The sequence below is a fragment of the Protomyctophum bolini genome (genome assembly GCF_963924005.1).
Source record: "Protomyctophum bolini genome assembly, chromosome: 21".
NCBI lineage: Eukaryota > Metazoa > Chordata > Actinopteri > Myctophiformes > Myctophidae > Protomyctophum > Protomyctophum bolini.
In genome coordinates this window covers 34703106-34775194 of record NC_137882.1, presented here as the reverse complement: position 1 = coordinate 34775194, position 72089 = coordinate 34703106, and the positions used below count along the sequence as shown (strand labels likewise).

General features: G+C 44.1%; 2 protein-coding genes across 2 annotated transcripts; both read right to left on the bottom strand.

Annotated features, from left to right (window-relative positions):
* Positions 1-43886: 43886 nt before the first annotated feature.
* On the bottom strand, positions 43887-52242 carry LOC308336510 (extracellular calcium-sensing receptor-like; the record flags this gene model as incomplete). Its single annotated transcript, XM_080793876.1, has 6 exons — positions 43887-44797; positions 44884-45007; positions 45096-45323; positions 46200-46420; positions 47099-47309; positions 52180-52242. The coding sequence occupies 6 exons, from the start codon at positions 52240-52242 to the stop codon at positions 43887-43889; spliced, it is 1758 nt and encodes a 585-aa protein (XP_080650002.1).
* Positions 52243-62435: 10193 nt separating this feature from the next.
* On the bottom strand, positions 62436-63718 carry LOC308336509 (extracellular calcium-sensing receptor-like; the record flags this gene model as incomplete). Its single annotated transcript, XM_080793875.1, has 3 exons — positions 62436-63346; positions 63435-63558; positions 63647-63718. 3 exons carry the CDS (start codon positions 63716-63718, stop codon positions 62436-62438), a joined length of 1107 nt encoding a protein of 368 aa, XP_080650001.1.
* Between the last annotated feature and the right edge of the window lie 8371 nt (positions 63719-72089).

The following is a 72089-nucleotide window of genomic DNA, read 5'->3' as shown; positions in this document are numbered from 1 at the left end:
TGGTCAGTGGCAGGTTGGTGGTCAGTGTCAAACCAAACTCAGCTTCTTCTACACAACGGTAGAGTCTGTTCTATACGGCAGTGAGTGCTGGACCCTGAAGCCTGAAGCCAACTCTGCAGAAGTCTCTAGACGGGCGCTACACTAGAATGCTGCGTGCCGTACTTAACATCGGTAAGAGCACACATGTTACCAACAAGAATCTGTATGATGGAATGCCAAGGGTGAGCTAGAAAATAGCAGCCAGGACAATGAGACTTTAGCAGGACACTGCCAAAGACACCAAGAGCTGCCAGCCAGTAAACTAGTGCTGTGGGAACCAACACACGGGCACTGGTCACGACGACGTCCCACATTAACATGTGCAACACCAACGAGCTGGCCAGATGTATGGAAAACTGGGTTCACTGGAAGACGTCTGAGGAAGACCTAGAGAGAGAGGCAGGTTGCCGGTTAGTGGCAGGTTGCCGGTCAGTGGCAGGTTGCCAGTCAGTGGCAGGTTGCCAGTCAGTGGCAGGTTGCCGGTCAGTGGCTGGTTGCCGGTCAGTGGCACCTGGACAATTTGGGCACCATAAAAACTGTTCAGCTCTGAAGTTGTTAATCAGAGCAGTGGTCAGTCCTCCCCCCACTTCTCAGGTGGCCACTCCTGATTACCAATGAAGTGTGAGGGAAAACAAGAGTAAAGCCCAAGGCATCTTCAACTCACTAGTTGTGTCCCAAATGACAGTCCCTTAGTTGAGTGATGTCATGCATGCAGGCACGCAGGCATGCACGCGCGCACACACACACACGCGCGCGCGCGCGCACACACACACACACACACACACACACACACACACACACACACACACACACACAAACAATGATGTTATTTAATTAACCCAGGCCTTAGAGGAAAATTTTAATAACACAAGGTTGAAACATTGCAATAACACCAATTAAATATCACATGGTTCAATGCCTTAGCAAGTTAGCTGATCTTATCGTTTATTGTTTAATGCCTTTAATGCTGATGTCCAGTTTCCCTTTCTACAATGATGTGACATGAAGAGTGTTTGTGTGGGTATAGTGTGTGTTTGTGCAGTCACTATAGGCTAGGTTAAGTGACCTGCAGTGTGTGTGTGTGTGTGTGTGTGTGTGTGTGTGTGTGTGTGTGCGTGCGTGCGTGCGTGTGTGTGTGCGCGTGCGTGCATGCGTGCGTGTGCATACATTACATAAATTACACAGATGCATTATAATACTATATAAAATGCATTCACATAAACACAGCAACAGTGATCATCAACAGTGGGGATTAGGTGAACTATTTAAACATTTTCTTATTTAAAATGTCCACAGCAGTTGGCACAAACTAAGTTTTGTATTTTTCTTTTTAGCCCCATTTTGCCCTAAGCCTCCTGCCCGATGACGACAAGTCAAATTCAGAGCGAAGAGGGTGGGTAGAGTCATTGTAAATCTGAATTTGGTTATGGAGCGGTTGTATATGTCCTGAAGTTGCAATGGTTAGTGCAATGATCTTACTTGCCTGGTTGACTACCTGGGTGAGCTTGTTTTTATCTCTAACTGAGAGATTCCCAAACCACAATGTTAAAAGTGAGAACACTCTCAGTGAGTGATCTATAGACCATGGTCAGCGTGTGTTTACTAGCATTAAAACGTATCAGTTTCCTGAGAAGATAAAGCCGCTGCCTTGCCTTTTTGTCTCCACCAGGCCGAAGGCATGGGGGGAGAGTATGTTTTGCACTCCGTCCGTGTGTGTGTCCTTCCGTCCGTCTGTCCTTCCGTCCTTCCGTTATCAGCTAATCTCCGGCACCGTTGGCCCGATCCATGCCAAACTTTGCATACACACTCCGTGGATGCCAACGACGAACCTCTGCTCCAAATATTCCTCAACGGCCTGTTATAGCGCCAACATGAGGCCAATTTAGGCAAAACATATTAACACATTAACTGTAAATTATACTCGTACACATTTTATCCATACATCACACAATTCGGTATACACTATCTCCATAGTCATGTGATCAATACGGAGCGGCACCATTTCCCATCTTCCATCCTGATTGGCTAAGATTGGCTTCCAAAGCTCACACGATTGGTCCATTTCGAAAGAATGCCACAAATCACAAACACAGTGTGCAATTTCCGTGAAATTAGACATGCACATTTCCACTAGGCCGAGGACGACATGCCACAAATGTTCCCCCCAAATCAGCCTCACGGTGGCACTATAACAGGCCAATTCCTGTTTTTAGCTATAACTGCATCGATCTATATACAACTTATGTACCGGTATGTGCACTCCCTAGAGGCCCTTCACATCTGCCGGTTATAGTGCCACCATGAGGCCGATTTCTGTAAAACAAATTGCTTATGCTAGTCGCACAGATTTCATCCAAATCTCACGCAAATCGGTACACATGATCTCTGTAGTTATGTGATCAAGGGTCTGTTGGACTTCTCAGATTCGACACTGATTGGCTTACACACTATGGCCCTCATTTATCAATCGAGTGTAAAATCTGCCACAGATTCGAGTGCAGGTTTCGTAGTACACCCACGTCGCCACGGCATTTATAAAGTGATCGCAAACAGCTGATCCTTCCTTAATTTCGTTCTGACGTTAATAAATGTGACGGCTGAAATCTATCTGGCACGCGCTATGAAATCAAGCCTCGCCCTCGTTTTTGCGACATGAAAACGGAAATACGTTTCCTGAAACCATGGTAACATGAAAAAATAAGTTTCTCCCGTGCCTTGCTGCTGCCCGCCTCACCCCCATCTCTCATACACACGCAACTTGCAAGCCCAACTAACTGGTGTGTTGTTAAATAAATAAAGAAGTAACACCTGCATGAATTAAATAAAGTTGTAGGCCTACCCTGTCTGTTTCCCTCTCACCTCGCTTGCCTTGCTGTCATGCATGCACGCACCTATATGACACCTACATTAAATAAAGCTGTCTGTTTCTCCTCTCGCTTAATTCCCTTGCTGCCCGCCTCACCCCCCGCACGCCACGCACGCACGCACATATCGCAATTTGCAAGCAACTTTCACTGTGTGTTGTTAGTTGTATATTAAATTATGAAAGTATTTTTAATTTAATATACAACAAGATATATTAGTGAACGAAACCCTGAACCTGAACCATAATTAAATAACAAATAGGCACACACACGCTGCTGTTTTGCAGGTGCTCCTCCTGTCCTGTCTGTCTGTCTCTCTCTATCACTGTGGTCCGTCCGTGACCAACTGACCATGCACGTCCGACAGTCTATTTAGATTGCCTCGCAGTCGCTAGTCGCTGCAGTGGCTGCAGGACTGTCAACTGTCAATTATATTAATGTGCAGCCAAAACATATGGTACTGGTGGTGGTGGGCTGACTGGCTGGGTTAGCCTATACCTATCGCCGATGCGGTTCCCATGCACTTGCGCTGGGCTGGCACGGCACATTTGACATTCCAGTGACACGTCAGGTTTATTAAACGAGGAGGAGATTGCATATACCGTAACTCCAGAAAGACATTGTTGGCCTGCTGTAGATTAGGCTACAGCACAGTATATAGGCTACCCATGCATGTTGGGACACTCCGCAGCTGCATTGCACTATAGGCTACTTTCCAACGTCATGGAAATATTCCAGCACAGACAGCCCAAATCCTCGCATGTATGCGCTCATGCAAAACACTGTTTAAATGGCTTAAATCAAGCGCTATTTTAATTGTAAAGTTGGAAAGCTCCTACAAATTTCATATGACACAAAGACACATGTTGTAGGTCTATTCCTTTTTTCTTTTCATTTTTTTACATGTGTAGCCCATATACATACAGTTTTATATTAACATTTTAGGAGTGAATACATATGTTTCGATGCCTTTGGCAGCCTCTCAGCTGGTCAAACAATGCTGCTCCGCCGTTCTACGACAGAAAAACAAGTGAGGAAAAAGCGTACGCCAGCTCCCGAGCAGACGTTGAAATTGAACTTTGTCAAGTTCAATTTCAAGCTTTGCCGGAAATGGTAAATGTCGAAAATGTCGGTAATTTCGGCGTGCACCCATATTTTAGCGTACGCACGGTTGATAAATGAGGGCCTATCTTTATAGTCATGTGTTCAAGACGGATCTGTCCGATATATCATTTTCCATCCTAATTGGCTAACATTGGCTTTCAATGTTTGCAGGATTGGACCGTTTTGAACAAAAAGCCTCAAATCATCCAATTGCCATCCAAGGCAAGAAGAAATGGCACGCTTTTCACATTGGCTTATTATAGCGCCACCAGGAGGCCACAACCTGACCTGCCCTGGTGGAGACCTGTGCCGATGGGCACTTTATCTAGTTGTAGATGTTATCTGCATTGGTCTGAAAGGTGAATTTATTGTCTATGGTCGTTCCCAGATATTTAAAGTCACTGACCTGCTCCACTTCCTCCCCACTCATAGTAACAGGCCTAAAGATGGACCCTGGACCCTCTGCTCCTGCCCCCCCCCCCCCCTCCCAAACACAGCTCCTTGGTCTTAGTGACATTAAGGGCAAACCAGGTGGCAATACGGTCGATGTGCTGGGAGTAGGAGGGACTGGAAATGTCCTGGCCAAGGCCATGTCATCAGCGTATGTTATGATAGAGAACTCGTTGTTGGTGTATTTCAACTCATTTGTGTATAGGGAAAATATCAGAGGGGATAAAACGCACCCCTGTGGAACGCCAGTGTTTAGGACAAGGCAGTCAGACAGAATGCTTGTCTAAGTGACTAAATTAATTTTATCCAATAGAGTTAGAGTGGCAACCACTCAAAAAAAAGATAGCCACTAGGTGGTGCCACCGCACTTCATTCGGTTGCCTTTTGACTTGCAATGTTTTCTCATGCTGACAATAAAGCCCTGAATTGATTTGTATTGACAGAACAGAACGGACAGAACAGAACACTGAAATGGTAACTTCACATTGTAAATTGTTAATAGGCCTATACAGTACCAGTAAGACACCTGAGGGTGTACAGGTGTGTTAATAGGCCTATACAGTACCAGTAAGACACCTGAGGGTGTACAGGTGTGTTAATAGGCCTATACAGTACCAGTAAGACACCTGAGGGCGTACAGGTGTGTTAATAGGCCTATACGGTACCAGTAAGACTAACCCTATACAGGATCAGTAAGACACCTGATGGCGTACAAGTGTCTTAATAGGCCTATACAGTACCAGTAAGACACCTGAGGGAGTACAGGTGTGTACAGGGTTTGATGAGGGGGGGGGGGGGGGCAGTTTAAAGGGCCGGGACATAATTTTCTGACCTGTTGAGAACTCTAGTTTTCGCTGGCTGCCGGCTGCACTAATTCATTTGGGGCAGGCCCTTCTAGATTTTAAATGGACAGGTATCAGTCAAAAGGGAGACATCGAAGAGGAAGGACGGATGGGCAAGGATCAACATATTGAATGTCAGAACAGGTTCTGACATACAGTATATCCATATCAGTGTTGTTTTCGTGGACTAAGACTAAGACTAAAATGTTCGTCAACGAAGCTTTTTCTAGGACGAAGACGAACTAAAGACTAAATAAAAAGTATCCTATGAAGACGAACACGGAGACGAAATGTAATGGACATTTTAGTCAACGAATCAGACGAGACGAAAATGTTAAGGCAGGACGAATGGAAAAGAGATCCAATCGTAACGACCCTCATCGCGTTATGTTAGGTTGATCCACCTATAATAGGCGCCGGTGCCAGCATGCTGCATGCAATCATTGGCCGAGCCAGGCCGATCGTCGTTCCAGGCTATGGGATTTTCTCTGGGAGGGATGGGGTCTAATCTCCTCTGGTGCAACTAGAAGTAGCCATTTTTTCTATGGTAGTAGCAGAGTAGCACTGTCAATTAGCATCGGACATTTGCGCTCGTTATAGCTAAATACAGCATTAAAAAATATGAATTATGATCGAAAATCTTTGTTACAATGAAACTGAATGGATGTGTTTTTTTTAATGGCAACTGTTCCGTTTTGGCAAAGTAAGACGATCCGCGATGTCAACACCAGTCACTCCTCTCAGTCACCCCCAGTCATGAAGCCTTCTACCCGGGCATAATTTCCTCTTTACGTCCCCTGTCTGTCTGGGACCACCAGAGCGCCAATAGCTATAGCAATTTACACAATCTAAATAAATAAGCATATAGAAACTATTTCAAATTAACAATGTTGGTAAAACTAAGATATTTGAGGGGAAATATATAATTTATATCCACAAATAAAATATTATCATTGATTAACTCCATTCCTATAGCCTCCATCCCTTGTAATTGAATGAATGTCATATCTGCAGTATGCACGGCAGACCATGATACGATCATGGTCATGATGTACATTGTTTTGTTACTAAAAATAAAATGAGACATTTTTCATATTAAATATATGTCTGTATTGCAAGTGCCCCCCCAGTGTCCCCCACTGGCGCCCAGTGCCTCCCCAGACAGTGGGGGGCCCCAGTCCCCCCCCCCCAGGGGCTCCCCAGACAGTGCCCCCCCCCAGTGTCCCCCAGTGCCTCCCCCGACACTGTCCCCCAGTGCCTCCCCAGACAGTGCCCCCCAAGTGGCCCCCAGTGTCCCTCAGTGCCTCCCCAGACAGTGCCCCCCTAGTATCCCCCAGTGCCTCCCCAGACAGTGCCCCCCAAAGTGCCCCCTCCCTTAGTAAAAGACTAAGACTAAAAAAGCAAGACTAAGACTAAAAGACTAAGACTAAACCACTAAGACTAAGACTAAAAGACTAAGACTAAACCAAGACTAAATGATTTTGATATTTCGTCGACTAAGACTAGACTAAACAAAAAAGAATTTCAGAAGACTAAATGGGACTAAAGACTAAATGTGTCTTATTCAAAAGACTAAGACTAAGACTAAATCTAAATATGCTGAAAAAAACATCACTGATCCATATATTAATATTGATGACATCAGGGATCTCCATATATGGGCTTATTTGCGACAGAAGGTCGCATTTACTATATCCTGATTTACTATCATACCTGATGATGTCATAGTGATGTCACGAGACCTGGGCAGAATATATGGGGGATTTCATGTATGGGGATTTTGAGTACACTGACAGACAAAAAACGCACAATTCCATAGTTAACTTTGAACCATTGACATCTTTGTTAGGCAGAATTTCTTTTAAAGAATACTTTTGATTATTATTATCGGGCTTCCATTTTCACATTGCAACTTTTCTCGACTAGAAAGCCTGCAGTTTCTATTAGCTTGGATTCCCCATCGATGATGTCACTGGTGGACGGGTTTCTGAACTGCCCACAGCCCTCCTATGAACACAGACAGAGTAGAAAAACATCATGATTATCAACAAGGATTACAGCTTGTATAAAATAGCCGACACTATCTGGGTACACATATGTGATAACTCAATGGCTAAGTTATAGAATATAAACACAATAAAAAGCAAGACAAGTACTTGTTCTATACACTATGATTTATTAAGTCATTATAGCCAAACGGCATCAGCATGTGAGTCATGTCAATGTCATTACAAAGCACAAATTAAATTAATGAAAAAGTTAAACAAAAATCACCTATGACCAATGTTCAATCTTCACATTTATGAATTAAATAATTGCCTAATCGCAATTATTTAAGATAATCACAATCACTTTTGCATAATCATAAATTGTTTCCATGTTGAAAAAATCAGTGCATAATGTATGATTGGTATTAAATATGTAAATCAATGACCAGATCTATGGCCATAACAACACATGTAACGACTATCAACAGTTGATGTGAGGCTGATATGTGTACAGCCTCAGTACAGTAGGAAATGAATAAAGATTTGGGTGCGTGCGTGCGTGAGTGCCTACGCTGTGCCTACGCTCCCCTACACTGTGTCCGACACTGTCTCCTACACTGTGTCCTACAAAGTGTCCTACACTGTCTCCTACACTGTGTCCTACACTGTCTCCTACACTGTGTCCTACACTGCCTCCTAAACTGTGTCATACACTGTGTCCCAGTACACTCTCTCATACAATGTCTCCTACACTGTGTCCTACACTGTGTCCTACACTGTCTCCTACACTGTGTCTGACACTGTCTCCATACACTGTGTCCTACACTGTCTCCTACACTGTGTCTGACACTGTCTCCATACACTGTGTCCTACACTGTCTCCTACACTGTGTCTGACACTGTCTCCATACACTGTGTCCTACACTGTCTCCTACACTGTGTCTGACACTGTCTCCATACACTGTGTCCTACACTGTCTCCTACACTGTGTCTGACACTGTCTCCATACACTGTGTCCTACACTGTCTCCTACACTGTGTCTGACACTGTCTCCATACACTGTGTCCTACACTGTCTCCTACACTGTGTCTGACACTGTCTCCATACACTGTGTCCCAGTACACTGTCTCATACACTGTCTTCTACACTGTGTCCTACACTGTCTCCTACACTGTGTCCCTCTCAGCTTGCTCCTGAATACCAATACTCAAAATCTCAGCCACTCGCTCACTCACACTCGGTCACACAGTGTTATGGTGAAATTGGTCACCTGCCGAAATATGTGGCAAATGGGGAAGTATGACTGTTGGCTATGGTTGGATCAGTGGAAGTATGACTGTTGGCTATGGTTGGCTCAGTGGAAGTATGTCTGTTGGCTATGGTTGGCTCAGTGGAAGTATGTCTGTTGGCTATGGTTGGCTCAGTGGAAGTATGTCTGTTGGCTATGGTTGGCTCAGTGGAAGTCCGACTGTTGGCTATGGTTGGCTCAGTGGAAGTCCGACTATTGGCTATGATTGGCCCAGTGGAAGTATGACTGTTGGCTATGGTTGGCTCAGCTGAAGTATGACTGTTGTCTATGGTTGGCTCAGTGGAAGAATGACTAGATGTAGTTTAATATGGTAGAAAACAGACCATTAATAACAAGGTTATCAGCAATATATATATATATATATCCAATACACGTATTGTAATATCATCTGTATTCCATGCTTTTTGCGCAGTGTGGAGAGCTCCGTAGATTTCGAGTTAGCTTTTTAGTCAGCCTGTATAAACGGAGGTGAACGGCAGCGAGGATGCGCGATACGGTATAGGATCACTAAAGAAGGAAAGGCCAAGCAAAAAAGAAGAAATCAGCGATCCGGTTTGGTATCAATAATTAAGCTTATCAGACGGAACGTTAGGCCAATAGCAGTTGCCGGTTGGATTCCAACTGGCGGAACGTTCCGTCACGAGCAGTTAATTGGTTAAAAATGTCTGCTTCTACGTCTTGGTGGCATGACCCATGATGGACTTCTTAGTGTTTCTCTCAGGTTTCAAAATGATTAGATAACACTTTGGTCCAAACAGAGCCACCAAAATGCCCAAACTAGATGCTAAAATAGCAAACACCTCCACTACATCTGCATATTTGCCTGGAGAGCTGATATATGCTGGTATGAACGCTATCCACACGGCACAGAAGATCAACATGCTGAAAGTAATTAACTTAGCTTCATTGAAGTTGTCTGGAAGATTCCTTACCATGAATGCTAGGAGGAAACTGAGGAGTGCTAGTAAGCCAATATAACCTAGTAACACCGCAAAACCAACTGTTGATCCAACATTACACTCATAGACTATCTTTTCAGAATAGTATTGTGTGTTTTTATGAGGAGTTGGTGAGGCAGACACAAGCCAGGCTGTGCAGATTATTGCCTGGATTGAAGTAAGAATCAGAACTGTTCCTCTCTGCTGCATAGGACCAAACCACTTAATGATGTCTGCACCACCAGGCTTGGAGGCCTTGAACACAGCCAGCACCACCATAGTCTTTACCAGGATGCAAGAGACACACAGCACAAAGCTGATCCCAAATATTGCATGCCTCAGCTGACAAGTCCAGAGTCTGGGACGACCAATGAACAAGAGTGAGCACAAGAAACATAGTTTGAGTGAAAGCAAGAGTTGGAAGCTGAGTTCTGAGTTGTTGGCGCGGACCATGGGCGTCTCTTTATGATAAACAAAGATCCCCAGGACAATAGCACAGACAAATGTTCCTAGCAATGAGATGGTTGTTAAGGAGATTCCCAGGGACTCATGGTAGGACAGGAACTCAATGCTCTTAGGGACACAGTGGTCACGCCGGGGACTGGACCAGAAGTCCTCTGGACAAGTGGTGCACTCTGTAGAGTCTAACAAATAGTACAAGATTAAAGGGACACTCACGTATCTTCTTATAACCTTCTGTACATATACTGTAGCTACATTATGTAACCCTACCTGTCTCATTGCTGAACTCTCCCTCAGAACAAGCAATGCAGTCGTAGCAGCAGACAGGTTCTCCTTTCCTTCTGGCCACACGGGTTCCAGGAGAACAGCTCTCACTGCACACCGACCGAGGAGGCTACGGAAGAAAGTTAAAATGATCAGTTTAAATATAAATTCCATTCACATCATTAGCTAAATTAAAGATTTTAGATAGCTGAAATTACTTTTGCGGATTGAAAGTTCCAGAAGATTCTGTCTTCATCGAGGGTGAATTCTTCATCTCCGGAGACTGTCATCTTGACCACACCTACGTTGTGAATATTTGTGCTTCCATCAGGGAGCCACGCCCAGTTCAATATATCGAAGATTGGTAAAGCATCACCATTCTCATCAAAGTATACACGATCACCACCAGATGTGGTGAAGTTGACCTTTTCCAGGTAATAGAGAAGCTAGAAATGGTGATTAGCAAAATCATGAAGAGCAAGAGACGTTAAAAACATACTTAAGGGTCCTATTATGTGCCCAAGTCACGCTACACACTATTTGGGGATTTAAGCACTGTGCAAGGGGTGTTCCTGTTGCTGAGTTGCTATCTTCCACCACCAGCCTCATTACTAAATCATGTGCTCTACCCTTTACATTATGCATTGCCTTTGAACAAAACCATAATGTCACCCACATTTGTTGAGAATAAGGAGTGAGGAAGACTTCTGCATCTTGTGTGATTATTGCATAATGAAGAGAGGCATGACCGCATTTCTAGACAAGAAGACACAACAGTAAACGTGTATTTTATTTAAAATAACACATTCAGAAGAACATGTAATTACCACCTGCCCGCTATAGACGAATTCAGAAATGGGTCTCATGGTCGCAGCTTACGTATTTCCTGTAGGCGGACTCGACGTAGCTGCAGGGTTTAAACCCTCACCAGGCGCATCTCTTCTACTACAGTGACCTTCCAGGTTTCTTGGAAAGGTTTGCTATCATCCCCCTGTACCCTCCAAACTAGGGTCCCACAGGGATCTGTACTTGGTCCCTTCCTCTTCTCACTGTACACTAAATCCCTTTGCACTATCAACTCTGCTCACAATATATCCTATCACTGCTATGCCGATGACACACAACTGTTTCTATCTTTCCCCCCTCTGCCACCCAGGTGGAAGACCGCATCACTGCATGCCTGGCTGACATCTCACAGTGGATGTCTTCCAACCACCTCAAGCTGAACCCAGACAAGACTGAGCTTCTGTTCTTCCCAGCTAAGTCCTGCCCTATGCGGGAGCTAACTATCTCCGTAGACAGTGCCCTGGTAAAGTCTGTCCCGACAGCCAGGAACCTTGGCGTTGTCCTGGACAGTCAGCTCTCATTTAAAACACACATCACAGCTGTCACTCTAGTCTATAACATACAAGGAATTAGACCGTTCCTTACCCAGGAGTCAGTCCAGCTCCTAATCCAGACAACAGTCTTGTCAAAACTTGACTCCCTCCTTACTGGCCTACCGGCATGTGCACTTAAGCCCCTCCAACTGATCCAAAATGCCGCAGCTCGCTTGGTCTTCAACCAGCCAAAATGATCAAACGTCTCCCCCCCTTCTCCGCTCCCTCCATTGGCTCCCGGTCGCTGCCCGCACAGAATACAAAACTCTGATGCTGGCATTCAAAGCAACCAAAGGCATGGCTCCCCAATATCTCACAAGTATGATCGTACCCTACAAACAACAGTCTTGTTGTTCGCACACTCAGATCAGCCAATGCAGGGAAGCTGGAGGTACCTTCACTAAAAACGCTGGGACAAAGCTCCACACGTCCCAAACTCTTCTCCCTTCTGGCTCCAAAACTATGGAATGCACTTCCCATCACAGTCAGAACTGCAGCCTCACTCCCAATCTTCCGCCGTAGTCTGAAAACCCACCTCTTCAGACTCCACCATGGCCCTAGCACTTGCCCTAGCCTAGCCCCTTAGATAGCACTTTATGTAGACTTGGATAGTATTTTAAACAGACTAATAGCTTGTTACGTAGACAGCATTATAATTGCATTTTATGTAGCCATAGCACTTTATAGTACACATGCATAATATATAATGTAGTATAGTATGTATAATTTACATAGATACTCCACTGTTACGTTCTTAGTTTATACATGATTTATGAACTACTTTTTATATATGTGATGTATGCCATATTTTTGTTATTGCTTAATGTAAGTCGCTCTGGATTAAGAGCGTCTGCTAAATGGCTAAATTGTAAATTGTAATTGTAAATTGATGCGAATGGGCGGAGAAGTTGCGATTCTTGCATATTTAATTTGCTGCGGTTTGCCTTCACACTGGTTGTGTCAAGCGCAGCAAGGAAACGCAGCAGGGAATTTTATCAATGTGTTCAATTCATAAACTATAGCCTACACAGTGAAATATATGGTGTTAAAATTAAATTAAACGTGCATGTTTCGTGCCGTCTGGGAATGGACCTCTCTCTCTCTCTCTCTCTCTCTCTCTCTCCGCACGCACTGGGCACAGACAGAAAAAGTCCCTGGCCTAAGTCTCCACACAGTGACAGCACTCCATGTTTACGGCACGCACAGACAGACATACAGAATATTCTGTAGGCTACACTGCAATGCTTTTATGTGTTAAACAATTGATTAATGTACTCGTCATCATTTCGACCAGGGCTTCGGTCTTCTCATTCGACCACTTCTATCCACGGTAACGGGACATCTTTGTGCTGCGTGAAAAATGCCTTCTCCGTCTCCAACTGTGTTTAACTCCTCGCCCGCCACATCGTTTGCTTCGTTTCCTTTATTTGCTGCGGATTGCATTCACACCTGCACCGAATCGTAATCAAGTGCGATTGGAAGCGAATCGAAACCCCCATTTTTGGTCGGAGTAGAATGTGATTCTTTGATACGCATTAGGATTCGAATGATGTTTCACACATGCTAAACGAAGCAAACTTTCTGACAATAAGCAGCAGGATTCGTTTTAATCGCAGTAAAGGTTTCTGGTGTGAATGTCACCTAAGTCTCACCTGCACAACCCAATAATATGTTGTTTCAAATGTGTTGTTTTTCTTTTTTTAATATATTTTTTATCCCACGATTTTGTAACCCATTTTTCACCCCTGTGTCAATCATCTAATGTGATCCTGGGCTCTACACACCCTCCACCAACCTGGGGAGAGCAACGGACTTAACTCATGCTTCCTTCATGCTTGAGTGTCCAAGTTGCTCCTTTACACCTAATAGGGGGGAGTTTCCCTGGTTGGACGTAGCGCGTGGAAGGAACACGTTATTCCAACCAGTTCCTTTCCCCTCCATCAGGCGCCCCGGCTGGCCAGGGGGAGGCAGTTTAGAGACCAGGATTACTGCATGTTTTTGTGAGGGTATCTACCCTAGGGGACACGGGGAGAACATGCAAACTCCACACAGAAAGGCCCTTTCGCCAACCCCACCTTCGGGTATGGGTACTGATGACGCGGAGGAGGAAACACGCCGCCAGCACCCACAGCGCCCCGAGCGGGAATCGAACCCAGGACCTTCTAGCTGTGAGGCGACAGCACTACCAACTGTGCCACCGTGCCCCTAAATGTGTTGTTTTTAAATGTGCAAATAAACAATAAATAAAAAATAATCCTACAGGTTAACTGAATTAATATCCCACCTGCCATGGCTGTATTGTCTGCAAACTGGCACAGCTGTGCCCAGGGAAAGGCCCTCTTCCTGGCACACACTGCAACATGTCATGGAGGGCGTGGGCCAGACCATACACAGCCTTGTACACATTGTACTCTCCCGTGAGATCAGACACATCCAACAGTGTAGTTTCTGCTGTTCCCAGGTCCTCATGTCCAGTACAAACCCTTCCACCAGCGTCCACCCACTCTGGTGGAAGGGGTAAAAATTTACACCGGAATGTGTGTTCCCAAAACTGCCTCACCTGAAAGAACACAATTCATTCATAAGTAAAACGGTAAATACAATTAATTGATAAATGTATTGATTACCGGTATTCACTTCATGCACAGACTAAGTTTGCAGATAATACAGTGGTACAATTATACAATGGTGCAAAAAGGATAACACAAAATGTCCTAAGGGCTTCTGTCCATTGTGGTCCTGTGTATTCAATTAATTGAGACATTTAAAGACTGTGGAGTCTGTCAGGTCTCGCCACAGTGGGAGGGGCGCGTTCCCCTGACAACCAGACAAGCGCCGACACGGCACGCCCACGGCCGTGTCATAGACGCAGTGTTCTATCCCAGAGCAATCTTGAATCAGCTGCGTCTAATTCCGGCCGCCGCCCTGGTTAGCAATTAACGGCAGCCGCAACCTGTCAGCCGCGCCCTTTATAAACGACCCGCACGCCTAGCAGTATCAGATCACTGCTACACACACCAAGACGCGCAGGCAGCATATGCCGTCCACTCGGCGTTGGATGGTAAGTCCACACTTCTCTCACTCATGGACCCTCCCGTATGAACTATGCATATTGTTTGATCGCTTGTATCACCACTCAATTGCACTCTTGTAGGAGTGGGGCTGGAAGCACACGCAGGAGCGTGTGCCCCCCATAGACAAGCATACACCGGAGAGCCGCATGCATGCTGGAGACCCACCTGGCTCGTATCGGGGACGAGTTGCGGAAGACGGGACCCTCGCATGGAAACGGCAGCTCAACAGCTCCATAAGGTCGCAGTAAGACAAACCGTTCACTATCTATCACCCGTGTTATTAAGAAGAGGCACTCATAGTGGCGTGAGCAGCTAAGGATAATAACAAAGATTGTGAATGAAGGAAGTCACCCTGTTGTTGCTAAATGAAGACTGTGAATGAAGAGAGTCACCGTGGTGTTGTACACTGAAGATTGTTGAATGAAGATAACCCCGTAGAGATTAATGGATGCTAGCCTGCTCTAGATAAAGTGTCACACCAAACCCTGTGAACGAAGACAGGCCCATGTTATGTTTAGTTAACCCTTTGGAAGAGACTTTAAGTTGGCTAGAGCCGCCATACTTCGGTGAAAGAAGACCGTTAGAAACTAGAGCGCTCACTTTGTGTTAACCCCCTGACTGCCGTTGTCGTACCGACACGGCCACCCAGTAGATAGAGAGAAATAAGAGTGTAAATGCTTGTGTATCTTCCTGTTGGCCGAGCCTAAGGGGCCCTGTGTACCATACTCACCCGGTAACATACCAAGTACTTTCACTCTGATTATTCACCGCCCCATATCCGAGTACTTCTACTCTAAAGTACTCTTGTGTGCCCTGTGGATAGAGAAAGCTACGTACCACCTTACCTACCTCCGGGGGAGCCTCCTGGCCTCCTCTGGGAACCTGGAAAAGAAGAAGAGAGAGTTATTACAAATGTCTAGTTGGTAGATAGCCTAGACCGGAGTCTCAGGCCCCAACCCTGTACTTACCTTGTGCTCTGACCGTATGCTAACGACCCCTCTCATCCTCTGCAGTGACGACTCCCGCCTCGGAACCGGGACCTCATGAAAAGAATAGTACTGTTTGAGTTCTGTTTGTGAAAACTGACTTTGTTTGAACCTGTTGGAGAAATAAAGCAAGGGGCGCCATCGTGTGTCTAACCCCTGATACTGCACTCTGAGTTGTATTTCCCACCCGACCTCCCACAAGACATGTAAATAAATATACAATCAAATTAAACAAAAATACTTACTATGTTATCCTGGTCATTGTCAGGACGTATTTTTAACAAGACGTCTTTGAAACCTGGTATCTCTCCACGACGGATGGCAAAACCCAGGGTGCCTCTGAGGTATGGCAGGAGGTGAGGAGACTGGAGATGAGAATCTCCCCACCAACCTGAAGTGGCAGGTAAGATCCATAGCAGACCTGTCACATTCTGCTTAACCACCTGTTCATCGTTTTGAAAGAAATGAAAGACATGTCTTTCTTTCAATACATTCTCATTTTAGATTTTTCTAATTACGAATCCCTAAATTAACATCCTCCACAGATGTATCGTAACACAAACCTCATCCAAGACATTATGCATATAGGGCCCGTATCCAAAGATAATGACCACCCGAGCTGTGGACGTCTTCATCACAGTGACAATCCTCTGGAGTTTATCCATGTCATTGTGGAAGGGCAGAGCCTCTGAATAAGCCACACAACCCAGACCAGACTGGTCCAGGCCAGACTGGAACAATCGGGCGGCGTCACGGCCAGCATCATCATCACTGAACAACAGTCCTACCCAGGTCCACTCGAACCACCTCATAGTCTGGAGCATAGCTCGCACCTGAGTGGATGAGGAATGGACGGAAATGTACTTAGGTTAGATCATACAGTACATGGGCAAACAGCGGCCGAGGGGCCACATGCGGCCCCCCGTGTTCACTTATGTGGCCTGCAGGTAAATATTGGAATACTGTTATATTATTGATTTAAGCTGTTACAATTCCAAACATGCAAACATGACCCGCTTTAATTATATCTATAATGGTCAATATTAGTAGCATAATTACAATTTAAATTCTGTCATTGTCAGGCAGGGGGGGGGGGGGGGGTGGATGGTAGGAGGTTGTCCTCTAGGGAAAAAACAAAAAATGTTTGTACCCCCTCATTTTTATGTTCTCCCATAGGCGAGATATTGTATGTTGTGACCAACTGCTACTGGTATGAACAATAAAAAACTATGAATAAAAATAAAAACAATTTCAATTGTCTTTTTATGTCCAATGCATTTGAATTTAAATACGTTTGTTTTAAGTTAACATAAGTATAAATAAATGTAATAAAAATGTTAGACCTACTTTTCAGGATTAGCAAATCCTGAAATACTCAAATCCTTAGCAAATAATAATTCAGGAGTCTGTAGAAATATAGTGGCCCTATGGAGTTAGTGTGGAAATACAGTGGCCCTCTGGAGTGAGTGTAGAAATATATTGGACCTCCGGAGTGAGTGTAGAAATATATAGTGGCCTTCTGGAGTGAGTGTAGAAATATATTGGACCTCTGGAGTGAGTGTAGAAATATATAGTGGCCTTCTGGAGTGAGTGTAGAAATATAGTGGCCCTCTGGAGTGAGTGTAGAAATATATATTGGCCCTCTGGAGTGAGTGTAGAAATATAGTGGCCCTCTGGAGTGAGAGTGGAACTATAGTGGCCCTCTGGAGTGAGTGTAAAAATATAGCGGCCCTCTGGAGTGAGTGTGGAACTATAGTGGCTCTCTGGAGTGAGTGTAGAAATATAGCGGCTCTCTGGAGTGAGTGTAGAAATATAGTGGCCCTCTCCTACATCAAAGTTGCCCACCCCATGGGTTTGAGTATTCCAGTTTGTGAAACATGAACTATTAGATACCAACACATCTATTGTTATAGAAGTTCACCTGGAAGACAAAACTTGGCATTGTTCTGAAGAAGGATGGGAACTGAGTCCGGTCGCTCAGACAGGAACAACCAGCATAGTAACTTATCTGGAAAAACAGAATAAAAACAAATACGAAAGATCTTTTCTGTAATGTACCAGAACTGGACTGTAGGTATTCAACAGTGCGTCTGGTACCCTCAGGGCAGTGCCACTGCTACTCAACCCGCTGCCCCTGGTTAATGTATCTGCGGCCAAGAATTAAAGTATAATATTAGTTATTTTCATTGTTTTGAACAAGATTTTAGTTATTGTATTGTAAAAAGTTGTATGGCCTGACAACTTAGTATTAACCACTTACTTTATTACCTGTGATAATCTGTTCGTTATATGTGACAGGGGCCAGCAAAAAGGGCCTCAACTCGATTTTTACAGATTACAGATTATTAAAGTACAGAATGTAAGCTTTTATATGATGTATCATTCAATGAAATTGGACAATAATTGAAGGAGATATAACCATTTTAAAATGATTGGGGCCTTTCACCCAAAGCTGAGAAAAGTCCCTTTCAATATTCACAACATTTTTAACACCTTAGAGCTGGATAGAAGTGGGTGTGACAATGGGAGGGACAATAGGTACTTAACTCCACCACACAATGACCACCTTAGAACGTTTTAGCTGTCAACAGTGCAACACTAGAAACACTGACATGTTTAAGCCAGTAGAACAAACAATGCAATTTGTAAGGTGCCCCAATAAACCCTTTTGAAAGTACCAAGTATAAAATAAAATAAAACCGACGCATCAGGCTATGATGCGTTGTGCGCTTGTAGATTTGCTATTTTTAATAAACAGATCCATCCACATGCCTGGTTTCTATTTAGTGTGCAAGGCTTACATCCGGTCTAAAGCCCACCCACTGTATGCGCTGATTTCCATACACAATACATACACGATCCGTATCCTCCCCTCACAGGATGTTGAATTAACAGTACTAACGGCCATATTTGACGACAATCTTTTACACAAAACGATTTCCCGACATTTCCTTTTCACTTGATACCGTTTTGTAGAGACGGCCTATATATAGACGATCTATATACCAAATGAAAGCCCGAATTTCGTAGTTTATATAGTATTTTGATTTTTTTTAAATTAGCAAAAAATGAGCGAGTTATGATTTAAAGAAAAGACAGCTCTTTGTGGGTGGAGGGAAAAGGAAAAGAACACGCAGCAACAACACTCTTCCATGGCTATGAAGCAATATAGCACTAACGGGCAACGTTGCACATGTATTATTCGTTTTATACATTTTAGGAGTGAAAACATGTGTTTAGATGCTTATGACAACATCTCAGCAGTTGTCCCTCTTAACACACGACACACAGACAGCTAGCTAACTAGGCTAGCTAGCTTCTAGCCTTTTGTTGTGTGATGGTGGAAGTCTATTCTCCAGGCTGGGAAGCGTATTTGAGCGAGTAGCTATGTGGTTTTGTTTATTTTCATGTAAAGTATAACCCAAAAGCTCCTCCATACTATAGCCATGTAAAACAATTCTGTGTTTACAAACACACAGCCACGCTAATGGGCGGTGACCAGAGCGTGAAACCTGAGGACAAAGAGATCCCATGACCAATCGAAAACAATATGCAAATCTCAGAACTGCGCTTCTCTGGCACTCCCAAAACAGTGTTAAAAAACAAGCCTACTTTGACATATAAATGTATACGTTTAATTTGCCCAAATGAACAATCTGTTGGAATAAAAACCTTCTTCAATATTCAAACTGTGTTAATATGAAAAAAAAAGAAAATCACCGAGTTTATTTATAGATTTACTCCATTTTCATTCTGGCGAGTTGAGCCTCATTCTGCTGGCACCTGTCACATATGTTCTCTTCACATTTTGTGAATGAAGCCTCATTTTGGTCTTCAACCAGCCAAAATTCTCCCACTACTCCCACCTTCTCCGCTCCCTCCATTGACTCTGATGCTAGCATCCAAAGCAAAGGTATGGCACCCCCATATCTTGCAAGTCCGATAGAACCCTACAAACACGGGTATATTTTACCCAATGTAAAATATTCCATACAAAATATTTCTCATCAAAATATATTGAAGTACAGCAATACATGCATGCAGTGGCGTGCACAGACACTTTGAGGAGCAGGTGCTCAAGTGAAACAAAAGGGCACCTTATCTGGCGCGTGGAACCACCAGCTGCAACAAAACATTTCTCTAACACACACACACACACACACAGCCGTATCCAGTACTTCACAGATGGAGGGGTCCAATTGCCAACATGAAAAAAATCGGTTATTTCCGATTATAAAGTCATTATTTCCGGGTCAAAAACAGGTCTGCACAGCAGAAACAGCCTAACCTACATTTTTGATGAGCCTGCTCTCTGGTCATTTTAACTTTTTTCAATATTGGCATATTGCCTATGGTAAATATCATAATAACATCAACACATCAATTTAACTTGAACAACCAATGTAAATTTGAAGCATTCCCTGCTGAGAGTGAGAGAGAGAGAGAGAGAGAGAGAGAGAGAGACGCATCTCTCTATCGCATGTTAAAGAGAGAGAGAGAGAGAGAGAGAGAGGGGGGGGGGTCGCGTTAGCATCAAGCTAAGCGTACGTTCGTGGCGGCAGTGGGAATGGGATCATAATATGCATTGGACTCAACAACTTACTCTGACTGTTCTTTGTGCTGGATTGGAGCAGTTGAAGGAAATAAGGAGGAATATATCCATTTGAAACGCGGGCTCCGCCATGGCACTAGTCACACAGTAAACAAACTTGCGCGTCACCACGTGTAGTACACACACACACACACACACACACACACACACACACACGCCAGATTTCGAGAGAGAAACCAGCAACCAGGTATGGAAAAACAAGCCCAAGCGACGTAACAGACAACACAAGCCCAGAATGACGAAGTCGCTTACAAAAAGCAAATTTGCCTGCCCTCAGTGATATACTTCTCCAGTACAGCAGTGCAGAACCGAGAGAGTGACATTCTTTTGGATGTAAACTGCGGACACATACAACATCATGACAAATGTATAAATAAATATATTATAAGCTTTTAATCCAGAATTGATCGATGTCACCATGGGCCACATACTATACACGTACAAATAATACAAAACAAGGAAAAAAAGTGTATCAAATGGACTTGACAAAAGGGCATGTTGGTCCAGAGAGGGCCACTAGGGGGTGCTCAAGCACCCCTTAGCGTCTACGTGTGCACGCCCCTGCATGCAGGGGCGGCCTTAAGGATCGGGAGGCCCCGTTCATGACATCATCATTTTAATAATTCATAATTATTTTTTGTCAGTGTGTATTATCGGACTTCAAAGCATGAACAGCATACACAGCCAAGTAGAAAATACACAAAAGCAGCTTGCTTGATTAAACTTTTTTTTTAACTTTAAGGTATATAACTGGAAGGCAGCATAGGCTATACAATGATGCAATCGCAACTGTCAGCGCTGCTAGTGCTAGATTATTTAAATTAGATTATTTTCCGTTATTTTCCGTTACCCGACCATTAAAACCCATTTTTTAATGCTTGCGCAAGTTGGTTACATTGTATTAGGGCTACTGCCTACCGTCATTGCATCATCACGGCCCGGTTAAAAACGAGAATGATACACACCATGAACTGACCATAGACAATATCCCTTTTACAGCTCTCTCACAATTGCCAGCCTGTACACATAGGACTGGACAGAAAGAGAGTGCAGCGAGTACAGACAATATGCCATACTATTACTAGGCTGTTCTGCGCTCTGATGCCCTCTCCACACCATGGCGCATGGACCCACGACGACCCACGTATGAATTAGATCGTTTATAAGAAATGGCACGGCGGCCATCCTTGCAGGCAGTGACAGTAACAGAATGAGAATCCTGTAGGCTGTAACCTGTTCATTTTGGGGAGCATTCAGCCTGTTGTTGATGATGAATGATACTATGAAACTTAACAATTCATTAACTAGTACTCACCTAATGACGCCGCCACGGAGGATATACCATGTTTAACGTAATTGCATTTTTTATGAACTTTGGCTAAAAGCATGTTGTTGTTATTATTCCACTACCACCCGGCACTTCTAGTCGGGTAGACTGTCATGGCAGCTGGCTACAACCGAAACAACTTCCTCTTCCTCTTCAAAATAAAAACTACTTATAACAATACTTTTATTTCTTAAGTGAACTACAGGATGTAGTAGACGCAGGATGTATAGTACATGGTATAGTGGGCTTGGAAGGATAAATAAATCACACAGAAGGCAGGAGAAATAAACTCTGCAGACAGTCGCGGCTTTATTATTTTTAAATCGTGCCAACAAAATGGGGAGGCCCCTGGAGGCTCGAGGCCCGTTTCAATTGAAACGATTTAAACATATATAAGGCCGCCACTGCATGCATGGCAACTTGAGCTACTCTTCTTCAATATTTCATCAAAAACAACAAAAAATAGATATCATGGTGCGGGCCTATCATGGGGGGGGGGGGGGGGGGGGGGGATCTGTGAAAAACATGCATATTAGTTTTTAAATATTCCTTGAAAAAAGAGAAATGAAGTTGGGAACTTCTCCTTTGGTCCACCCATTCCTAAGACATGTGAGAATGGTCCAGTGAATACAAATATAAAAAAGTGAATGTTAACCAGGAATGTGGGCAGGGAAACAAACCTACCTTCTATGATGTCACTGAGCATCATGAAGGTACTGAAAGACCCACCCACCTCAGACATCAGCAATATGAAAATTTCAAAAATATAATCACCCAGGTGAAAATCACCCGTGTAGTGTTCTAGGGTTAAAAGAAATGCACTGACAGGACCAGAAATGTCAAGAAAAATGATGTCATGATCATGGCCATAATTTGATCACACTTTCAATAGCTGCTTTTAACCCTCCACTGTGTGGATTCAGAATGACCAGGTCATAAGCGTACATAAGGTGATTCATGATAGTTACCTATAAGACAGCCTGTATTGCACTAGATAGATCATCCATGTATGTACAATGTGCTTAGATATGCCACAACCAGCTTCTGAAACAGTTTGGTTTATCCTGTCAAAAGCTCAAGAAGTTTCAATTTAGCAAAGGAAGATAGTGGAAATACTGTAGCTGGCAATCATTTCCTTAATTGCAAAAATGCATAACACCGTGCCGGATTTATTTTTTTATCTGAAAGTAAAGACAAACATTTCCAGATGTACAAACATGATTATTTCCAATACTGTGGAACGGATGCTGACCAGAGATATGTGGATGTGCTGTTTGAGAACTTTACATGCCATTTGAAATTCAGTAGAATGCAGTGCATTGTCAGAAACAGAACAGTTCAGTGGATTGTCAGTGCATTGTCAGAAACAGAACAGTTCAGTAGATTGTCAGTGCATTGTCAGAAACAGAACAGTTCAGTAGATTGTCAGTGCATTGTCAGAAACAGAACAGTTCAGTAGATTGTCAGTGCATTGTCAGAAACAGAACAGTTCAGTAGATTGTCAGTGCATTGTCAGAAACAGAACAGTTCAGTAGATTGTCAGTGCGTTGTCAGAAACAGAACAGTTTAGTAAGGGGCATATGTCAATGTGTTATATGTAAATGATCCTGAATAGATATTGTTCCTCTGCTGGACACTTCTTTTCAATAGCAAAGCATAGCATTAACATTAGGCTAATCAGTGAATTAAACCTGCAGGGAAAACATGCATTTTCAGAAACATTCAAGAACAGATCAGTAAAGTGTGAAGAGTTGGAATGGCACATCTGTAGGTCTGTTTAGTTTACCTGCCTTTTCTTTAAGGACAGTCTATAATTGTATAGATGTGATTGATGCTGCAGCTGTACCATGAACCAACATGCCTGTAAAACAGGCTAAGTGCAGTTACTTACCACTTTCACTTAAAACAAAAATGGGGGAAAAAAGACCGAACAAGAAAGAAAAAAGAAAAGCTCAGAACATGTCACAATGTGACCTTGTTGATCGGTTGTGTTTGATACTTTTGTCTAACACTAGCATAATGAAGAAATAGGGCATTAAAAAAGCATTACAAGTTGAAATATGGAGACACAAGGTTTCTTCTCGACACCGTTTATCACACCTGCCCCAACGACAGTCCCCCCCCCCCCCCCCCCTCCTTTCTCACCCTGCACCGCCCCATCAGAAACACCACAGGGCAGCAAAGGACCATTTTCCACAGTTGAACTGGATACATTATTTTCCAATAGAGGCCTTCACATTATGCATCAAAATATAAACAGCCTAAAATGCCCATCAAAGATCTCGGAGATCAGAGCCATATTTGGAATGGGAAAAGTGGACATTCTCTCCTTTTCAGAGACCAAACTGGATGACTCAGTTAACGATTCCGAAATTGAAATAATAGGTTATAACATTATCAGAAAGGACAGAGACCGTTCAGGGGGGGGGAGTGTGTATATACATAAGAAAAAATATTAATTATAATGTAATCTCTGAACTAGGTAAAAATACAGAATCCATATGGGTGAAGATCATTTTTCCTAAAACTAAACCCTTAATAATAGGCACAATATACAGACCCCCAGACCAAAACCAATTTTACGACCATATTGAAGAGGACTTAACAGAAATAGGAAATTTAGAGACAATTATTCTAGGCGATTATAATACCCACATATACCGGAAAGACACCAACATTTTCAAATCATTTTCCAGATTTTGTAATTTACATAACCTCACTCAACTGATAAAGCACATTACTAGGCCAGCCTCTCACTCCACAATCGACCTAATATTGACATCCGACCCGGGCAAAATCTCTCTAAGTGGGGTAATCAAAAGCAGTTTGAGTGACCATAATATTATCTTTTGCACACGTAAAATTCACAAATCAGCAGTTCACTGTCATACCACCGTTAAAAAAAGATCCATGAAACTATACTCCAATGATGCTCTCACAGCAGCTTTAGAAGAAATAGACTGGTCAAACATATTCCATTGCACCTCAGTGGAAGACGCTTGGACCTCCTTCAAAATAAAGTTTTTGGCTATCCTGGATAACATTGCTCCCACAAAAATGGTGAGAATTAGGGCCCGTTCAGAGCCATGGATGAGGGGAGATATATTACATGCCATCAAACTGCGAAACAAATACTATACCGAATATAACAAAAATAAAAATGTCCAAATCCATGACAAATTCAAAAAACAACGAAATATAGTAAAGAGATTAATCACAAACGCCAAGAAAGACTACATTAACGAAAATATTGAATCAAACAAACAACACCCAGAAAAATTATGGGAGGCTCTAAATAAACTTGGTTGCAGCAACAAACTTCAAACTAAATCATCAAATTTCTGTATTATATCAAGCGGTACCATTATCACTGACAAATTACTAGTAGCAAACTGTTTCAATAATTTCTTCACCAATATTGCCACACAGTTAGTAAATAAACTCCCCCCGCATTCTGGCCTGTACGGTTCTGATCACATTAAATCACATTACGCAAAACTAGGCGCTATAAACGACTCATTCTCATTTAAACAAGTAACAAATGAAGAGGTGCTAAAAAAACTAAGCACCCTTCAGCCAAACAAGGCCACTGGTCATGACAACTTACCAACCAGATTCCTTAGGGACGCTGCTGTCTCTATAGCCCCTATAATAACCCACATCTCAAACCTATCCATCAGTCAAAGCCACGTTCCCCAGGAACTTAAAATGGCGCGAGTAATCCCCCTGTATAAAAAGGGAAGTAAATTAGACACAGGAAACTACCGCCCTGTCTCTATCTTGTGTTCAATGTCCAAAATCATAGAGAGAATAATATATGAACAAATTAGCAAATACTTAAGCGAACGCAATCTGCTGTTCGAATTCCAATCCGGTTTCAGAACATCACACTCCACTGACACATGAGCGCCGCATGTAATTGTAAGTTGTTTTTGTTTGCCGATGACTCAGCACTCCTGATTTCGGGAGAAAACAAAGTACAGGTTGAGGAGGCTCTTACTACAGAACTCACCAAAATACGAACCTGGCTTACCGATAACAAGCTCTCATTACACCTCGGTAAAACGGAATCTATCCTCTTTGGGTCCAACCATTCCCTGAGTAGGACAAATGTAGAGGATTTTAAGGTCTGTGTCGATGACATAGTCATATCTAGCAAAGTAGAGGTCACATACCTAGGATGTATCCTTGACAATAAACTGACAGGAGATAGCATGGCATCAAGGGCGATTAAAAGAATAAATCAAAGGACAAGATTCTTGGGCAGAATCTCCAACTTTATTAACCAAAGGGCCCTTAGGACCTTAGCTGGAGCCCTCATACTGCCCATTTTTGACTATGCGTGTACGTCCTGGTTCCCTAACACCTCAATGGCACAGAAAACCAAGCTTCAAACTTCTCAAAATAAACTAATCCGACTTCTTCTTCACCTAGGGCCCATGACCCACCTATATGCGGAGCATTTTGACAGCATAGGATGGCTCAGGGTGGAAGATAGAGTCAAGCAATTAAAGATGGGCCTGACTTTCAAAATTGTAAATGCAACTTTACCCTACGTGCCCCCAGTACCCACTTACTTGTCTAATTACTTTAAAAAAGTGAGCAACACCCACAGCCATAAAACTAGAGGGAGCGTGAACAACGATCTGGTGCCACCTATTTATAAAACAAATATGGGCAAATTCACCTTTCAAATCACTGCTACCCAGGTGTGGAATGCCCTCCCCTCATCGCTCAAAACAAACAAATCACTGGCTTCCTTCAAGACAGGCCTAAAAATTCACCTGTCAGCAAGTCAAAGGGAGAGGAGGTGATCGCATCAGCCGCTTTTGTGCGAAAATAATCCCCTTCCGATTAACCTTCGGCCCCAACCTGTAAATACTGTATATTTCATGTTTAGAGGAAATGTATATGTTGCCTTAAATTATTATTGTTATATCACTTACTATTACTGTGTTAACTTATTATTCATGTCATGTGTGAGTGGATAGGACCCGAATGGAAACAAGGCCGCAAGGTCTTTCTTCGGTGAAATCCTTTTTTGAACAAAAATGCATGACTGTACTTTGTGCTGTTTGCATTTATGTTGCCTAATAAAGTATTCAATCAATCAAAGCAACGATTATGTCTTTCAAACTCCAAAAATACAACATTTTATATTTATTATATTATATATTTGCAAATAGCCATGTAATCAAAATTAAATAAAATAGGCTATTGTGAAAGGGGATAGGAAACTTACCATGGGCACTCTGTATACACCTAATATTCTAGAGAGGGTAATAGAACTTTTTGAGGTACTAGGACCCACAATTCCAAGTACTGGAGGAGACCCAACACAGCTCTGATCCAGTGTAAACTGCTCCTCTCTCCCACTGATCAGTGACAACGCTGCAGGGACTGCAACTCCAAGCGTTAAACAGGTGTCATAGCAACGGTATCCCAGAGTCACATTGGGGAGCATGCTGGGGTCTCTGTTGATCTCAGTGATGGCAAAAGCCATGATCTGTGCCATTCTGAACATTGAAATGGAAAAACTAACACACACAATTACACTGTAGCCTTGAATATCATTGCTGTCAGGCAGAAACCTTGTATCTCCATATTTAAACGTTCTGTTTTTGTTTAATAAATGACTTACTTTGTCATACTACAGTGTGACAAATTATTTTTTGCTATTTTTGAAGAAAATATTTAGGTGAAAGTGCTGTGACTAAATAATAACGACCCTAGATCCATCCAAACACATGTTCTGAGAAGGTTTCCACCCGACAGCCTATATCTTTGTAGAAATATACACATCAACTAATCATGTTTCTATACATCAAAACAAGGTTGGTGTTGAGTCTTTGTGATACTCACCGACTGCAGGAGGGCTTCTGTTCCTTGGACTGTGTGAAAGTCAGCTCAGGGAACACAGAGGAGAAGTGGAATGGAAACAAACCACCCAGAAGCACATCTCCAGCTTTGTACATTCCTCCATGTTTTAACGGTGCCTGTAACTCACAAGAAGAGGACGAGGATGAAGACAAAGGAGAGAAGGAAGAGAACATCATCAAGTATGAAAACAGTTGTATGTCTAAAGAAGTCCTCATGACTGTCCTCCTCTGTCTAACAACCCCTCCCACCTTCTCCATCCAGTGTCCAGTTGTTAGGTTTTATACCCATGCAGTGCCGTCCCCTGTGCCAGATGACGACATTACGTAATCTTTCACAACACCGATCTGGGCCTTTAGGCCCACACAGAGGCAGGGCTTAACGTACATAGGTATCAGTGGTGGAAAGTAACAAAGTAGAGTTACTGAAGTACTGTACATAAGTTCAATTTTGAGGTATTTGTATTTGTCATTTCCAATGCTTTTACTTCTACTCCACTACATCTCAAATCCCAATATTGTACTTTTACTCCTCTACATTTATTTGGAAACTTTAGTTACTTTGTAGATTTTGATTATTATTACAAAACATAATTAACCACTTCAGCCTTTTATACATTTTGGCCATTTGAAAATAGCCGATTGCGACGCATTGTGAGCTTGTAGATCAGCTATTTTCAAATGATTTTTTAGACATTTGAAATGGGCCATATTCTATTATAATGAGTAGGCTACTTATACTTTTGGTACATTAAGTACATTTTGATGCCAATACTTTTGTACCTTACGAGAGACAATGAGATCCGCAATAAACTTGCAAATCGGTTCGCAACATGTCGCCTTAGTCAGTGGCAGGTTGGTGGTCAGTGGTGGTCAGTGGTGGTTAGTGGCAGGTTGGTGGTCAGTGTCAGGTTGGTGGTCAGTGTCAGATTGGTGGTCAGTGTCAGGTTGGTGGTCAGTGGTGGTCAGTGTCAGGTTGGTGGTCAGTGTCAGGTTGGTGGTCAGTGTCAGATTGGTGGTCAGTGTCAGGTTAGTGGTCAGTGGTGGTCAGTGTCAGGTTCGTGGTCAGTGTCAGGTTGGTGGTCAGTGGTGGTTAGTGGCAGGTTGGTGGTCAGTGTCAGGTTGGCGGTCAGTGGCAGGTTGGTGGTCAGTGTCAGGTTGGTGGTCAGTGTCAGGTTGGCGGTCAGTGTCAGGTTGGTGGTCAGTGTCAGGTTGGTGGTCAGTGTCAGGTTGGTGGTCAGTGGCAGGTTGGCGGTCAGTGTCAGGTTGGTGGTCAGTGTCATGTTGGTGGTCAGTGTCAGGTTGGTGGTCAGTGGCAGGTTGGCGGTCAGTGTCAGGTTGGTGGTCAGTGTCAGGTTGGTGGTCAGTGGTGGTTAGTGGCAGGTTGGTGGTCAGTGGCAGGTTGGTGGTCAGTGGTGGTTAGTGGCAGGTTGGTGGTCAGTGGTGTTTAGTGGCAGGTTGGTGGTCATTGGCAGGTTGGTGGTCAGTGTCAGGTTGGTGGTCAGTGGTGGTTAGTGGCAGGTTGGTGGTCAGTGGCAGGTTGGTGGTCAGGGTGCCGTGTCATTAGTCAGAAGGCTCATTGTTCCTAAATAACTATCCCTATCTCTAACCCTAACCTAAACCTAACCGCAAGCACGGGAGCAGTGCATGTTCGGACTAACGGGACTTCGGATCTATGGGCAGTTTCCGGTGGTCAGTGATAGGTTGGTGGTCAGTGGCAAACCAAACTCAGCTTCTTCCACACAACGGTAGAGTCTGTTCTCCTATACGGCAGTAAGTGCTGGACCCTGAAGCCTGAAGCCAACTCTGCAGAAGTCTCTAGACGGGCACTAGAATTCTGCGTGCAGTACTTAACATCAGTAAGAGTTACCAACAAGAATCTGTATGACGGAATGCTAAGGATGAGCCAGAAAATAGCAGCCAGGAGAATGAGACTTTAGCAGGACACTGCCAAAGACACCAAGAGATGCCAGCCAGTAAACTAGTGCTGTGGGAACTATCACGGGCACCGGTCACGACGACGTCCCACATTAACATGTGGATGTACTCAAGAACGACGCAGGAGCGCAAAGCAACAACGAGCTGGCCAGATGTATGGAAAACCGGGTTGACTGGAAGAAACGATGGAGGGCTCGTCTGAGGACGACCTAGAGAGAGAGACAGGTTGCCGGTCAGTGGCAGGTTGCCGGTCAGTGGCAGGTTGCCAGTCAGTGGCACCTGGAAAATTTGGGCACCATAAAAACTGTTCAGCTCTGAAGTTGTTAATCAGAGCAGTGGTCAGTCCTCCCCCCACTTCTCAGGTGGCCACTCCTGATTACCACTGAAGTGTGAGGGAAAACAAGAGTAAAGCCCAAGGCATCTTCAACTCACTAGTTGTGTCCCAAATGACAGTCCCTTAGTTGAGTGATGTCATGCATGCATGCAGGCAGGCAGGCAGGCAGGCAGGCATGCACACACGCACAAACACACACACACACACACACACACACACACACACACACACACACACACACACACACAAACAATGATGTTATTTAATTAACCCAGGCCTTAGAGGCAATTTAAATAACACAAGGTTGAAACATTGCAATAACACAAATTAAATATCACATGGTTCAATGCCTTGGCAAGTTAGCTGATCTTATTGTTTATTTGACAAGACTGTCAATAGTGTAAGTTTAATGCCTTTAATCCAGTTTCCCTGTCTACAATGATGTGACATGAAGAGTGTTTGTGTGGGTATAGTGTGTGTTTTATTCCTGAATAAAGTGCCTGGTGCTGGGAGTCTGGTGCAACGCACAGGGCCTGACCTGGTGAGACATAGGAGGTGCCCGGACAGGAGTCAACCTAGAGCCATAAGAAATCCGTGTTAACGGAATCGTTCCCCGGGTCTAACATGAACGTAAAATGAAGCCTGTCAGTCCTTGCAATGGAAGTCGCCATCTTTCTAGATCCGTTTGGGCCCAGCTGGCCCATTGGCTGGCCCAGACAACGAGGCGGGACTTGCCCACTTCTTCTTCGTTGGTTTTTATTTTGACTCGAGTAGGTGGGGGATCCCGTTCATAGACTGTAACGGTAGCCACACCCCTCAGAACATGCGCGACTTTATGGTAATGTTTTTAATAAATGGGACTATAATTTTCCAAAAAGAATATTATGACATTATAAATGAGACTTTAAACTAGTGACTGGAAGCAAAAAGTATTCATGACCATGTTTATTAAGGTAATACAGTCTAGGTGAAGTTGGGCCCAAATACATGGACTTCTATGGGGCTATGGGTTTTTTTGGGCCCAATGACAGCGCCACAACAGGCCATTATATGAACTTTCAGGAAATCCCGATTTCCTTGTGGCTTCACAAAATATCTGTCTGACTGCCCCCCTGCTTCCACAATGCTCCAAAACACAACAACACAACCATGTCCAAGCGAGCGGCTCCCTCCCCTTTAGCGTCTTCAAAAAAGTTATGAAACTCCACGCTAGGCGCTAAATACAGAGCAGATCAGTACACTGACTTTTATGCCTCAGGGGATAAGCTTTTTTGTAAATGCTGTCAACATACCGTGGACTGGACTCGTAAAAACATGTGCGACGATCACATACCCTACAAAAGCCTTAAAAAGAACAAGGAAAAACACTGTGCTTCTCAAAGCACACCAGCTCTGCAAACGACCATAACAGCAAGCACCTCATCAGCAGACTCAAGGCTCAAAGCATTGAACAAGCTAAAGAATCTACGACCGTTTCTAGTGAAAAACTGCAAGCAGGGAGGAGTGCTGCCCGAGAACGAAACGACCCTTCGCCAAACGCATCTGCCCCGTGTGTTTGACCAACAAGTGCTGTTTTGGAGAAACTGCGTGGGAAGAAGTTGGCGGTGGTTGTTGATGAGACAACCGATACCAGGGACTGCAGCGTTATGGTGAGCTACTTAACAGCCTATTAACATAGCGTTTAAATAGACTACATTATTTTAGCTGCAGTGTGCATTGTTCACATGCAAAGTGTGATAACGATGATCAGTGATCACAATAACATAGCGTTTAAATAGACTACATTATTTTAGCTGCTGTGTGCATTGTTCACATGCAAGGTGTGATAACGATGATCAGTGATCACAATAGATACAACTAGGGCTAATCACTGACACTATTGTGATTAAATAGCCAAACAGTACAAAGCAAGTTATCAACATAAGACTATAATGGTAAATCAATTGTTTAATGCAAATAATGTACAATATAGGTGCACATTAATGATATAAAGTAAACTAAAGGTGCATAAATTATGCATTACTAATTTACTATATTATCCCAATAGAATAGATATAGCTAGGCTACTGACATTGTCATATCAGTAGTACCTAGCTGTATTTGTTTACACTTGAAATGTGAGTGACGTTTTTATTTTGTCAAAATATAATTTGTCTTAAATATAATTATGTTTGGCTTGTGTTATCTTCCATTGCAGGTGTTGAAAACCACTACTCTCTGGTGGATGTGATTTTCATGGAGCGATGCAACCACTCAACAGTTGCCCAAGCCATCATACAATAATAACACAGCAATAATCTGGACCTGAATGATGTCTGGGCAGTGGTCACAGATAATGCTGCCTACTGTCTGAAGGCATACCGGTAGGCTACTGGACAAGGAGTTTATGTTAAGAATCAAATGTTAAAGTGTATTATTGTATTTGTAATATTTAATGAAAGGAGAAAAAGGCCACTTTTAACAATTGATTGTTTAAGCCTGTAAGACTAAGATTTTCACCCCTGGACAGAACTGTAAACAAATACAATAATGTATAATAACTGTGTGTGTGTGTGTGTGTGTGTGTGTGTGTGTGTGTGTGTGTGTGTGTGTGTGTGTGTGTGTGTGTGTGTGTGTCATACAGGGATATTCTGCAAGGAATGATGCCCAACAGTGTCCATGTAACCTGCCTCTGCCATATCATCAACGGGAGGCATACTATGATCCGACAGACCATTGCTCCGAAGGAGCATTGGTCCGATGTGCGCTGGGTGTCGGGAGAGGGTTGGGGTTAGGTTTAGGTGTGCTGCCCCGGGGGAGGTTAGGGTTAGGGTGAGGGTTTGAGGTAGGTTGTCGATCGGACCAATGCTCCGTCGGACCAAAGTATAGTAACCATCATCAACCTGGTGGGTGATACCTGGCAGCACTACAACTACTTCTCTGAAGCTGTATCACTTGTGTCAGCGATGAGATCTGTCTTCTGCAGGAAGCCTGCTAGAAAGAGAAGATGGGTGAGCAGCTTCCTCGTCAACAAGGAGTTTGTGCACACCAAGGCTCCTCCTGAATCCAGGTGGAGCGAGATCAATTCGTGGCGGCAGCGACTCGCCACGACCTATTTTTTTACGCCATGGCGTATTCTTCATTATCCGCCATGGCAGAACAGAATCCGCCATGGCGAGTTGATCAATTCGTGGCGGCGGCGACTCGCCATGGCGTATCCTTCATTATCCGCCATGGCAGAACAGAATCCGCCATTGTTTTTGTTTTTTTTGCGTGCCGTGGTGCAGGTTATTTGTCCCGTGTTCGAATCTTGTTCTTTTTTTAGCCGTACCGGTGTGTGTGCGTGCGTGCGTATACAGTGTGCGTGCGTGCGTGCGTGCGTATACAGTGTGTGTGTGTGCGTGCGTGCGTGCTTCATCGTATTTATTATTATTACCTGCATATTAATAATAATAATAAATACGATGAAGCACGCACGCACGCACACACACACACTGTATACGCACGCACGCACGCACGCACGCACGCACGCACGCACGCGCGCACACTGTATACGCACGCACGCACACACACCGGTACGGCTAAAAAAAGAACTTTAAAAAAAAAAGTTTGCTTTTTGCAAGATTCGAACACGGGTCCGCACGGTGCCTTGACTATAGGGGCGAGAGCGCTAACCGTTACGCTACCAGAGGATGAAATAATTCCGAGAATTGTACTACTAGGACAAATAACCTGCACCACGGCACGCAAAAAAAAAATAAACAATGGCGGATTCTGTTCTGCCATGGCGGATAATGAAGGATACGCCATGGCGTAAAAAAATAGGTCGTGGCGAGTCGTCGCCGCCACGAATTGATCAACTCGCCATGGCGGATTCTGTTCTGCCATGGCGGATAATGAAGAATACGCCATGGCGTAAAAAAATTGGTCGTGGCGAGTCGCCCCGCCACGAATTGATCTCGCTGTCTCTCCCTGAATCAGTGGGCACCAGATGGAATAGCTGGTTTGAGGCAGTGCAGTACCACGCAGAGCATGTTCATCTGTACAAAGATTTTTTCCTGGCAGAAAATTCATCCGCCCAAGCAGTCACAAACATCATCAGCCTGCTGGAAACAGAGGAAAAGTTGGAGGCCCTCACTGTGAAGCTAACCTTCATCGCAGAAGGCTGCTCCAAACTGATGACAGCTCTGACCATCCTGGAAGGAACCCACCAACCCACAGCAGTGTCTGCATACAACATCATGGAGGACCTGGGCTCTTACCTAGTGAATGGAACCGCAAAAAAATGCGGGTTTGGTGCCAAGACAGATGAGCTGCTGAAGAAGACAGGTGTTCGAGAGAGGAAGCAGATTCTCGACAATCTCCATGATGCCTTCCACTTGACCTTCACAAAGTTCTCCAAGCACTGGGACCTTCACCCAGCCAAACAGGTCTACAAGCTCATAAGAGTGTTTGATCCAAGGCAGGCACCATCCATGGGGAAGCAGATGAAAGCCTACACAGCACTCAAAGCCATGGCACAGCCATCACCTGAGCTCAGTGAGCAATGGATTGCCTACCAGCACTGCAGGGAGCCCTTGGGCCGCAGTCACATCTATCAGACAAGCGTCTTATGGTTGTCTGATGAAAAGCATCAGACAAGACAGCTCCCAATGCATTTCTAATGGGAGTCACGTGGTTTCATCAGACAAACGTGTTTCATGGGGGGGGGGGGGGCAAGACACAAGACACAAAACATTTTGTAGGCGACAAGCTGAAGAACAGGGCGGCACCTCAGACAAGACAAAAAGGGTTGGGTTTACCCGCCAACCAATAGGAGAGAAGGTCCGTTTGTTACGCTGCACTGGGCGGTCTTTTCACACTCTGAGTCTGTTGTTTTTTTTCTGCATAGTGCAGACACGGAAGAGGAGCCTATGCACTTTCGTTACGAAAATGATTTTATTGTTAAGTAAAGTAGTTTGGTCTGTTCCAGTAAGCAATTCAACAGGAAAATATAATCCCTGCCCGTCGTGGCCGAACAGAAAATTAAAACAAACGTTATAATTCAAGGTGCATGCATTTTATCATTCACTCCTAACCTAGCTCTGGTCTATATAGCCTAATGCTTATATAATTCAGGTGTCGCGTCGACTCCGTTCAGATCTCTCGTTCCACCTCGTATCAGTTTGTTATTCCACCCGACCCATAATCAATAGTTATCCGTCTGACTGCACGGACCAACGATATAAAAGGACATCAGTGCTTTACACAGAGGATGCGACATTATAAATGAAGGCCTACTTCAAACCATTCCATATGATTTGGTTGTTAAAATAAAATAAAACTGTTAATATGAATGAACATGTTTTCCGTTCGCATGGGCAGTGCGCATTGGACTGGATATTATGAAACAGTCGTAGCCATGAGTTATATTTCTGAAAATGCTACTGCTCCCAAACAATCATTTTGGGCATGAAATGTTGAAGGATAAATGTAGATGTGATAATGATGTGCCGTGTTGGCTATGCCCAATGGGCCTACTGTACATTAGGCCTACTTCAGATTATGGTTCAAATATGATTCCCCCCCTTTTTTTTCTCTCTTTTTTTAATAACATTAACATCGAGGTGTCGTCTCCTCTCCTGAAGTAACGCTGAACGGTCGGACTGCAGATAGGAGAGAGCCGTGCGCCCAGGCGCAACTATAGGCTCCAACTTGGAGACGCATGTCATCTCTTATCCTATATTTCGCCTATAGCCTGCATCGACGTCTGCGTCATGGCTAACAGCCTGAAATGCAGCAAGTCGTGTGTTGTGGTAAAATGGATGCGCTTTATTAAAAATAATGGAGTCGTTGCTAACAGAAAATATTAATTTTCCACAATGATGCCATGCTTAGTCTGCGTACCTGGAGGCTATATACATACACACGGAATCAGTGCCAGACTTGGCACCTACTGTGGTAGTGGTACTGATAAAGTGGAGACGCAACACGTTGACACAACCAACAAGCTACTAGCTACCGTGTCCCGCAGCTAACAGCGTAAGGACAACAACAGGGGCAACACGTGGATCTGTTTCCGCATGTCCTCGCACCGCCCACGCACCGCCCAGATTCCGCAAAGCATTGTGGTCAATTGATGCGACAAACGACAAGACAGATGAAACCATAAAACATTGATAAGACGCTTGTCTGATAGGTGTGACAGGCGCCTTGGAAGCTGATGTCACGCTTGCTGATTACTGGAAGGGCATGAGTGTGAGATTACCAAAGGTTGCAGAAGTCAGCTCAGTTGACTGTGAGAGGAGTTTCAGCAAGTATAAGATTCTCCTTACAGACAAGAGAGATGCACTCACCGAGCTCAACACCAAGAGGCTGACCATCATGTACTTCAATGGAGATGTCTCCGACAGATGGAATGAATGGAAAGCAAGCTAAACGGACAGACAGGAGCTAATAACTTAAGGAGTAGTCAGCTACTATACTGCTACAGGGAAACAGAAAGTAGAAACACTTGTGATGTGAAACACGTTTTATTGTTTCAGTTTATTCCACAATTCAGGTTTTGATTCAAGTTGCTGCACTGTTGTTCATTTATAATGAAGCTGAAAAGCACTTTATTTTATCTTTCATAGATCATGGGCGCGTCCATTTTAGATGCCCTGTCTTCTACAAGTAAAGGAAGCGACCCGCCGTCCTCTTTTCAGGAGGGCGGGGGGGGGGGGCTTTTTTCCCCTCTTTTTTCCGGATCACGTAACCGGATCTTTGAAGATGCGACCGGAGCTACTTTATATATTGTCCGGGCGCATAGAAAGATGAATGAAAGTATTCAATAAAAAAGTGATATAAGCGTGTAGATACATCGTTCGCAACGGATGTATGGCTGACAAATGACGTATCAAAATTTCTGTTAAGGGGCGATTCACACTATGGTCCCGGGTGCGCACTCGCGACCACTTGGCAGATGTTGTGGTAGTGTGAATGATGCGTACCGTTCGCGGGAGCGGATCGCCCAACTGTCCCCGGGACCCGGGAAGTGTATTCAGATATGGATCGTTCCAATGTGAATGCGGAAGTGGAAGTGGACTGTTTTTTTAAGAACATGACATAATCTCTAGTCGACAAGCCAATCTAATATTAGATTATAATATATAGATTATTTATAAATATATAGCGTCAATGCTAGGGAGCTAAAATGAAGCCATCCTTGCTATAGAGAGCGTCAATGTTCCCATCTAGATCACCGGATAATCAGCAAAGACCCCCGGACATTGCGTGGTTTATCCAAACCATGGCAGTTTCCTGTAATATCATCTGTATTCCATGCTTTTTGCGCAGTGTGGAGAGCTCCGTATATTTCGAGTTAGCTTTTTAGTCAGCCTGTATAAAGGGAGGTGAACGGCAGCCAGGATGCGCGATCCGGTCTAGGATCTAGCTAGGCAGGAAATAGCTGTTTTCAATGCATGATAGTTCAGTTGGTGATACAAGCATGAAATTTGGCACAGATGTCCTTCATATGACCCTAATCGATAATCAACCTCGGGCCACGCAGAATTTTTTTTTTTTTCAAGGTGGCCCGCGAGTTTCAAAAATGGCTGCAACTGGACATACGTTTTGGCCTATATCACTTTGCTGGGGCTGTAAATATTTTTATTTCCACTCATTTTGATGTAAGAGAATATGTTCTGGAGGTATTTCTACCAAGTATGATATAAAAAGTAATGCCGCCAAGTTCCAATATGGCGGCATGTTTTCCAATATGGCTGCCAATAAACTGTATAAATGTACATCTGCTCATGGTTAATGCACAGTTGGTGATGCAAACATGGCATTTGGCACAGATCACCTTTATGACACCCTAATTCATTATCAACCTTGAACCATGCAGAATGCCTACATTTTCAAGATGGCCGCCAGTTTTCAAAATCGCTGCAACTGGACCTACGTTTTGGACAATATCACTTTGCTGGGGCTGAATCTTTGATTTCCCCCTAAATTTGATATAAGAGAATATGTTCTGGAGGTATTTGTACCAGGTAAGATACAAAAATAACATTAAGTTCCAATATGGTGGCATGTTTTCCAATATGGCTGCCGATAAATTGCATAACTGTACTACTCATGGTTCGGCTCATGGTTAATCCACAATCAACCTCGGGCCATGCATAATTCCTCATTTTTTCAAGATGGCCGCCAGGTTTCGCCAGTTGAAATGGCTTCAACTGGGCCTACGTTTTGGACTATATCCTTTTGCTGAGACTGTAATTACTTGCGCAAGCAGAGCGCGCAAGTAATAATTTCGCTTGGTCTCTTCAAAGTGACAGCCAGTTTTTTTTCAACCACATTACGTCATCACATACATATACACACCATGTACTCTGGTCCCAGCTCTCAACGATGACGTAATGTGGTATCTGGTCCCAGCAAACCAGGCACAGACTTGCATACATAAAAACGGTTGAAAAAAACTTGGCTGTCACTTTTTGGAACCAAGTAACCACAGTATACTGCTAATCAAATTACAACTACATACTCTGTATGTAGTTCTAGTTTTCTATTATTTCCCCCTCATTATTTCTACGAAGTACGATCAGAAATAACATTAGGTTCCAATATGGTGGCATGTTTTCCAATATGGCTGCCGATAAATTGCATGAATGTACATCTGCTCATGGATAATACACAGTTGGTGATACAAGCATGGAATATGGCACAGATCATTTTTATACCACACTAATTGGTAATCACCCTCGTGCCATGCAGAATCCCTCAATTTGTGAAGATGGCTGACAGGTTTACAAAATCCCAAAAGCCCAATTGACAAGTTGTTATTGTGTTATTTTAAACTCCTTCACTCAGTGAATCGCCCTATGGGGAGTGCCATCTCTGGCATGAACACACAGAATTAAACCATATACTTCACAAACAATTTCATTGGTCGGGACTTCTACCCGCCCATGGCATGATCACCCCTCCCACCGGGGTGATAACGTTCCTCTCATGCCACACAGGTCATTCCGATTGTCTTCTGCTTGCTGAACGCACGTTAAGCTACCTGTTTGTTATTACCTGTTGAAACCGTATCTCACCAAAGACGGGCCATCGGCTTGTACCAAGAGATTCAGTGTTCTGCAAACCCTCCGGTAGCCCTCTTCACGACGACACGTCTCTTGCAAAAGACCACGTAAGTGTTTACCGGCCGCTGAGAAGCGTAACAAAGGTCCTGTGCAGTGTTGAGTTTGTTAGCCCGCTAAACCAGCTTCCTCCTCCGGTCGTTAGCTCTAGCTAGCGGCCCTCCTCGCCTAGCTTTAGCTCGCTGGTGCAGCGCCGAGAGACGCCACTTAGCCTCGCTAGTACACAACGTTAGCCTCCTCCCGCGCCGTAAGACCGGGCTGTCTGCTAGCTTGCACTCGCCTACACAACGAGCCTTAGACGCGGCCCTGCCTTGTTAGCTTGACGCCGAAAGACGCTAGCTAACTCGCCGCTACGCTCCACGCCGCTGGATACACATCGCCGACGCGGCCCGACCTTGTTTACTTGCCGCCGAAAGACGTTAGTTTACTCGCCGCCGAAGCTACTCTCCGCCTCCGGCCTTTTTACACGCTCCCGCAGTAAAAACCGGAGCGCATCTTCCAGGCCATCGCCGAAAGACGAGGCCTCACCACTGGGCTTATTAGTGTAAACAATAACCCACTTGACCCACGTGACGACCCGCGGATAGTGACCACTTCCTAGTAGTCACTGAAGTAACTCTGGTTGTAGTACTTTCCCCGCTAGGTTACGAAAGTAACCCAGGTTCTAGTAATTTGATTTTTTTTTTTAATTTTCAAAAAGGTTGGTTCTCTCTGCTATCTTGAGTGTTTGTGTAAACTCCACTCTAGTTAACATGGATACTGACAAGAACCCAGCATCCACTAGCACCAAGGCTAGAAGCCTAGCAGCTACTCCACAGAGGGTCTGTCTCCACAGGTCATGCTCCAACCTTCTGGCTGTAGATGACCTCCACACAAGCTGTGCCTTCTGCCTGGGCCCCGAACATCTTCGCCAGGCCATCCTTGCTCCGGGCTTCTGTCCATGCTGTCTTCCCCTTTCCTTCCGACGGAAGCAGCGGCGTCTTCAGCGGGTTGAGGCCCGCATCGCCCAGCGCGATGCCAACTTGGACGACCCGGGTTTTGATCTGAGAACACAATTCTCCACTCTGAACCAGCGCCCCAATACAGGGGCTCGTCCTAAGCCTACATCCACCGTCACCAGACCGGCAGCAGCCTGCACCTGGAAACAGGGGGATGGGCACGACTACGCTCCGGCTAAGAAGGTACCTAAGCCCGCTGAAAAACGGGCTCCGGCCTCCTTCGTTAACCCTTTTGGTGCGGCGCCGCAGCCTGCCGTGAGACAGGCCCGGCCCCCACCGGCAGCAGGTCAGCAACCCCCCCGATGCTCCGCCACCCTGCTGCACCTTACACCGCAGCCAGGCCTAGCTACTACCCTGACTATGAGGCCCTGCAACGACGGCACGACGATTGGGCCGATGACATGGACGACGCGGATCCCCTGGACTTCCCCTTCCAGGGCTCCCCTTCGGATTACAGGGTTCTCGATGAAGCCGTGTACGAGCGGACCGTCTACGAGTATGACGATGACTCCCCGGAGCCGGACTACGAGGGCGACTACCGTGCGGACAACCTGTCTGCCCGCCTTGCGTCCTCCCCCCTCCGTGTGACCTTCACGGACGGAGACCAGGCTGCCCCAGGAGGCATCCAGGGTCGAGTTAGAGCAGTCAATGCTCCTCCCCTGCCGAGGGATGAGTCCTCCCTCCTCACCATCTACAAGGTGGCAAGCATCAGGTGTGACCGCGCCTGGCCGGCAGAGTTTCTGCCCACAGTGGATGAGGACGATGAGTGGCAGGGTCTGGTGGAAGTCGCTCCAGAACCTACCCCTCGTACCGTCCTCCCCCTGGCTAAGAGTTTTAAATCCTTCCTTACAGCCCAGTGGGAAGAACCGCTGAAACCCGTTCCGATGCCTCGGAGCCGTGAAGGCCTGTCTCTCGAGACAGAGCACATGGCCTCCGTGGCTTTGTCCGGGATGCCGGTCATGAACAGGACCCTGTCGCAGCGTCGCAGATTCCGCTGCGACAAGCCCCGTCAGGTCAAGGATGCCTCACAGGACTCTTCCAAGCCCCCCCCAGGCCGCAACAATTCAAGCCCCCACAAGCGTGAGGACCGCGATCGCCGCCGTGACGACCCTCCAGCCGCCACCAAGCGCGGACGGGGCCGCGGCTCTGGGTCACGCAAGTTTCCGACGCCTGGCCTCGGAGGGACGCGACCAGACGTCTCTCCAGCCCCCCTCACGCTCCGGTCTCCCGCCAAGATGTAGTGGTCTCGGACCTCACACTCGGGCCGCCCCTGAAGCGGATGAGGCTCTCCATGGAGACCACAGATATTGTTCACATAAATGCACCTTGTTTTTCAAATGCACTTTATCCTGTTTCTGTAATAAAGGCTTTGCCCAAAAAACACAAACAACAACAATATCGGGGGGGCATGAGCTGGCTGTGGAGGGCCCGACACAATGAGACGGGACCTATTTCCGGTGCCGAGTGCACCCGTTTCGACGGGCACACTCGTCACGAGCCGGACGGGTCATGCCCAATTTTTCTCTCGTCCAGGGAGCTCCACTGCCACAGTGGAGGCTCCCATGGCCACAGAGAACCCTCTGGCTCGATGCCGACCGCAGTGGGAACTGTGCGGAGCATCCCCCTGGGTCCTACGCACCATAGCGAAGGGCTACAGGCTCCAGTTTGCTATGAGACCACACGCTTTCGCAGAAATCCTCTTCTCCGAAGCTCGTGGGCAAGCGGCAGAAGTGCTCCAGACAGAGATTCAGTCCCTGCTGGAGAAGAAGGCCGTCAGAGAGGTACCATTGACTCAGAGTCGCAGCGGCTTTTACTCCCGCTACTTCCTGGTCAAGAAAAAAGGGGGGGGCTACGTCCGATACTGGACCTACGGGCTCTCAATCGGTACCTCAAGACCTTCAACTTCAAAATGCTGACGGCCAAGTCCCTCGTACGTTCCATACGTCCGAACGACTGGTTCACGTCGATAGACCTGAAAGACGCCTATTTTCATATTCCCATTTACCCACCTCACAGGAAATTCCTGAGGTTCGGTTTCAAGGGGAGAGTGTACGAGTACACTGTCCTCCCCTTTGGGATGTCCCTGAGCCCCAGGGTCTTTGTGAAATGCACAGAGGCAGCGATTGCCCCGCTGCGGCGTCTGGGTCTCCACGTAGCGAGCTACATCGACGATTGGCTACTAAGCGTGGACTCTGCACGAGAGGCGATGCGGAACACCACTCAAGTGGTGCTCCACATGACCTCCCTGGGGTTCACCATCAATCACGAGAAGAGTGTTCTGGTCCCCACAAGGTCGATAGACTTCATAGGCATAGCACTGGATTCAGTCTCCTACACAGCTCGACTGAGCCAAGCGAGGATGGACGCTTTCCTACAGTGCGTGACGCTGTTCAGGATGGGACAGAGGGTCCCCTTCCGAACCTGCCTAAGGATGGCCGGGCTCATGGCGTCGGCCATCTCCCTAGTACGGCTGGGCAGGCTATACATGAGACCTTTCCAGAGATGGATAAGGTCCCTAGGTGTGCCCACCAGGTGCCTGTCACGGCGAGTGACGGTATCTGCAGGCTGTGTACTCGCCCTGAAGTGGTGGTCGAACAGAGGTGTCCTGGTGGAGGGTGTTCCCCTGGGACAGACCCTTACCAGGAAGATCGTCACCACGGACGCCAGCATGTCGGGGTGGGGGGCCACCCACGATGGCAGGACGGCCAGAGGAGTGTGGCACGGAGCCATGAGGCGTGCACACATCAACTATCTGGAGCTCCTGGCGGTCTTCCTTGCCCTGCGGCACTTCAAACCGCTTATCCAGGGGTGTCACGTTCTGGTTCGAACCGACAACACCTCGACAATGTGCTATATCAACAAGCAGGGAGGGCTCAAATCCCTGCGCCTGCACACGTTGGCACACAGGCTACTGACATGGTGCCACGAGCATCTGCTGTCGATCACGGCCTGCCATGTCCCAGGACTCCTGAACACAGGAGCCGACCTGTTGTCCAGAGGCCCACTCCGCTACCACGAATGATCGCTGCACAAGGAAGTAGCAGCTCAGATATGGGCCAGATACGACACGCCGGTGACGGACCTGTTCGCGTCGGAAAAGAGAACACGAAGTGTCAGTACTTCTTCTCCCTGACAGGGTCCCCGTCTCTGGGCATGGATGCGTTGGCGCACCCTTGGCCGAGGGGCCTGCTTTTTGCATTCCCTCCTCTGCCCCTGATCCACCCCGCCCTGGCCAGGGTGAGGACTCAGGGCCTATGCATGCTACTGGTGGCCCCGGCTTGGGGGTCTTGGAGGTCGGACATAGTCCCACTCCTGTACGACCAGCCCTGGCAGCTCCCGCTGCGGAGGGACCTGCTCACCCAAGCGGGGCAGGAGGTATAGGTCCAATTGCAAACTGGCGGCCATCTTGAAAAATGCGTTGCCTAATGTTGATTATCAATTAGGGTGGTATAATGGTAATCTTTGCCAAAATGTATGCTTGTATCACCAACTGTGGATTAACCATGAGCAGATGTACATTTATGCAATTTCAAAATCTTATGCCAAAATTAGGGGAAATTGTAATAGGCCCCGCAAATTGGTGTAGTCCAAAACGTATAGGTCCAATTGCAAACTTGCGGCCATCTTAGAAAATGGAGGAATTTTGCGTGGCCCGAGGTTGAAATTGGAGTGCTCTGAGCAAAACGATTTTCATTGTATGTATACTCTGTATCTATACAAATGACAAATAAACCTGAACCTGAACCTGAACCTGATTATCGATTATGGTCATATAAAGGTCATCTGTACCAAATTTCATGCTTGTATCAACAACTGAACTATCACCTCTATTTCCCGCGTAGCTAATCACTAAAGGAAAGGCCAAGCAAAAAAATTAAAAATCAGCGATCCGGTTTGGTATCAATAATAACGCTTATCAGACGGAACGTTAGGCCAATAGCAGTTGCCGGTTGGATTCCAACTGGCGGAACGTTCCATCATGAGTAGTTAATTGGTTAAAAATGTCTGCTTCTATGTGGTGGCACCTCGACCCATAATGGACTTCTTAGTGTTTCTCTCAGGTTTCAAAATGATTATATAACACTTTGGTCCAAACAGCACCACCAAAATGCCCAAACTAGATGCTAAAATAGCAAACACCTCCACTACATCTGCATATTTGCCTGGAGAACTGATATATGCTGGTATGAAGGCTATCCACACGGCACAGAAGATCAACATGCTGAAAGTGATTAACTTGGCTTCATTGAAGTTGTCTGGAAGATTCCTTACCATGAATGCTAGGAGGAAACTGAGGAGTGCTAGTAAGCCAATATAACCTAGTAACACTGCAAAACCAACTGTTGATCCAACATTGCACTCATAGACTATCTTTTCAGAATAGTATTGTGTGTTTTTATGAGGAGTTGGTGAGGCAGACACAAGCCAGACTGTACAAATTATTGCCTGGATTGAAGTAAGAATCAGAACTGTTCCTCTCTGCTGCTTGGCACCAAACCACTTAATGATGTCTGCACCACCAGGCTTGGAGGCCTTGAACACAGCCAGCACCACCATAGTCTTTACCAGGATGCAGGAGACACACAGCACAAAGCTGTTTCCAAATATTGCATGCCTCAGCTGACAAGTCCAGAGTCTGGGACGACCAATGAACAAGAGTGAGCACAAGAAACATAGTTTGAGTGAAAGCAAGAGTTGGAAGCTGAGTTCTGAGTTGTTTGCGCGGACCATTGGCGTGTCTTTATGATAAACAAAGATCCCCAGGACAATAGCACAGGCAAATGTTCCTAGCAATGAGATGGTTGTTAAGGAGATCCCCAGGGCCTCATGGTAGGACAGGAACTCAATGCTCTTAGGGACACAGTGGTCACGCTGGGGACTGGACCAGAAGTCCTCTGGACAGACGGTGCACTCTGTAGAGTCTAACAAATAGTACAAGATTAAAGGGACACTCACGTATCTTCTTATAACTTTCTGTACATATACTGTATACATTATGTATCCCTACCTGTCTCATTGCTGAACTCTCCCTCAGAACAAGCAATGCAGTCGTAGCAGCAGACAGGTTCTCCTTTCCTTCTGGCCACACGGGTTCCAGGAGAACAGCTCTCACTGCACACCGACCGAGGAGGCTGCAGAGGAACGTGACAATGATTAGATTAACTATGAATTTCATTCACATCATGAGCTCAATTAAAAAAAATTGAAAGCTGAAATTACTTTTGCAGATTTAAAGTTCCAGAAGATTCTGTCTTCATCGAGGGTGAATTCTTCATCTCCGGAGGCTGTCTTTTTGACCACACCTACATTGTGAATCTTTCTGCTTCCATCAGGGAGCCACGCCCAGTTCAATATATCGAAGATTGGTAAAGCATCACCATTCTCATCAAAGTATACACGATCACCACCAGATGTGGTGAAGTTGACCTTTTCCAGGTAATAGAGAAGCTAGAAATGGTGATGAGCAGAATCATGAAGAGCAAGAGACTTTAAAAACATACTTATAGGGTCCTATTATGTGCCCATGTCATGCTACACACTATTTGGGGATTTAAAGGCGCAGTGAAACGGAAATGGTGAACAACATGAAAATGGTGTTTCCACATGAAACACCGGTCTGAAGTTTCTGAACCAATCAGAGTGTCGCATCCCTTCAGGCGATGGGACGGTAGCTAGGGACGGTGGCTAATGCTATGCGCAACAGCGTGGTGTTGTTTGTTTATAAATCAGACGGTCGCCCAGCACAACCAGTTTACTGTTATGTGGCTTATTTCTACCCTATAATGTTTTCAGAAACATATTTTAGCGTGATGATTAAGTTGAAACCGAGTAATACACTGTCTGAATGTTATCTTGAATGGAAATAAAAACGGAGAAATCTGTAATCAGAAGCAGCTGTGTTGCATGGATGCGCAGACATGGGGAATTAAACATGTGAGCTTCATTTTTATTGGCTTTTATCGATGTGTATCTCTACACGTCATCACGCAGCACGTTTTCGTTTTAATAAATAAATAATACAATCGTTTTTATGGACCTTTGATATAAAAACACACAGAAATGAGAATTTTCCCATTGTTTTGGCATCCATTGTTAGGTATGCCCATATGATGACCACGGATATGGTCTAAAAGTGTGAAAAACTTATTTTTCATTTCACTGCGCCTTTAAGCATTGTGAAAGGGGTGTTCCTGTTGCTGAGTTGCTATCTTTGTTATGATTTATTTTAAATATGGTGAGATTAACTTTATAAACTGTTATAAACTAGACTGTACAGACGATAATATGTTGTTGTTTCAAAGGTTAACTGAATTAATATCCCACCTGCCATGGCTGTATTGTCTGCAAACTGGCACAGCTGTGCCCAGGGAAAGGCCCTCTTCCTGGCACACACTGCAACATGTCATGGAGGGCGTGGGCCAGAGCATACACAGCCTTGTATATACTATACTCTGCAGTGAGATCAGACACATCCAACAGTGTAGTTTCTGCTGTTCCCAGGTCCTCTTGTCCAGTACACACCCTTCCACCAGCGTCCACCCACTCTGGTGGAAGGGGTGAAAATCTACACCGGAATGTGTGTTCCCAAAACTGCCTCACCTGAAAGAACACAATTCATTCATAAGTAAAACGGTAAATACAATGAATTGATTAATTTATTGATTACCGGTATTCACTTCATGCACAGACTAAGTTTGCAGATAATAAAGTGGTACAATTATACAATGGTGCAAAAAGGATAACACAAAATGTCCTAAGGGCTTGTGTCCATTGCGGTCCTGTGTATTCAATTAATTGAGACATTTAAAGACATACAATTAAATAAATATACAATCAAATTAAACAAAAATACTTACTATGTTATCCTGGTCATTGTCAGGACGTATTTTTAACAAGTCGTCTTTGAAACCTGGTATCTCTCCACGACGGATGGCAAAACCCAGGGTGCCTCTGAGGTATGGCAGGAGGTGAGGAGACTGGAGATGAGTATCTGCCCACCAATCTGAAGTGGCAGGTAAGATCCATAGCAGACCTGTCACATTCTGCTTAACCACCTGTTCATCGTTTTGAAAGAAATGAAAGACATGTCTTTCTTTCAATACATTCTCATTTTAGATTCTTCTAATTACGAATCCCTAAATTAACATCCTCCACAGATGTTTCGTAACACAAACCTCATCCAAGACATTATGCATATAGGGCCCGTATCCAAACATAATGACCACCCGAGCTGTGGACAGTGACGATCCTCTGGAGTTTATCCAGGTCATTGTGGAAGGGCAGAGCCTCTGAATAAGCCACACAACCCAGACCAGACTGGTCCAGGCCAGACTGGAGCAATCGGGCGGCGTCACGGCCAGCATCATCATCACTGAACAACAGTCCTACCCAGGTCCACTCGAACCACCTCATAGTCTGGAGCATAGCTCGCACCTGAGTGGATGAGGAATGGACGGAAATGTACTTAGGTTAGATCATACAGTACATGGGCAAACAAAAAACATGTTCACTTATGTGGCCTGCAGGTTAATATTGGAATACTGTTATATTATTGATTTAAGCTGTTACAATTCCAAACATGCAAACATGACCCGTTTTAATCTATAATGGTCAATATTAGTAGCATAATTACAATTTAAATTGTATGTCATTGTCAGGCGGAGGGGGGGGGGGGGGGGGGGGGTGTGTGGATGGTAGGAGGTTGTCCTCTAGGGAAAAAACTAAAAATGTTTGTACCCCCTCATTTTTATGTTCTCCCATAGGGGAGATATTGTATGTTGTGACCAACTGCTACTGGTATGAACAATAAAAAACTATGAATAAAAAAAAACAATTTCAATTGTCTTTTTATGTCCAATGCATTTGAATTTAAATACGTTTGTTTTAAGTTAACATAAGTATAAATAAATGTAATTAAAATGTTAGACCTACTTTTCAGGATTAGCAAATCCTGAAATACTCAAATCCTTAGCAAAAATAGCAAATAATAATTCAGGAGTCTGTAGAAATATAGTGGCCCTCTGGAGTTAGTGTGGAAATACAGTGGCCCTCTGGAGTGAGTGTAGAAATATATTGGACCTCTGGAGTGAGTGTAGAAATATATAGTGGCCTTCTGGAGTGAGTGTAGAAATATAGTGGCCCTCTGGAGTGAGTGTAGAAATATATAGTGGCCTTCTGGAGTGAGTGTAGAATTATAGTGGCCCTCTGGAGTGAGTGTAGAAATATAGTGGCCCTCTGGAGTGACTGTGGAACTATAGTGGCCCTCTGGAGTGAGTGTAAAAATATAGCGGCCCTCTGGAGTGAGTGTGGAAATATAGCGGCTCTCTGGAGTGAGTGTAGAAATATAGCGGCTCTCTGGAGTGAGTGTAGAAATATAGCGGCTCTCTGGAGTGAGTGTAGAAATATAGTGGCCCTCTGGAGTGAGTGTAGAAATATAGTGGCCCTCTCCTACATCAAAGTTGCCCACCCCATGGTTCGAGCATTCCAGTTTCTGAAACATTAACTATTAGATACCAACACATCTATTGTTATAGAAGTTCACCTGGAAGACAAAACTTGGCATTGTTCTGAAGAAGGATGGGAACTGAGTCCGGTCGCTCAGACAGGAACAACCAGCATAGTAACTTATCTGGAAAAACAGAATAAAAACAAATACAAAAGATCTATTCTGTAATGTACTAGATCTTTGAAAGGTACCTATAGATGTCAGCGAGGAACAGACCAATAGAACTGGACTGTAGGTATTCAACAGTGCGTCTGGTACCCTCAGGGCAGTGCTACTCAACCCGCTGCCCCTGATTAATGTATCTGCGGCCAAGAATTGAAGTATAATATTAGTTATTTTCATTGTTTTGAACAAGATTTTAGTTATTGTATTGTAAAAGGTGGTATGGCCTGACAACTTAGTATTAACCACTTACTTTATTACCTGTGATAATCTGTTCGTTATATGTTCTCTTCACATTTTGTGAATGAAGCCTCATTTTGGTCTTCAACCAGCCAAAATTCTCCCACCTTCTCCGCTCCCTCCATTGACTCTGATGCTAGCATCCAAAGCAACCAAAGGTATGGCATCCCCATATCTTGCAAGTCCGATACAAACACGGGTATATTTTACCCAATGTAAAATATTCCATACAAAATATTTCTCATCAAAATATATTGAAGTACAGCAATACATGCATGCAGGGGCGGCCTTAAGGATCGGGAGGCCCCGTTCATGACATCATCATTTTAATAATTCATAATTATTTTTTGTCAGTGTGTATTATCGGACTTCAAAGCATGAACAGCATACACAGCCAAGTAGAAAATACACAAAAGCAGCTTGCTTGATTAAAATTTTTTTTTACTTTAAAGTATATAACTGGAAGGCAGGCTATACAATGATGCAATCGCAACTGTCAGCGCTGCTAGTGCTAGATTATTTAAATTAGATTATTTTCCGTTATTTTCCATTACCCGACAATTAAAACCCATTTTTTAATGCTTGCGCAAGTTGGTTACATTGTATTAGGGCTACTGCCTACCGTCATTGCATTATCACGGCCCGGTTAAAAACGAGAATGATACACACCATGAACTGACCATAGACAATATCCCTTTTACAGCTCTCTCACAATTGCCAGCCTATACACATAGGACTGGACAGAAAGAGATTGCAGAGAGTACAGACAATATGCCATACTATTACTAGGCTGTTCTGCGCTCTGATGCCCTCTCCACGCCACGCACCGTGGCCCATGAACAACAACAACAACTCCACGTGGACCCACGACGACCCACGTATGAATTAGATAGTTTATAAGAAATGCCACGGCGGCCATCCTTGCAGGCAGTGACAGTAACAGAATGAGAATCCTGTAGGCTGTAACCTGTTCATTTTGGGGGGCATTCAGCCTGTTGTTGATGATGAATGATACTATGAAACGTAACAATTAATTAACTAGTACTCACCTAATGACGCCGCCACGGAGGATATACCATGTTTAACGTAATTGCATTTTTTATGAACTTTGGCTAAAAGCATGTTGTTGTTATTATTCCACTACCACCCGGCACTTCTAGTCGGGTAGACTGTCATGGCAGCTGGCTACAACCGAAACAACTTCCTCTTCCTCAGTGGTTAAAAATAAAAACTACTTATAACAATACTTTTATTTCTTAAGTGAACTACAGGATGTAGTAGACGCAGGATTTATAGTACATGGTATAGTGGGCTTGGAAGGATAAATAAATCACACAGAAGGCAGGAGAAATAAACTCCGCAGACAGTCGCGGCTTTATTATTTTTAAATCTTGCCAACAAAATGGGGAGGCCCCTGGAGGCTCGAGGCCCGTTTCAATTGAAACGATTTAAACATAAGGCCGCCACTGCATGCATGGCAACTTGAGCTACTCTTCTTCAATATTTCATCATGACTCACAAAAACAACAAAAAATAGATATCATGGTGCGGGCCTATCATGGGGGGTGGGGGATCTGTGAAAAACATGCATATTAGTTTTTAAATACTCCTTGAAAAAAGAGAAATGAAGTTGGGAACTTCTCCTTTGGTCCACCAATTCCTAAGACGTGTGAGAATGGTCCAGTGAATACAAATATAAAAAAGTGAATGTTAACCAGGAATGTGGGCAGGGAAACAAACCTACCTTCTATGATGTCACTGAGCATCATGAAGGTACTGAAAGACCCACCCACCTCAGACATCAGCAATATGAAAATTGCAAAGAATATAATCGCCCGGGTGAAAATCACCCGTGTAGTGTTCTAGGGTTAATAGAAATGCACTGACAGGACCAGAAATGTCAAGAAAAATGATGTCATGATCATGGCCATAATTTGATCACACTTTCAATAGCTGCTTTTAACCATCCACTGTGTGGATTCAGAATGACCAGGTCATAAGCATACATAAGGTGATTCATGTTAGTTACCTATAAGACAGCCTGTATTGCACTAGATAGATCATCCATGTATATGCACAATGTGCATATACACAATATGCCACAACCAGCTTCTGAAACAGTTTGGTTTATCCTGTCAAAAGCTCAAGAAGTTTCAATTTAGCAAAGGAAGATAGTGGAAATACTGTAGCTGGCAATCATTTCCTTAATTGCAAAAATGCATAACACTGTGCCGGATTTATTTTTTAATCTGAAAGTAAAGACAAACATTTCCAGATGTACAAACATGATTATTTCCAATACTGTGGAACGGATGCTGACCAGAGATATTTGGATGTGCTGTTTGAGAACTTTACATGCCATTGGAAATTCAGTAGAATGCGTCCAAACAGAACAGTTCAGTAGATTGTCAGTGCATTGTCAGAAACAGAACAGTTCAGTAGATTGTCAGTGCATTGTCAGAAACAGAACAGTTCAGTAGAATGCAGTGCATTGTCAGAAACAGAACAGTTCAGTAGATTGTCAGTGCATTGTCAGAAACAGAACAGTTTAGTAAGGGGCATATGTCAATGTGTTATATGTAAATGATCCTGAAAGGATATTGTTCCTCTGCTGGACGCTTCTTTTCAGTAGCAAAGCATAGCATTAACATTAGGCTAATCAGTGAATTAAACCTGCAGGGAAAACATGCATTTTCAGAAACATTCAAGAACAGATCAGTATGAAGAGTGTGAAGTGTGAAGTGTTGGAATGGCACATCTGTAGGTCTGTTTAGTTTACCTGCCTTTTCTTTAAGGACAGTCTATAATTGTATAGAGGTGATATAGAGATGCTGTACCATGAACTAACATACCTGTAAAACACAGGCTAAGTGCAGTAACTTACCACTTTCACTTAAAACAAAAAAGGGGGAAAAAAGACAGAACAAGAAAGAAAAAAGAAAAGCTCAGAACATGTCACACTTTGACCTTGTTGATCGGCTGTGTTTGATACTTTTGTCTAACACTAGCATAATGAAGAAATAGGGCATTAAAAAAGCATTACAAGTTGAAATATGGAGACACAAGGTTTCTTCTCGACAGCAACGATTATGTCTTTCAAACTCCAAAAATACAACATTTTATATGTATCATATTATAGATTTGCTAAATATAATAGGCTATTTTGAAAGGGGATAGGAAACTTACCATGGGCACTCTGTATACACCTAATATTCTAGAAATGGTAATAGAACTTTTTGAGGTACTAGGACCCACAATTCCAAGTACTGGCGGAGAGCCAACACAGCTCTGATCCAGTGTAAACTGCTCCTCTCTCCCACTGATCAGTGACAACGCTGCAGGGACTGCAACTCCAAGCGTTAAACAGGTGTCATAGCAAAGGTATCCCAGAGTCACATTGGGGAGCAGGCTGGGGTCTCTGTTGATCTCAGTGATGGCAAAAGCCATGGTCTGTGCCATTCTGAACGCCGTAATGTAAAAACTAACACACACAATTACACTGTAGCCTTGAATATCATTGCTGTCAGGCAGAAACCTTGTATCTCCATATTTAAACGTTCTATTTTTGTTTAATAAATGACTTACTTTGTCATACTACAGTGTGACAAATTATTTTTTGCTATTTTTGAAGAAAATATTTAGGTGAAAGTGCTTGTGACTAAATAATAACGACCCGATCCATCCAAACATGTTCTGAGAAGGTTTCCACCCGACAGCCTATATCTTTGTAGAAATATACACATCAACTAATCATGTTTCTATACATCAAAACAAGGTTGGTGTTTTCTTCGTGATACTCACCCACTGCAGGAGGGCAGCTGTTCCTTGGACTGTGTGAACGTCAGCTCAGGGAACACAGAGGAGAAGTGGATTGGAAACAAACCACCCAGAAGCACATCTCCAGCCTTGTACATTCCTCCATGTTTTAACGGTGCCTGGAACTCACAAGAAGAGGAAGAGGATGAAGACAAAGGAGAGAAGGAAGAGGACATCATCAAGTATGAAAACAGTTGTATGTCTAAAGAAGCCCTCATGACTGTCCTCCTCTGTCTAACAACCCCTCCCACCTTCTCCATCCAGTGTCCAGTTGTTATGTTTTATACCCATGCAGTGCCGTCCCCTGTGCCAGATGACGACATTACGTAATCTTTCACAATACCGATCTGGGCCTTTAGGCAGAGGCAGGGCTTAACATACATAGGTATCAGTGGTGGAAAGTAACAAAGTAGATTTACTGAAGTACTGTACAGCAAGTTCAATGTTGAGGTATTTGTATTTCACTTGAGCATTTGTCATTTCCAATGCTTTTACTTCTACTCCACTACTCAAATCCCAATATTGTACTTTTACTCCTCTACATTTATTTGGAAACTTTAGTTACTTTGTAGATTTTGATTATTACAAAACATACATTAACCACTTCAGCCTTTTATACATTTCGGCCATTTGAAAATAGCCGATTGTGACGCATTGTGAGCTTGTAGATCAGCTATTTTCGAATTTGAAATGGGCCATATTCTATTATAATGAGTAGGCTACTTATACTTTTGGTACATTAAGTACATTTTGATGCCAATACTTTTGTACCTTACGAGAGACAATGAGATCCGCAATAAACTTGCAAATCGGTTCGCAACATGTCGCCTTAGTCAGTGTCAGGTTGGTGGTCAGTGGCAGGTTGGTGGTCAGTGGTGGCAGGTTGGTGGTCAGTGGCAGGTTGGTGGTCAGTGTCAGGTTGGTGGTCAGTGTCAGGTTGGCGGTCAGTGTCAGGTTGGTGGTCAGTGTCAGGTTGGTGGTCAGTGGTGGTTAGTGGCAGGTTGGTGGTCAGAGTCAGGTTGGTGGTCAGTGGCAGGTTGGTGGTCAGTGGCAGGTTGGTGGTCAGTGTCAGGTTGGTGGTCAGTGGTGGTTAGTGGCAGGTTGGTGGTCAGTGGTGGTTAGTGGCAGGTTGGTGGTCAGTGGCAGGTTGGTGGTCAGTGGCAGGTTGGTGGTCAGTGGCAGGTTGGTAGTCAGTGGTGGTTAGTGGCAGGTTGGTGGTCAGGGTGCCGTGTCATTAGTCAGAAGGCTCATTGTTCCTAAATAACTATCCCTATCTCTAACCCTAACCTAAACCTAACCGCAAGCACGGGAGCAGTGCATGTTCGGACTAACGGGACTTCGGATCTATGGGCAGTTTCCGGTGGTCAGTGGTAGGTTGGTGGTCAGTGGCAAACCAAACTCAGCTTCTTCTACACAACGGTAGAGTCTGTTCTCCTATACGGCAGTGAGTGCTGGACCCTGAAGCCTGAAGCCAACTCTGCAGAAGTCTCTAGACGGGTGCTACACTAGAATGCTGCGTGCCGTACTTAACATCAGTAAGAGCACACATGTTACTAACAAGAATCTGTATGATGGAATGCCAAGGGTGAGCTAGAAAATAGCAGCCAGGAGAATGAGACTTTAGCAGGACACTGCCAAAGACACCAAGAGATGCCAGCCAGTAAACTAGTGCTGTTGGAACCAACACGGGCACCGGTCACGACGACGTCCCACATTAACATGTGCAACAACAACGAGCTGGCCAGATGTATGGAAAACCGGTTTAACTGGAAGAAACGATGGAGGGCTCGTCTGAGGACGACCTAGAGAGAGAGGCAGGTTGCCGGTCAGTGGCAGGTTGCCGGTCAGTGGCAGGTTGCCAGTCAGTGGCACCTGGAAAATTTGGGCACCATAAAAACTGGTCAGCTCTGAAGTTGTTAATCAGAGCAGTGGTCAGTCCTCCCCCCACTTCTCAGGTGGCCACTCCTGATTACCACTGAAGTGCGAGGGAAAACAAGAGTAAAAACACAAACAATGATGTTATTTAATTAACCCAGGCCTTAGAGGCAATTTAAATAACACAAGGTTGAAACATTGCAATAACACAAATTAAATATCACATGGTTCAATGCCTTGGCAAGTTAGCTGATCTTATTGTTTATTTGACAAGACTGTCAAAAGCGTAAGTTTAATGCCTTTAATCCTGATGTCCAGTTTCCCTGTCTACAATGATGTGACATGAAGAGTGTTTGTGTGGGTATAGTGTGTGTTTTATTCCTGAATAAAGTGCCTGGTGCAACGCACAGGGCCTGACCTGGTGAGAGCAGGAGTGGACCTGGTGAGACGTAGGAGGTGCCCGGACAGGAGTCAACCTAGAGCCATATGAAATCCGTGTTAACGGAATCGCGGACGGAATCGCGGAAATGACCAATAAAAATGGAATTGGAATAAAACGCGTAATATTGCGGAATTGGTAATTCAGTTTTCAGGAGAAAATGGAACATTCAGTTGTCAGGTTTGTTCAGCAATCAAGTGAAGACGGAGGAGCGAGCTTTTTAGCCACACGCGTGAACATGCAGTAAGCATGTCGTTGTTGTTTACGTTGTCAGATACTTTTATTTTGAAGGTTTAACAGGATGTTCAATGTGTTTTTGTGAGTTAAGATAACTGACCGGTGCTCCATGCTGTTGTGCTGTGTTAAGTTACACAAGTGAAGTTGTTTGGGCGGAAACAGTGCTCTCTGATTTTCACAATAAATTTACACTACAGCTGTTGCAACGTGTACGTCACTTCCACAATGCTCCATAACACAACAACACAACCATGTCCAAGCGAGCGGCTCCCTCCCCTTTAGGGTCTTCAAAAAAGTTATGAAACTCCACGCTAGGCACTAAATACAGAGCAGATCAGTACACTGACTTTTATGCCTCAGGGGATAAGCTTTTTTTAAATGCTGTCAACATACCGTGGACTGGACTCGCAAAAACATGTGCGACGATCACATAGCCTCCAAAAGCCTTAAAAAGAACAAAGAAAAACACTGTGCTTCTCAAAGCACACCAGCTCTGCAAACGACCATAACAGCAAGTACCTCATCAGCAGACTCAAGGCTCAAAGCTTTGAACAAGCTAAAGAAGCTTTCTAGTGAAACCATAGACTGTAAAAAATATGGACAAAGCGTTCCGCGGGTCTAACATGAACGTAAAATGAAGCCTGTCAGTCCTTGCAATGGAAGTCGCCATCTTTCTAGATCCGTTTGGGCCCAGCTGGCCCATTGGCTGGCCCAGACAACGAGGCGGGACTTCCCCCCTTCTTCTTCGTTGGTTTTTATTTTGACTCGAGTGGGTGGGGGGTCCCGTTCATAGACTGTAACGGTAGCCACTCCCCTCAGAAAATGCGCGACTTTATAGTCATTATTTTTATAAATGGGACCATAATTTTCCAAAAAGAACATTATGACATTAGAAATGAGACTTTAAACTAGTGACTGGAATCAAAAAGTATTCATGACCATGTTTATTAAGGTAATACAGTCTAGGTGAAGTTGGGCCCAAATACATGAGCCCAATGACAGCGCCACAACAGAACTTTCATTTCCTTAGTGGCTTCACAAAATATCTGCCCCCCTGAGTGAAACACTGCAAGCAGGGAGGAGCGCTGCCCGAGAACGAAACTACCCTTCGCTAAACGCATCTGCCCTGTGTGTTTGACCAACATATAAGTGCTGTTTTGGAGAAACTGCGTGGGAAGAAGTTGGCGGTGGTTGTTGATGAGACAACCGATACCAGGGACTGCAGCGTTTTGATTGATTGATTGATTGAATACTTTATTGAAAATATATTTCAAAAGGATGAATTCACAAGAAAGCTGTTTCCATTGTGGTCCTCTTGGGGAAAGGGGAAGGGGAGCAACAGACAATAACGGTACAATACAAACAAAAACAGGAGGCAAAAAATAAACATAAAACAAAAAACACAAGAAACAGGACAAAATTCATATAAACTGACCAATAAAACTGGATTTATTTTCTTTTTTCCCCTTCCTTTTTTTTTCTTTCATTTGTGCCATTTATCTATTCTACACTATATTTACACTATGTTTTCGGCCAACCATCTTTTTTAATGTGGATTTAAAAATATCAAAGGAACTGGTCACCTTGAGGCTGGAAGGCAAGCCATTCCACTGAACTGAGTACAGGAATGATGTTTTTCCCATATTGGTATGAAAAAGGCAGGGTTTAAAATCAGTAGGGCTCCCTCTGGTGTAGTGCCTGTGAATATCACTAACCGTTGAAAAATAGTCACTGAAATATTTGGGTGCTACATTATTTCTAATCCTGTGAACTAGACACGTTCTGAACATCATCATTGGTGAGCTACTTAACAGCCTATCAACATAGCGTTTAAATAGACTACATTATTTTAGCTGCAGTGTGCATTGTTCACATGCAAAGTGTGATAACGATGATCAGTGATCACAATAACATAGTGTTTAAATAGCCTACATTATTTTAGCTGCTGTGTGCATTGTTCACATGCAAGGTGTGATAACGATGATCAGTGATCACAATAACATAGTGTTTAAATAGCCTACATTATTTTAGCTGCTGTGTGCATTGTTCACATGCAAGGTGTGATAACGATGATCAGTGATCACAATAGATACAACTAGGGCTAATCACTGACACTATTGTGATTAAATAGCCAAACAGTACAAAGCAAGTTATCAATATAGGACTATAATGGTAAATCAAATTATAACTTCTTGCTAAGTCTGGTGCACCCATCTTTGTTTAATGCAAATAATGTACAATATAGGTGCACATTAATGATATAAAGTAAACTAAAGGTGCATAAATTATGCATTACTATAATTTACTATATTATCACAATAGAATAGATATAGCTAGGCTACTGGCATTGTCATATCAGTAGTAGGGCTAGCTGTATTTGTTTACACTTGAAATGTGAGTGACCTTTCTGTGAGGGCCTTTCTGTGTGGAGTTTGCATGTTCTCCCCGTGTCCCCTAGGGTAGATACCCTCACAGAAACATGCTGCAATCCTGGTCTCTAAAACTACCTCCCCCTGGCCAGCCGGGGCGCCTGGTGGAGGGGAAAGGAACTGGTCGGAAAAACGTGTCCCTTCCACGCACTACGTCCGGCCGGGGAAATTCCCCTCTGTCAGGGGAAAAGAAGCAGCTTGGACTCCTCATGCATAGAAGGAGGCATGAGGTCAGTCCGCTGCCCCCCCAGGTTGGCAGAGGAAGTGTAGCGCCCAGGATTACTTAGATAATTGGCACTGGGTGAAAAGAAAAACTGGGTTACAAAATCGTGGGATAAAATTTAACGGAAAAAAAAAAAGAAATGTGAGTGACGTTTTTATTTTGTCACAATATAATTATGTTTGGCTTGTGTTATCTTCCATTGCAGGTGTTGAAAACCACTACTATCTGGTGGATGTGATTTTCATGGAGCGATGCAACCACTCAACAGTTGCCCAAGGCATCATACAATCCTTCCACAGCAATAATCTGGACCTGAATGATGTCTGGGCAGTGGTCACAGATAATGCTGCCTACTGTCTGAATGTTAAAGTGTATTATTGTATTCGTAAAATGTAATGAAAGGAGAAAAAGGCCACTTTTAACAATTGATTGTTTAAGCCTGTAAGACTAAGACTTCTAAGATTCTCACCCCTGGACACAACTGTAAATAAATACAATAATGTATAATAACTGTGTGTGTGTGTGTGTGTGTGTGTGTGTGTGTGTGTGTGTGTGTGTGTGTGTGTGTGTGTCATACAGGGATATTCTGCAAGGAATGATGCCCAACAGTGTCCATGTAACCTGCCTCTGCCATATCATCAACGGGAGGCATACTATGATCCGACAGACCATTGCTCCGAAGGAGCATTGGTCCGAGGTGCGCTGGGTGTCGGGAGAGGGTTGGGGTTAGGTTTAGGTGTGCTGCCCCGGGGGAGGTTAGGGTTAGGGTGAGGGTTTGAGGTAGGTTGTCGATCGGACCAATGCTCCGTCGGACCAAAGTATAGTAACCATCATCAACCTGGTGGGTGATACCTGGCAGCACTACAACTACTTCTCTGAAGCTGTATCACTTGTGTCAGCGATGAGATCTGTCTTCTGCAGGAAGCCTGCTAGAAAGAGAAGATGGGTGAGCAGCTTCCTCGTCAACAAGGAGTTTGTGCACACCAAGGCTCCTCCTGAATCAGTGGGTACCAGATGGAATAGCTGGTTTGAGGCAGTGCAGTACCACGCAGAGCATGTTCATCTGTACAAAGATTTTTTTCCTGGCAGAAAATTCATCCGCCCAAGCAGTCACAAACATCATCAGCCTGCTGGAAACAGAGGAAAAGTTGGAGGCCCTCACTGTGAAGCTAACCTTCATCGCAGAAGGCTGCTCCAAACTGATGACAGCTCTGACCATCCTGGAAGGAACCCACCAACCCACAGCAGTGTCTGCATACAACATCATGGAGGACCTGGGCTCTTACCTAGTGAATGGAACCGCAAAAAAATGCGGGTTTGGTGCCAAGACAGATGAGCTGCTGAAGAAGACAGGTGTTCGAGAGAGGAAGCAGATTCTCGACAATCTCCATGATGCCTTCCACTTGGCCTTCACAAAGTTCTCCAAGCACTGGGACCTTCACCCTGCCAAACAGGTCTACAAGCTCATAAGAGTGTTTGATCCAAGGCAGGCACCATCCATGGGGAAGCAGATGAAAGCCTACACAGCACTCAAAGCCATGGAACAGCCATCACCTGAGCTCAGTGAGCAATGGATTGCCTACCAGCACTGCAGGGAGCCCTTGGAAGCTGATGTCACGCTTGCTGATTACTGGAAGGGCATGAGTGTGAGATTACCAAAGGTTGCAGAAGTCAGCTCAGTTGACTGTGAGAGGAGTTTCAGCAAGTATAAGATTCTCCTTACAGACAAGAGAGATGCACTCGACGAGCTCAACACCAAGAGGCTGACCATCATGTACTTCAATGGAGATGTCTCCGACAGATGGAATGAATGGAAAGCAAGCTAAACGGACAGACAGGAGCTAATAACTTAAGGAGTAGTCAGCTACTATACTGCTACAGGGAAACAGAAAGTAGAAACACTTGTGATGTGAAACACGTTTTATTGTTTCAGTTTATTCCACAATTCAGGTTTTGATTCAAGTTGCTGCACTGTTGTTCATTTATAATGAAGCTGAAAAGCACTTTATTTTATCTTTATAACAGAAAAACGTATTATTTATTATTTGTCTTTATTTTAATTGAACAGTATTTCTGTGTTGCAGCACTTTACAAATTAAACGGACTGTTGTTTCTCCATTCAATTGTGGACATTTATTCATTAGTGATGTGTGCCGGTTCCGTTTATGGTACTTCCGTTTCCGGGTTATTTCCATTTCCGGTAAAAACATTTGCATAAAAAGCAAAATACGGAATTCAGAAATATTAAAATGGAAAAAACTGAATTTGGGAAAAAATAAAACGGAATTGGGAAAAAATTAAAACGGATTTCATATGGCTATAAACGTTATGCAATGCCGATCCGGTGCAGATTATTCTTATTCGCCGTGGGGTTTTATGGCGGTTGGCATTCATACGGGGAAGTCGGTGCTTAGGCAGTTCATCATGTTTTTTTTCCGAGACCGAGAGACAGACCCCGCCATCTCGCAAGGTCCTCCTCGGGAGAAACCATGGAGAAACAGGAGGGGAAGGGGGTATCGAGTGTTGTGGTGTTGGGTGAAATGTGACTCTTCTATTCACAAACACACTAGATCATGGGCGCGTCCATTTTAGATGCCCTGGCTTCTACAAGTAAAGGAAGCGACCCGCCGTCCTCTTTTCAGGAGGGGGGGTTTCCGGAACACGTAACCGGATCTTTGAAGATGCGATCGGAGCTACTTTATATATTGTCCGGGTACATAGAAAGATGAGTATTCAATAAAAAAGTGATATAAGCGTGTAGATACGTCGTTCGCAACGGATGTATGGCTGACAAATGACGTATAAAAACGCACCGCGCAAATTTTGTGTTAAGGGGCGATTCACACTATGGTCCCGGGTGCGCACTCAGGCAGTAGTGTGAATGATGCATACCGTTCGTGGGAGCGGATCGCCCAACTGTCCCCGGGACCGCATGGGGGGCGGGTCTCTTGACCGTTGAAGTGTATTCAGATATGGATCGTTCCAATGTGAATGCCTAAAGAAGGACACACAGACGCTGCACGATGCGTAACACCAGCGCATTTCTCAACGCCGCCCATCTCCACGTGGCTCTTGGGCTTTGCTTGGCATAGTTTCCAAAGTAAAACAAAATAATAATAATGCGAAATTAGAATCCATAGCAAACTAATATCAAACACGACACTGGAGCACAGAACTGACTGACACGGTGAATAGCAGGCAGGCTGACAGTGAAGTAGTATAACGGCAAAGAGCAAAAGAGGCAATGCAATGTGTTGGGATTTATTGAGACAATGTTGCAGAGTTGATGGTCAGTGTCCGTGCGTGCCAGCCATCAAGCACACCGCCACCTGGAGGATCAAAGTGTGTTATGCATACCCGGGTGCGCTGTTGAATCTCGGGCAATGTGAATCATGGCCATCGGGGACCAGGCAACCGTATTCGGAAACGGTTCCAATGAAACGGATTCAGTCCCCATTAACCTGTTTAATATTTGTGTTGCTTTGATGTTTGTTTTACTTTGCTGTTTGTGTTGATTGTATGCTTGTTTCATGATAGTGCATGTGCAGCACTTTGGTTGACCTTCTGGTCTTTGTAAATGTGCTCTAGAAATATAGTTTGATTTGATTTGATTTAAACTTTTGCGTCATGACGTCACTGAACGTCTGTCCACCTCCATGAACGTCCTGCAGTTCAAGCTTTGGCCAGAAGGGTAGCGTGGCTTTAATGTTGGCCAGCCGCTCTGGTGGCGTGGTAAAAGCGGGCCGGCTGCACAAGGACTGAGCCTTAAAGACCACATGACAACCAACACATTCTACATATCCACACTGCCGGGTGGAAACCGTGTCCAAACCGTGTTTACTTATCTTCTCTACATCTCTTCAATCTCTTATATGTTTTGAAATATGTTTTTGAAAATATTAATCAAAGCAGCTTTAACCCATTGAAACCAGAGCCCTTCACAAAGTAATGCTACCGATACATAATTTTCCTCTTACTGTACATACATAGTATTTTCTATTTTGACCCACAGATAATGGAGAGGTGCACATGGTTTATTGTCAATATAGCTCTAACATCAACAAACAGTCTTTAAGGGAGGGTAATCAACTTCTCCTTTAACACAGATAATAGATGTTTGTATCTCTGACTAGATGTAGTTTAATATGGTAGAAAACAGACTATTGCTAACAAGGTTATCAGCAATCTAATATTAGCATCTTAGATGCTAAATAAATAGCGTCAATGCTAGGGAGCTAAAATGAAGCCATCCTTGCTATAGAGAGCGCCAATGTTCCCATCTAGATCACCGGATAATCAGCAAAGACCCCCGGACATTGCGTGGTTTATCCAAACCATGGCAGTTTCCTGTAATATCATCTGTATTCCATGCTTTTTGCGCAGTGTGGAGAGCTCCGTATATTTCGAGTTAGCTTTTTAGACAGCCTGTCTAAAGGGAGGTGAACGGCAGCCAGGATGCGCGATCCGGTCTAGGATCACTAAAGGAAAGGCAAAAAAAGGAAATCAGCGATCCGGTTTGGTATCAATAATAACGCTTATCAGACGGAACGTTAGGCCAATAGCAGTTGCCGGTTGGATTCCAACTGGCGGAACGTTCCATCATGAGCAGTTAATTGGTTAAAAATGTCTGCTTCTACGTGGTGGCACCTCGACCCATGATGGACTTCTTAGTGTTTCTCTCAGGTTTCAAAATGATTATATAACACTTTGGTCCAAACAGCGCCACCAAAATGCCCAAACTAGATGCTAAAATAGCAAACACCTCCACTACATCTGCATATTTGCCTGGAGAACTGATATATGCTGGTATGAAGGCTATCCACACGGCACAGAAGATCAACATGCTGAAAGTGATTAACTTGGCTTCATTGAAGTTGTCTGGAAGATTCCTTACCATGAATGCTAGGAGGAAACTGAGGAGTGCTAGTAAGCCAATATAACCTAGTAACACTGCAAAACCAACTGTTGATCCAACATTGCACTCATAGACTATCTTTTCAGAATAGTATTGTGTGTTTTTATGAGGAGTTGGTGAGGCAGACACAAGCCAGACTATGCAGATTATTGCCTGGATTGAAGTAAGAATCAGAACTGTTCCTCTCTGCTGCTTGGCACCAAACCACTTCATAATGTCTGCACCACCAGGCTTGGAGGCCTTGAACACAGCCAGCACCACCATAGTCTTCACCAGGATGCAGGAGACACACAGCACAAAGCTGTTCCCAAATATTGCATGCCTCAGCTGACAAGTCCAGAGTCTGGGACGACCAATGAACAAGAGTGAGCACAAGAAACATAGTTTGAGTGAAAGCAAGAGTTGGAAGCTGAGTTCTGAGTTGTTGGCGCGGACCATTGGCGTGTCTTTATGATAAACAAAGATCCCCAGGACAATAGCACAGGCAAATGTTCCTAGCAATGACATGGTTGTTAAGGAGATCCCCAGGGCCTCATGGTAGGACAGGAACTCAATGCTCTTAGGGACACAGTGGTCACGCCGGGGACTGGACCAGAAGTCCTCTGGACAACTGGTGCACTCTGTAGAGTCTAACAAATAGTACAAGATTAAAGGGACAGACACATATCTTCTTATAACCTTCTGTACATATACTGTAGCTACATTATGTAACCCTACCTGTCTCATTGCTGAACTCTCCCTCAGAACAAGCAATGCAGTCGTAGCAGCAGACAGGTTCTCCTTTCCTTCTGGCCACACGGGTTCCAGGAGAACAGCTCTCACTGCACACCGACCGAGGAGGCTACAGAGGAAAGTAAAAATGATCAGTTTAAATATAAATTCCATTCACATCATGAGCTCAATTAAAGATTTTAGATAGCTGAAATTACTTTTGCGGGTTGAAAGTTCCAGAAGATTCTGTCTTCATCGAGGGTGAGTTCTTCATCTCCGGAGGCTGTCATCTTGACCACACCTACGTTGTGAATATTTGTGCTTCCATCAGGGAGCCACGCCCAGTTCAATATATCGAAGATTGGTAAAGCATCACCATTCTCATCAAAGTATACACGATCACCACTAGATGTGGTGAAGTTGACCTTTTCCAGGTAATAGAGAAGCTAGAAATGGTGATTAGCAAAATCATGAAGAGCAAGAGACGTTAAAAACATACTTAATGGTCCTATTATGTGCCCAAGTCACGCTACACACTATGGGGATTTAAGCACTGTGCAAGGGGTGTTCCTGTTGCTGAGTTGCTATCATCCACCACCAGCCTCATTACTAATTCATGTGCTCTACCCCTTACATTATGCATTGCCTTTGAACAAAACCATAATGTCAAGGTAAACTTTATTGTCCACAAGGGAAATTTGTCTTGGGCTTTCACCCCAGCTGCAGCCACACATAAAACATCAAAGACAACAAAAATACATTACAGAGGAAGACACAACATTACACAAATGCCACCCACATTTGTTGAGAATTAGGAGTGAGGAAGACTTCTGCATCTTGTGTGATTATTGCATAATGAAGAGAGGCATGACCGCATTTCTAGACAAGAAGACACAACAGTAAACGTGCACAGGCCTACCGGCATGTGCACTTAAGCCCCTCCAACTGATCCAAAATGCCGCAGCTCGCTTGGTCTTCAACCAGCCAAAATGATCAAACGTCTCCCCCCCTTCTCCGCTCCCTCCATTGGCTCCCGGTCGCTGCCCGCACAGAATACAAAACTCTGATGCTGGCATTCAAAGCAACCAAAGGCATGGCTCCCCAATATCTCACAAGTATGATCGTACCCTACAAACAACAGTCTTGTTGTTCGCACACTCAGATCAGCCAATGCAGGGAAGCTGGAGGTACCTTCACTAAAAACGCTGGGACAAAGCTCCACACGTCCCAAACTCTTCTCCCTTCTGGCTCCAAAACTATGGAATGCACTTCCCATCACAGTCAGAACTGCAGCCTCACTCCCAATCTTCCGCCGTAGTCTGAAAACCCACCTCTTCAGACTCCACCATGGCCCTCGCACTTGCCCTAGCCTAGCCCCTTAGGGACTGATCGTTATTTATCCACCAGGGGGGGGTGGTGCAGATGTGATTTCATTTTTTTATTTTACCTCATCCCCCCCCCAGCCTCCAAATATTTTTTCGGGACCCCCCCTCAGGGACTGGAAGAATATATATGACCTCCCCCCCCCCCCAACAAACACCATAGACCATATTTATTTTATATTCACACCAACAGTATAGCAGCATAACGTAATCGTTTATTAGGCGGCGGCCGTCTGGGGTTCATTTGGTTCCATATCCGTCATTACATTATAGTCAACACTCAACACTGATGATATGCCATTGCATTCTTCCAACTAAAGATGTAAATATGAATCTGGCAGCTTCGAAAATAGCATATGCAGACCTACAAGCTCACAACAACACGCTGATGACGCAACGCAAATGTATGAGCTTAGATACATGGCTATTTTTAAGGTGAGCCTCGTGCGTAAAGTCATTCTAGCCAAGCTGCCAAGGCAGTGGGCACCCCTCGCCTCTGTGCCCAAGCCCAGGATGATGAAAATGAATGAATGCTAAATAAATATGTCACGCAGTCGGGCAGTCGCATACCATAATACTACAACGTCATACTCCACAGAGAAAAGCACAATTTGCGCAACCCCAACGTTCAACTGCCTGCTCGGCTCATTTAGCCAGCCAGGCACCACCGAACGAATAGTATAACTCTTTCTTTAATCTATTACAACCACATACGCAGACAAAAGTACATGGCACCGCAGGGTTAAATTGCGTGACTGTCACACTCAAAGGGTGAGACATGGCAGGCCAGCCCTGGCTACTGTGACGCACACACCAACAATCCACCATTGCAATGCGAGTGCGCAAAGATGCACACGATAGCTGGCATTTAATAGCTGCATGCTTTTAGACCAGCCCTACCGTATTCTGAATGAGAATCTGTCTCGCCTGCCACCATGTTGAGTTGTTGACGATGCGTTGTCCAAAGACGGTAGAGTCTCTTCCATCAAAATGTTCCATGCCCATCAACATAAAGGCCTCAAGGTGTTCCTGTGATGTTTTGCTACTTTCTCTGTGGAGGAGCTTCGTTCACAAGCAACTTCAGTCACAAACAGTAACTTGTGAGAAGTTTATATCTTAACATCATCCACGACCTCAGCCCCAAAATTATTATTATTGTTGTTATTATCATCTCAGTCTGACATTTTCCTGACTCAGTGATGCGGCGCAACCTCAGCAGTCAACCTGCTGGCTAAGCAGCTCCTCGCCTTCCTCCTCTCTGACTCTGACCGACAACACTCGCTCTTTTCAGCGGCCTGCTGCTGCTGGCCCACAATTCAAACATCGCGGTTCATAGCTTGAAACATTTTTCGCTTTTTCTACTGGAAATGTTATGAACGCAGAATCAATCTGTCCCGCGCTGTTTTGAAGTGGGTACACGTCAGACGTAGCAAACTACATCAGCGGCCGGGGGAGGGACCTTTGCTGGTAGAACAGAATCAGATCTACAAGCTAACAACGTGTCACCAAGCAACACGTTGTTAGCTTGTAGATCTGTTCTATTTGCATGCGCAGTTGCGCACACATGGAATATACCAAGTACACTCGCCAGAGTCGCCACACAGGGTAAACTTTATATAGATAGATATAGTGAAACACTATGAAAAACAAAATAATCAAAACATTTTTTAAATACAAAATTCAGCAAAATAAAGTTGTACAACCTCCCCCAAGCCAAAATAAAAATAAACATATCCCCCCCTCAGGCTCAAAAAATAGTTTAATGACCCCCCCCTTTTTTGCACCATACCAACCTTTGATAAATAACGATCAGTCCCTTAGATAGCACTTTATGTAGACTTGGATAGTATTTTAAACAGACTAATAGCTTGTTACGTAGACAGCATTATAATTGCATTTTATGTAGTCATAGCACTTTATAGTACACATGCATAATATATAATGTAGTATAGTATGTATAATTTACATAGATACTCCACTGTTACGTTCTTACCTTATACATGATTTATGAACTACTTTTTATATATGTGATGTATGCCATATTTTTGTTATTGCTTAATGTAAATCGCTCTGGATTAAGAGCGTCTGCTAAATGCCTAAATTGTAAATTGTAATTGTAAATTAAAATGCGATTCTTGCATATTAAATTTGCTGCGGTTTGCCTTCACACTGGCTGTGTCAAGCGCAGCAAGGAAACGCAGCAGGGAATTTTATCAATGTGTTCAATTCATAAACTATAGCCTACACAGTGAAATATATGGTGTTAAAATTCTATACAACGTGCATGTTTCGTGCTGTCTGGGAATGGACCTCTCTCTCTCTCCGCACGCACTGGGCACAGACAGAAAAAGTCCCTGGCCTAAGTCCCCACACAGTGACAGCACTCCATGTTTACGGCACGCACAGACAGACCTACAGAATATTCTGTAGGCTACACTGCAATGTTTTTATGTGTTAAGCAATTGATTATTGTACTCGTCATCATTTCGACCAGGGCTTCGGTCTTCTCATTCGACCACGTCTATCCACAGTAACGGGACATCTTTGTCCGTCTCCAACTGTGTTTAACTCCTCGCCCGCCACATTGTTTGCTTCGTTTCCTTTATTTGCTGTGGATTGCATTCACACCTGCACCGAATCGTAATCAAGTGCGATTGGAAGCGAATCGAAACCCCCATTTTTGGTCGGAGTAGAATGCGATTCTTTGATACGCATTAGGATTGGAATGATGCTTCACACCTGCTAAACGAAGCAAACTTTCTGACAATAAGCAGCAGGATTCGTTTTAATCGCAGTAAAGCTTTCTGGTGTGAATGTCACCTAAGTCTCACCTGCACAACCCAATAATATGTTGTTTCAAATGTGTTCTTTTTAAATGTGCAAATAAACAATAAATAAAAAATAATCCTACAGGTTAACTGAATTAATATCCCACCTGCCATGGCTGTATTGTCTGCAAACTGGCACAGCTGTGCCCAGGGAAAGGCCCTCTTCCTGGCACACACTGCAACATGTCATGGAGGGCGTAGGCCAGAGCATACACAGCCTTGTACACATTGTACTCTCCCGTGAGATCAGACACATCCAACAGTGTCGTTTCTGCTGTTCCCAGGTCCTCATTACCAGTACACACCCTTCCACCAGCGTCCACCCACTCTGGTGGAAGGGGTAAAAATTTACACCGGAATGTGCGTTCCCAAAACTGCCTCACCTGAAAGAACACAATTCATTCATAAGTAAACCGGTAAATACAATGAATTGATTAATTTATTGATTATTCACTTCATTCACAGTTTGCAGATAATACAGTGGTACAATTATACAATGGTGCAAAAAGGATAACACAAAATGTCCTAAGGGCTTGTGTCCATTGTGGTCCTGTGTATTCAATTAATTGAGACATTTAAAGACATACAATTAAATAAATATACAATCAAATTAAACAAAAATACTTACTATGTTATCCTGGTCATTGTCAGGACGTATTTTTAACAAGTCGTCTTTGAAACCTGGTATCTCTCCACGACGGATGGCAAAACCCAGGGTGCCTCTGAGGTATGGCAGGAGGTGAGGAGACCGGAGATGAGTATCTCCCCACCAACCTGAAGTGGCAGGTAAGATCCATAGCAGACCTGTCACATTCTGCTTAACCACCTGTTCATCGTTTTGAAAGAAATGAAAGACATGTCTTTCTTTCAATACATTCTCATTTTAGATTCTTCTAATTACGAATCCCTAAATTAACATCCTCCACAGATGTATCGTAACACAAACCTCATCCAAGACATTATAAGTATAGGACCCATATGCAAACATAATGACCACACGAGCTGTGGACGTCTTCATCACAGTGACAATCCTCTGGAGTTTATCCAGGTCATTGTGGAAGGGCAGAGCCTCTGAATAAGCCACACAACCCAGACCAGACTGGTCCAGGCCAGACTGGAACAATCGGGCGGCGTCACGGCCAGCATCATCATCACTGAACAACAGTCCTACCCAGGTCCACTCGAACCACCTCATAGTCAGGAGCATAGCTCGCACCTGAGTGGATGAGGAATGGACGGAAATGTACTTAGGTTAGATCATACAGTACATGGGCAAACAGCGGCCGAGGGGCCACATGCGGCCCCCGTGTTCACTTATGTGGCCTGCAGGTTAATATTGGAATACTGTTATATTATTGATTTAAGCTGTTACAATTCCCGCTTTAATCTATAATGGTCAATATTAGTAGCATAATTACGATTAAAATTCTGTCATTGTCAGGCGGAGGGGGGGCTGGGGGTGGATGGTAGGAGGTTGTCCTCTAGGGAAAAAAAAAAAAAAAATTGTACCCCCTCATTTTTATGTTCTCCCATAGGCGAGATATTGTATGTTGTGACCAACTGCTGCTGAAAAACAATTTCAATTGTCTTTTTATGTCCAATGCATTTGAATTTAAATAGCCTACGTTTGTTTTAAGTTAACATAAGTATAAATAAATGTAATAAAAATGTTAGACCTACTTTTCAGGATTAGCAAATCCTGAAATACTCAAATCCTTAGCAAAAATAGCAAATAATAATTCAGGAGTCTGTAGAAATATAGTGGCCCTCTGGAGTTAGTGTGGAAATACAGTGGCCCTCTGGAGTGAGTGTAGAAATATATTGGACCTCTGGAGTGAGTGTAGAAATATATAGTGGCCTTCTGGAGTGAGTGTAGAAATATAGTGGCCCTCTGGAGTGAGTGTAGAAAAATAGTGGCCCTCTGGAGTGAGTGTAGAATTATAGTGGCCCTCTGGAGTGAGTGTAGAAATATAGCGGCCCTCTGGAGTGAGTGTGGAACTATAGTGGCTCTCTGGAGTGAGTGTAGAAATATAGCGGCTCTCTGGAGTGAGTGTAGAAATATAGTGGCCCTCTCCTACATCAAAGTTGCCCACCCCATGGTTCGAGTATTCCAGTTTCTGAAACATTAACTATTAGATATCAACACATCTATTGTTATAGAAGTTCACCTGGAAGACAAAACTTGGCATTGTTCTGAAGAAGGATGGGAACTGAGTCCGGTCGCTCAGACAGGAACAACCAGCATAGTAACTTATCTGGAAAAACAGAATAAAAACAAATACAAAAGATCTATTCTGTAATGTACTAGATCTTTGAAAGGTACCTATAGATGTCAGCGAGGAACAGACCAATAGAACTGGACTGTAGGTATTCAACAGTGCGTCTGGTACCCTCAGGGCAGTGCTACTCAACCCGCTGCCCCTGATTAATGTATCTGCGGCCAAGAATTGAAGTATAATATTAGTTATTTTCATTGTTTTGAACAAGATTTTAGTTATTGTATTGTAAAAAGTTGTATGGCCTGACAACTTAGTATTAACCACTTACTTTATTACCTGTGATAATCAGTTCGTTATATGTTCTCTTCACATTTTGTGAATGAAGCCTCATTTTGGTCTTCAACCAGCCAAAATTCTCCCACCTTCTCCGCTCCCTCCATTGACTCTGATGCTAGCATCCAAAGCAACCAAAGGTATGGCATCCCCATATCTTGCAAGTCCGATACAAACACGGGTATATTTTACCCAATGTAAAATATTCCATACAAAATATTTCTCATCAAAATATATTGAAGTACAGCAATACATGCATGCAGGGGCAGCCTTAAGGATCGGGAGGCCCCGTTCATGACATCATCATTTTAATAATTCATAATTATTTTTTGTCAGTGTGTATTATCGGACTTCAAAGCATGAACAGCATACACAGCCAAGTAGAAAATACACAAAAGCAGCTTGCTTGATTAAACATATTTTTTTACTTTAAGGTATATAACTGGAAGGCAGCATAGGCTATACAATGATGCAATCGCAACTGTCAGCGCTGCTAGTGCTAGATTATTTAAATTAGATTATTGTCCGTTATTTTCCATTACCCGACAATTAAAACCCATTTTTGAATGCTTGCGCAAGTTGGTTACATTGTATTAGGGCTACTGCCTACCGTCATTGCATTATCACGGCCCGGTTAAAAACGAGAATGATACACACCATGAACTGACCATAGACAATATCCCTTTTACAGCTCTCTCACAATTGCCAGCCTGTACACATAGGACTGGACAGAAAGAGATTGCAGAGAGTACAGACAATATGCCATACTATAACTAGGCTGTTCTGCGCTCTGATGCCCTCTCCACGACCACGCACCGTGGCGCATGAACAACAACAAATCCACGTGGACCCACGACGACCCACGTATGAATTAGATAGTTTATAAGAAATGGCACGGCGGCCATCCTTGCAGGCAGTGACAGTAACAGAATGAGAATCCTGTAGGCTGTAACCTGTTCATTTTGGGTGGCATTCAGCCTGTTGTTGATGATGAATGATACTATGAAACGTAACAATTAATTAACTAGTACTCACCTAATGACGCCGCCACGGAGGATATACCATGTTTAACGTAATTGCATTTTTTATGAACTTTGGCTAAAAGCATGTTGTTGTTATTATTCCACTACCACCCGGCACTTCTAGTCGGGTAGACTTCCTCTTCCTCAGTGGTTAAAAATAAAAACTACTTATAACAATACTTTTATTTCTTAAGTGAACTACAGGATGTAGTAGACGCAGGATGTATAGTACATGGTATAGTGGGCTTGGAAGGATAAATAAATCACACAGAAGCCAGGAGAAACAAACTCTGCAGACAGTCGGGGCTTTATTATTTTTAAATCTTGCCAACAAAATGGGGAGGCCCCTGGAGGCTCGAGGCCCGTTTCAATTGAAACGATTTAAACATAAGGCCGCCACTGCATGCATGGCAACTTGAGCTACTCTTCTTCAATATTTCATCATGACTCACAAAAACAACAAAAAATAGATATCATGGTGCGGGCCTATCATGGGGGGGGGGGGGGGGATCTGTGAAAAACATGCATATTAGATTTTAAATATTCCTTGAAAAATATTCCTTCTAGGGTTAAAAGAAATGCACTGACAGGACCAGAACTGTCAAGAAAAATGATGTCATGATCATGGCCATAATTTGATCACACTTTCAATAGCTGCTTTTAACCCTCCACTGTGTGGATTCAGAATGACCAGGTCATAAGCGTACATAAGGTGATTCATGATAGTTACCTATAAGACAGCCTGTATTGCACTAGATAGATCATCCATGTATGTACAATGTGCTTAGATATGCCACAACCAGCTTCTGAAACAGTTTGGTTTATCCTGTCAAAAGCTCAAGAAGTTTCAATTTAGCAAAGGAAGATAGTGGAAATA